This window comes from Lonchura striata, chromosome 3 (genome assembly GCF_046129695.1).
Source record: "Lonchura striata isolate bLonStr1 chromosome 3, bLonStr1.mat, whole genome shotgun sequence".
Taxonomy (NCBI): Eukaryota; Metazoa; Chordata; class Aves; order Passeriformes; family Estrildidae; genus Lonchura; species Lonchura striata.
Genome location: NC_134605.1, coordinates 57,810,572 through 57,870,751, shown reverse-complemented (window position 1 = coordinate 57,870,751; position 60,180 = coordinate 57,810,572). Strand labels below are relative to the sequence as shown.

Genomic DNA, 60,180 nt, shown 5'->3' with positions numbered 1-60,180 from the left:
AAGCAGAGGAGGCGGCTGCAGCAGCGGCCGCAACCCACAGCCGGACGGGCAGGCAGGAATGTTTCTCTGCGGGGAAATGTAGGTGGGAAGCAATAATATTAAGATATCTGGAGGAATAAGGGAGAGAATAAAGGGAGGAACCAAGAAAGTCAAAGCAACTAACAAGAGTTAAAAATTTACACGGGCTGAAATAGCTGTTCTATTGCACAGCCTTGATTTTCAGTCCTTGCTCCTTCCTTCCTCATTCACGGATACCTGGCCTAAGGGACATGCCAGCCAAAGCACTGCATTGAATTTGCATCTGAAAGCCAAGAAGATGGTTATAAAATGTGCTATTGCTCCTACCTTAGCTACAAAGTCGGGAGACATTTTTTTCCTATCCAGGTAGTAAAATTCTGTAGGTTTTCACAGAGAGAACAGATGCACAAATTAAGTCGTATAAAAGCACATAGCATGTGATGACAAACACCCACAAACATAAATGTGGTTATATATGCAGTGAATGCGCCAGTACACCTGTGGTCACATCCTGCATGTTGGCTAATCTGAATTAGGCATTATTAAATCTGCATCCACAAAATGCATCTGAACCTTCTGTGTGGGCACAATGAGCAGCAGGAGCACTATGATACCTGAATTGGATTATTCTGACTCCTATCAGCCTCTATTCTTGCTTTAAAATGTAAAAAACCTTCATTAGTAAAAATGCTGTAAAAAAACAGCATTACTAGAGAGGGAAAAAATCCTACTTCAGCTATGGAAAGCAAGAGTGGCCTAGATTTCACCAATAACTCTGTTAAATCATGCTGTGGGATTCCAACACTCAAAATACATCCCTCCTTTTATGTATTTTGGTCTTTGTGAAGGATAAGGCCAAAGCAGAAAACCATGTGCTCTTCAGTTACTTTGGGGTTTCCAGCTTTCAGCAAGAGATGAAGCCCCTCAGATATCTTCAGGAAAGGAAATTGCTGGAAAACCCCCCAGCCAGCTAAATGCTTAGGCAGACTGATGTACCAGTCTCCTAAAGTGATGCATTAAAAAATGCATTAATTGGCAACATGCGTGCACCACTGCTTTTCTTTAATGATCCTGTGCACTCAGAGCAGCGGATAACACTTACAAAAGTATAAGATTAAATCTGTAGGGGAAAACATGTTTTGTGTCTTTTCAAAAGGCTATCACTAAGCAAGTAGTAGAACTAACATATAAGTAAAACACAGGAATGTAGGATTTGAAGCAATACAGTGATTGTTTTAAAAAAATATTGTACAGTTCCTGAGCAACCCTGCATGACTGAATGTAGTCTTCTGCACATTTTCAAAATTCAGTAGAGAGTGAGTAAGAGACATATGAGGGTAGCACCAAGTAACCTTGTTTATCAACTGTACCATATACCAATATGCCATTCTTAATGCAACATTTGACTGATTACAACTTAAGGCCATTGTTGGAAATACAAAGTCAATAACATGAGATGAGCTCAGATTAAATGTCGGCAGGTGTTCAAAGTCCACAGCTGATACTACACCCGAAGTAAGCCTTATGAACAGGATTCTCTTGAATTTAAAAGTTTACAAATATTGGATTGAACATAAAGTGAGGCTTCAGCCCCTTCCCTCCCCACAGTTCACTAGCAGACAGAAAAAGTTAAAATATGAAGCAGCCTTAGGGCCTTCAGGCTCACCCCAGTGAGCTGACCTGCTGTACCTTTGCTCTCAGCCCCAACCAGCAGAACAGTTTTGCAGTTCAACATTAGTGACAAACCAGGCTGTGAGGTTGGAGCACCCAAAACCAACAGAGAATAATTTTATCTTGGTATGTCTATCAGGCTTGCAGTATTCTATTTAACTCTGCTTGGATGGTGTCCAGGGTTGAGATCCAAATGGACAAAAGGGGCATGTGACATAGCAAAATGACGCAGCAATCGCACAAAGGCAAATAATTATGAAATATGCATGATACAGATCAAAGTTAAGTCATTGAAATGCAGAAAAAAACATTCCTGAATGGTAGTAGGCAGCTGTGCTTTTTAAATTCAATGTAGTTAATGAGCAGCACAATACTCAATAACAAACTACTGCCCTATGCTGGTACATTTTGCCATTTCTCAGAAATCTAAACTCTGGGAAATGAAGTCATGAATTCAGAACAGAAATCTTACCTGCCATCTATTGCACAAAGTTTATTTACTACTTTGCTATGAACACAATCAAATGGACAAGTGCCTTCCATGAAATATTCAAGGTGCAAAGATTTTTGCATTTTCATTTTCTAATGGTGGCTCAGTTTTATTAGAAATAGATGAAAAGTTAAAGGATTTCATTGTTCACTGATTTACTCTCCTGCTAAATAACTTTTTTCTAAATCTGACTTTTTAAAAGATCAGTATTGTTACCATAAAGCAAAGCTGTTGATTTTTTTTTTCTTAAATCTGACACTTGGTCAATGAATATTTGCAAAAACAGGTTTGTTGGGTATGTGATTTTAATAAAAACGAAGCTGCACCTCTTAAAGGAAAAAGAACCAAACAAAATCCAATTACTTTAAATAAATAAATCTCAAGATGAGATAATTCTATTTTTTAATAGGTTTCACAACTTTCCTGTAACAGCAAATTCTTTAGTCTATAAAGTCTTATACACATATTGGTACTGCTGAATTCCCATCTGCTATGGGATGCCTTTCCCATCTTTCTGGATGCCTTTAGTACTTTAAGACCTTTCTTCATGTGTAGAAAGACAGTTCTTTTTCCAGATTTTCTTAGCAGTGGACTAACATTCAGCTGTTTATGAGTAGCTTCAGCACATAAGGCATGTTTTAAAAACTGACAGACACACTGTTTTCCCAGTGAGGTAAAGAGCTACATTTTCTTTCTAAAATTTCTCAATCCCCCACCTGACTGACAGGGTCCTTGGAAATCAAGACAATGAAATGTCCTTGTCTGTGTTAAGAACAATCTCTGTTTTCCTTGAATCCATTTTTCTAAGGGAATGTTTGTAATCTAATTGGTGATTAATTAAAAAATGTTGTTTTCCCCTCAGACAGGAAAACGTTTGCACTACTGAAACTCTCTTGGCCTTTCTATGGTTTAAAAAAAAATTATAGTAAACACCTGGGCTTATATCCTTAGCAACTATATGTACACCTGTACTCCAAAAGCAAGCTTGCAGTATTTATCAAGCATTCCCAAAAACGAATTTAACATGAGTCACCATTTGGTTTTAATTGTATCTGGATGGATTATCGTTCTGGGAATGTCTTCAGGACAGGCTCTGGACAGGACAGGACAGACTCACTATATATATATATATATATATATATATATATATATATATATAGTTGCTGTTAAATAAAATGTAATTATTGCAAGAGCTTTCTGAAGAAGTTAATTTACTTCTTGCTATGAAGATGTAAGAAAAATAGAGGAAAATTCCACTGAGACCCATAAAAGGATGTTAGCAGGGGATATAAAGACAGCATTAAGCCTGCAGCCTAGCATTCAGGGAGCTTCTCTAAAAGAGAGTCCTCTGATGTCAAATTTGGACTTTCTGCAGCCTAGATCTTTACCTAGTAGTTACCTGAAGGATCTCTCTGCAACACTTTCCTCTCAGTGCAATCCATAGATTTTATCTTTCTCCTACACCTGTAGGCTGCAGCAGCCTTTTCCAGTGCTCATTCTCTGCTGCAGATGTACCACAGGTTTGCCTTGCTCCATCTCCTGCCCTTGCAAGTCAAGGACAGCCTTTGCAAGAGCTGACTGGCCTTTCTTTAGTTCTTGATATTTCAAGGTCCTTTAAAATGCCAAGAGGATGTATGGTAGTCCAAACATTATTTCTTTTTTGCTTTTGAAAAAGGCTTTATGTCATTTCCCCCCTAATCCTCACTTTTCTCACCTGCAGACTGATTTTTTGAATGAATGTTTTACACTAGGAAGCGTTTTCCCTCACAGCCTGCCTTCCTCAGAGACAAATAGCATCCCTCAGAGCTGGGAAACATTGTAGTATTTGTGTTGGTCCACAGGGTTTCCTTGTGAAACCAAGGGGTGGAATAGAAACCCAGAACTGAGCCTGTAAAACCAAGGAGGAGCCATCCAGTTAATGGATAATTAAGTTAATGAGTAACACACCATCATTCAAGGAACCTAAAACCCAGTGAGCTGTGCTGCCCACTCATTCATAATCTGGTTCATGTTCCATTTTATCATTATAGGTGAATCAATATATGGATTTGGTTTTTGTGTTGATGCTTGGACAGATCATGATGTGCCTTCTCATCCAAAGAACAATGCTGCTGCTGGGGGTTATGATACCACCTATTACTTGAAAAGCTAATTTACTCCAGTTACCACACTGTAAACACAACCCAAGGCGGGTGTCGACATGTTTGATCCAGCAGCACTAAAAAGTCCCAGATTAGTTCTCACTGTGTAACGTGATGTGCAAACAGATCAAAAGAGTATTTCAGTTAAATGTCCTCTTCCCAAAGGTATCAGAGGAATGGTTGCCAAATTGTTAACATTATTTCCCTAAACAAAAATTATAGGTGTAATCTGATAATACACTTACCAGCTTGAAAGTATGGAAGGAAGGCAGCCCAGAATATTAAGCTCTGCAGGCTGCTTCCACTTATCTCTACATGTCTCTGGCTGCCTGCTTCTTGCTCAGCTAGCATGTTTCCCACAATTGTAATCTACACTTGTAAAGATAAATTTAAAATAACTAGGTGCTGACAAGGGGTAAAAAATGCAGGAATACTTTCTACATGCTCATGAACACAAACAATTGTGGAAGGTTTACCATCCCATACCTTAGAGGGTATGTGAGCTAGACCTTTATCTGTACCACTAAGAAGACACAAAGGAGGTTTGGTTTCTGAACATAATAAAAAGTGGCCAAACTCTAGACAAAGTACTGGGAGATCTTGAGTTAAATCACCACTGATACACAGAAAGTGTTAGGTATGTTATACACAGAATAGAAGCTGCCCTGCGTGTATGTCAGCATCTATTTTATGTAGAAAAAGTTTTGATTTCTTCTTCTGCTTGGTTTATATGCATTTTTAGTATTGTGATGTTTATGTTTGCACATGAGAAAATCAAGTCAATTTGCTACATTAATGTTCTTATTAAGGCCTACACTAACGTGCATCTCTCATGCTGCCATATCCCGGGATGGCTTCATCTGTTAATTGGTATCTTGAATGCTTAAAACAAGTATCTTGAAGAAAATCAGGAGCAGGTAACTGTACACTAATCACAGTGTGTCTCTTTTCACTTTCAAATGAGGTAAGATTCCAAAGGCATTTATTCAGGTTCTTTCTCCTTGTGGTCACCTTACCACCCTACCTCAGGTAGCTATGTCAAATCAGTTACAGTGTGGTTTTTAAACGTTTTAAGTTCTCAGTGAAAAATCTGTGTATTCATGTATATGCGTACATGTGTGTATGGGACCACGTGTACTGGGTTCTATTCTGTAGTGATTATATTGTTTTTGCTACCAGTAAGAATCAGGAGAGATTTCTGGATCACGTCTAGCACTGACATAGTGAGTGACAATCAATTTAATCTGTGCAAGTCAGGTGTCAGACTGATTTAGTCTGCAGCAGCTTTACGACTTTGCCAACAAAAAGGCAAAAGTATTTACCCAACAGCACAGCTTGTGAAAACAGAGAGAGTAAGAAGGATAAACTTTATTTTAAAGCACCAGCTCGGAGGTAGACCGCAACGAAGAACAAACTTCATTGGTTTTTATTCCGCAGCACTGACACTGATGTTTCACTTTGGAAGCAGCTGGAATTTAAATCTTGTATCTGTCATTAGTGGCTGAGGACACTGACTCGCACCGAGGCCGCCGAGCGGCGGGCAGGCAGCGCCGGCAGTCGCTCCGAGAAGCCTGGCACCCATCCTGCACTCTATGAACTGCTGCACGCAGTTTTCCCTCCCAGGGATCCCATCTTCTCCAGCAGCCTTCCGGGAAGGCGCCAAGCGCTCTTCCCAGGAGGCGCCGGGCCCGCTCCCTCAGCCGCTTTGGCGGGAGACGGGCGGCGCTGCCCCTCCCGCCGAGCAGCGGCTCCCCCCGCCGGCAGGAGGCCGCGCGGCGCCCCAGCGATACGAGCGCTGCGCCGCCCGTTCGCCCACGGGCTTTAAACCGGCGCTCGAGTAACCCGCGGGAGCCTCCGCTTCCCAGCTGGACGGGCGGCGGTGCCCTGCATCAGCCGCCCCACGGGCGGGCCGAGGCGCCGCGCCGCGGCCCTGCCCCGCTGCGGAGCGTCTCCTCGTCTCCGCCGCCGCCCCTCCACGCCAGGTGCGCGCGCAGCCTCCGAGCGCGGGGCGGGGCGGGCGCTCATTTCCTCCCTGGGCGCCATTTTGTAGCGCAGAGAACCCGCAAATAAAGAGCGGGCGGGAGCGGCGTGCGGGGGAGCTCGGGCGGGGGTGGGGGGGCACGGCCGTCCTGGCCGCGGTGCTGGTGGCGGCAGGCGTGGAGGTGGCGGCGTTTTTCCCCTGCTCGATGTGAGGCGGAGCGCGGCCCAGGCGAGCGGCGTGCGAGGGGCGCGGGGCCTCCGCGCCGCAGGCGGGAGGTGAGTGGCCGTGCGGGCGCTCCGCCCCAGCGGGACGGACTGACGGACCGGGCAGCCCGCAGTCCCGGGGTGCCGAACCCCAGAGGCGCCTCCGTGCCTCGCTTCGGGCACGGCGGGGGGAGGAGCGGAAGCACTTAGAGCCATTTTGTACGAGGCCCCAAAGCCCGGCCTGGCTGCGCGGCCGGGATCCTCCTGCCCTGCCTTGGGTGCGTTTGTCGCTTCCCCCGTGGGCGCGGAGCGAGGGCGGGGGGCGGCCGCAGCAGCTGGGTCTGTCGAACACCTGCGGCTGCGGCCCCGGGGGGCGGGACCCCCGCGGTGGCTGAGGCGAGTGTGAGGGCTGGCCATTTACGGGGATACTGTGAAGCTTCTCATTCTAAGCGCCAGAAGGCTCCTTAGTACAGGAAAGACAAGGGGGTACTGGAGGTGGTCCGAGGGAGGGTCACAAAGATGATTTGGGGTCTGGAATGTTTCTGTTGTAAGGAAACACTGCGTGAGCTGGGCCTGTTTACTCTAGGAGAGAGAGAAGACTGAGAGGGGCTGTCATCAGTACATACAAATATCCTAAAGGCAGGCGCTGTCTTAAAGTGAAGGGTGCCAGACTCTTCTCAATGGTACCCAGGGGCAGGACGAGGGTCAGTGGCCATAAACTAAAACATAAGAAGTTTCACCTCAACATGAGGAAGAACTTTGCATTGAGGGCGGCAGAATACTGGAACAGGCTACTGTGGTGGTGCATTCCCCCTTAACCTCCTTCCAGGCTGCAGTGTTGTGATCTGAGAAACTTTTGAGCAATCTCAGGCACACGCATTCGGGACAGCTGCCCAGGCAGGTCATGGAGTCTCCCTCTCTGACGACATTCAGAACCCACCTGGACACGTTCCTGTGTCACCTGCCTTGGTGGGGACGGGGATGTTGGACTGTAATCTCCAGAGGTGCCTTCCAGCTCTAACGATTCTGTAAATTACATGTTTGTATATATATGCACACACGTATGTACTTTGGGAGCTGGGAGCCCATACTGGGGTTTTCCCCACAGAACTCTTTCTCGGTATCATTAAAATAACTTTCAGTTTGCATATAACAAGTAAAACCTCATACCTGATTCAATTACTTTTGCTCATTGAAGTTTTCAAAAAAGTTTTTAAGTCCTGTGTTTTATAAACACTGTAGAGAAAGGTATGGAGGCCTGTATCAGAGTTACTAAAATTAAAATGTACTTTCCTCATTTTACATTTCTTTTAATTGAAACTGCCATAGAAGCCTAAAACATAGAGTTTTTCTAAAAATTCTTTTAGTGTCTGTGACAACGTTATTCTAAGTATGGAATGTGATTTTGTGTTGCTTGTTGCCAGGAGCAGATATGCAGGAGTGGTGTGTGGCTACTACTGTTTCTGCAAAATCATGAAAGTGCTTAGGATAGTACAGTTAAACTGTTCATGATATAAATCACAAAATACAATTGTGTTAATTCCAGTCAGTTGTGCAGGAATGTTTACATTGATTCTTGTAGAAAGTGATACTTCATCTTGTTCTTGCAAGATATTTCTGATATGGGTAGTAGAGAGATGATCTCTTCTAGAGGAGAGCCGAGTGATAAGAAGCATCTCTTGACGCACAGTGCTTGAGAAGTTACTGTAGTAGATTCAAAGAATGAACGTTTCCGTTGCGGTTGTTGCCTGTAGCACACGGGTTCACCTGTTGGTAACAGAAAACTGAGGCGAATCACCGTGACAGCTGCTGCTGTTTCTGAGGAACATGGAGTACAACGATAGCAGTATACTGCAGTAATAAATGTTTCAGCTTCTGCTAAGTTAGTCCAGGTTCCCAAAAAGCTGTTGCAGGTCAATAGCAAAGTGAAATTAATATTTGTGGAAAGAGCACTAAGTGTTTACCTGTAAATATTATCAACTTAACTTGTCCAGAATAATCTATAAAATAAAATACTTTTGGTGCATGTGTGGTTCTATCATAGCAAGTAATAATAGGTGGCAGTAAGGCAGTGACTTCTGTAATGCAGTGGCCCATAACTTCAGTTTTTTGTGCTCATCTGAAAGCAAGAGGTGGTTTTGTAAATGGTGATGTGCTGGGTGTAGAGGTTAGAGCAGCCTGGTCTGGTGCTGGAATTTTGTGTGAGGTCTGGAAAAGCAGCGTTTGACTACCTTTGGATGGAGCATTTACCTTTGATTTCTTGTAGTCGTGATTGTGGCAGCAATCATATGTTTATAATTGCTGCATGCTGCAGCAGGAGCTACAAGCCAGGTGTCTGGGGGGAATTCACATTTTTTGGTATTTGTATGCTTCTGGTACATGTTTGGGGAACACACATGTAATGACTCTGTGTGCACCATTTAATCAGTGTTAGCTGTAGTTGTGCGAGACATCTGAAAAGGATGTTTCTCTCTGTTAGGAACTTCACACTAGCTGGGATCTTCAATACTACCAACCTTCAGAGGAGTTAAAAACTCTAAAAATCTTTGGAAAAATTACAGTGGGGAAAGTAGGCAGCCTAAATACAGGGGTCACAAGCATTCCCTCTGTAATCTCAAGTTACTCTGATTGAATTGGCTACTGGCAATTTGTATCGGCAGCCTCTTATGCTTGTATTTTATATTTGAGGTATGTTTTTGGTAAAACAGTTTCAAATAAGGAGCTGCATGCAGAAATTCAAGCAAAATACTCCTTGTGAGGGGGAGTGAAGGGGGTGTGACTTAGTTCAGGGAAGCACTTAGCTGCCTGTGTGTTACTAAGCCTAACAGGAAGCTGCCATTCATTAGTGACATACTTCTACTGAATGTTTTCTTTCTGTGGGCTCTAATGTCAGTATTTATTATAGGAAGGGAGTGTGAGTGCTGGTTTGTCTGTTGCTAACCTGGACCTTGTTTGGTAGAGTGCTGTGTAAATTGTCAGTGGTGTCAGTTAGTGGGGGTTGAAAACACTCTTTCATTGGAATGTATTTGCTTGTCTTACTGACCAACATTTTTAGGATATGGAAAAGTTAAATTGGTTCATTGAGTGTCATTGTGAAAATACTAAGGTAATCCATAAAAATAATTGAGAAAATAGAATATTTACTCTTTAAGAGCATTCTTTCTTTAAAGCCAAGTGTTCTCAACTGAGGACTTGACACATGCTTTCTCTGGTACATGTGTAGTAGTAGCTTTACAAGCTTGTCAACTCTTAATATTATTTGAACCTTTTCCACTGGAAAGTATATTGCAAATATGCATGCCTCCTGCAAACCTTGCATTCATTGTTACTTGCATGCTTGTAAGATTTAGGAAATTCAGTATTTCTTGCATAATCATAGTTGTAGAAAATACTATGTATTACTCTTTAGAGATAAGGAAGCATGTTCTGTAACTCATGGAAGTGTGAATATTTAACAAAATGCAGTCCTCTTGTGCTATGTATGCACTGGAGGAATTCAGTTTGATGGCCTAAGCCATTTGTTTTGCATCCTACTTTCCTTGAGAATATTTGCATGAGTTTTAAAATAACAGTACTTCTGTTTATTTGAATCTTAAGAGAATAAATACTTGCAAGAACATGTTGTAATGTTCACAAATTAATCTCTTTTATTCTGAAGAGGCGGAGCAGTAGTATAAATTGCTTTTGTCAAACCCTGATTATCCTTTACCTTGTAAAATACAATGTTAGGTAGATGTAGACACATACTAAATGTCAGTTTGATACAAAGTTGTGTGGTTTTGATTAGTTAAATAGGAAGGATTGATTGGCTTTTTAGATATAGATAGAAAGTTTGAGGTAACTTTTAGAAAAAATACATCTGACTATATCTAGATTACTGGAGCAAACATGTCATAGAGTTATTTTATACTCTGGTGCTGCATTGTGTGGAACCAATATTTCAGTGGTGTAATATTGCAAACCAAAACAATTAAGGCTAGAAGTATAAGTTTCTGACTAATTCAGTGTTCTGTTTACACTAAATAAAACTCCTTTTTTTTCCTCTCCCTTCAGAGTTCACAATGACGAATGAAGAACCTCTCCCAAAGAAGGTATGTGTAAAATTATTTATGACTTCACCCTTCCAGGTAATCAGGACAGCTTGATAAATTATGCTTTTCTTTTCGCTTCATAGGTTCGCCTTAGCGAAGCAGATTTTAAGGTTTTACCTAGAGATGAGCTTATCCTAAGGTAATGTAAAAAGTCATTTTTCCATCTCAACATTTTAGTGAACTTCCAGTGGAAGATGTGTGAATTTACTCTTTATTGTCTTTTAGCATTCTTGTTCTGAAAAAGTTTTATTTGTTTCATAATGCATCTTTTCTGTAAAGTTCTCCTCTTGTCTCACATATTTGTACTTTGGGAGGGAATACTTTTTCCCAAGAGGAAAAATCCTTACTAGTATTTTTTAGAACATGAGTGCAAGAATTTTTTTCTTCACTTGTAACTGTAGAAGATATGATTGCTTACATTCCTTAATAGATAGCAAGTTATTTTAAACATCAGAAAAACATCAACTCTTTACTTCTTTATTTTTTACACTTTCTCAGTCCATGCAGTTGTCTTCTCAGCATGTTCAGATATTAAGAGAAAAATGTTAAAATATAAGTTTTCATTGCCTAGAACTTTGATAGGGAAGAACCTGGCCATCTTTTTAACTTTTTAGAAAGCTTAAGTGTCACCACAGGAACAACTATAGGGAATCCTGTTGCCCAGACCACGTGCTAAAAGAAACCACCCCAGGCCACTTGTCCCTGTATGCCTGAATTTCCTAATTCTTAAGCCAGGAGTCATCCAAACTAGCCTTCTGTGGGATATCTGTTTATCTGCTGGAGTAGTCTGTATATTTTGGTAAACATTAGTTCTTGGCTTCTTGTACACTGAGTTATTAGCATTATTAGGGTCTCAAGGTAAATTTTGCTGCTTTGTAGAACAAAGATTAAATTGTGTAGAAACATGGGGTTACATATGGAACATTCAGTGTACATGGTGATCAGCTACCCTCCCTTCTGGGTAACCTATCCTGCCAGCTACTTTTGGGGTGGCAGTTTTTTTTTTTCAGGGAGTAAATAGTCTGGCTCCATGTGTTTAAAACTGGTTTCTGTCTGCCTCTGAGTATCCAGTCTTTTGGGTTGTAAAGAAAAAAGTATTGAAACAGTAAGAAAAAGTGCTTCTTTCATAAGTGGTTTTGGCCCTGTGGTCCTTTTTATAGAAAACTCCTAAGTCTCCAAAGCTGTGCCCTTAACTTCTGCGATAAAATTCATGTGAAAGTACCAAAGCGTAGATTCCATGCCACTTGCTTTCTGACTGATAGTGTGAAAACAAAAAAAGGCTGTCAGTTGTAATCAGCTTCTGTAACTTGCAATGATTAGTTGCTACCATAGAAGAGATGAATTTCCATCACATATGATGGAATACACCCAAGGAGGTACAGCATGTCAGCAGCTCACCTGTGTTAATGAAGAGGCAGAAGGGAGCTTGCTAATGACAGCTGTGTTGTTATTGAATCATCTTCTTAGTGTGTAGAAAAACTAGCATGCTCTCAAAAAGGGCGCTTGATAGATTTAAGGAGAATAACTGTTCAATATACCCAGAAATGGAAATTTAAATTCCATTTTGGTTATGTCCATTTAATTAGTTTACATAGATCAGTCTTTCAAATGCTTTTTTTGTATGGGGGTCAAATTATGGATTTCTAGTAAGTTCACCTCTAATTGTGATTTCATGTAAAGCTAGCAATTATTGCACTGACTGCTGGCTTCACTTGTAGGCTGGATTAAAATATTATTATTTGACATATATTTAAGTCAATGGCATTTCTATTACTTTGAGATGTAGAAAAACATGTGTTGACCTCTAGATTGCCTTAAGATTTGGAATTTTTTTTTTTTTATCTGTGCTTTGGTGGGGCAAATGCTTTTTCAGACAGACATGTGTAATAACCTTTTTGTCTTTAGATAATAAAGTCACCATTGCTGTACAGTTGCAGTCATGAAATACATATGTAGAAAAAATGGGGGGCTTTGTCAATTTCTGTGCCATGAGTCCCAATTTTACTGTTCTTTTCCATGAAGTGCATAGTTTAGGTTTGTTCATTATAACTTTTTGTTGACTAAACATGAGCAGGACCAACATAGAGCCTTTAGACCTGACCTTGAATTTCTGCTTGTTTCATGACTCGTTGCTCTGGACTCATCTTAAACTTTCCCCTCTTTAATGCAGTAGTTCACTTAACTGTAGGAGCTTCTGAGAGAAGGAAGAGCCAGGAATATGGTAAAGAAATACTTTGTGGATCATAGCTAAAAATCTGATCAGTATTGCCCTGATAGTTAAGCTGAGTGGGTACCTAGTAAAACACTGAACCATTCCAATATACAGAAGCATTTTTGGGGAAATACAGTGCTTTTACTAGACTTCAGTCAACAGGGACTTAGAGCCAATTATTTCTGGAATGGCCTGGGTTCAGTGTGTGTCTTATCCCCTAACTGTTTATCATTTGATGTGAACCCCAAAGCTCAGCATAAGAAATGGGTGCTTCAAGAACAAGTATTTAGGACTTCATAGCTTCAAATTACCTCTATAAAGTCTGCTAAATATTTTTGGAGGAATAAGGGAATTATGCTGCTTAGTTACCTTCCAGTTCTTGTGAGACTGTAAACAATCCCTTGAACAGAGAACAGATTCAGGAGTGTCCTCCCAGTTTTCCTGTGTCTGTTCTTGAATGCTTTTCCAAGTAGCACTTCAGTGAAGCTCTTCAGGTTATTAATTTTGAACCATCAGATTATGGACATAAACTACTATATTGAGTGGAAAGCAAACTGATGGGAGGAAAAAATCTGCCTTTAGCCTTTGTCATTCTTCCCCCACTCAGGTTCAGAAATGAGCCGCCTTAGTCTGCTACAGGTGTGCTGGAAGATGTAATCTGGGGCAGGGCAAGGAGGTCAAGGGTCTGGCTGTGTTCCCTCCCAAGATCTTGCCCATTCCTGGCCTGCTGGTGAGGAGGGAATGTTGGAAAACGTGCCTTGATGATTCGTGAGCACTTAGAGCAGTGGCAGAAACACTGGTATGTTACCAACACCATTCTAGCTATGAGTGTAAAAGCATAGTGCTGTGAGGGCTGCTGTGGAGAAAATGATCTCTGTCTCAGCCAGACCAAATGAACAGTTTGAACAGCAAGGTTTTTGACAAAATGCTACATCTGAATAGTTACATTTACTAGAAGTGTTGGTAGGCATATGACTTGAAATCCATTACATGGCCTAGTGCCGTCTTAAGTTTTCTTTTCCAGGAGTTAGGTTCTTGCCTAAATACTAGCAGTTGAGAGATGACTTAGAGCTGTTATCTACAATATTCTTGGTGACTGTAGGTGTAAGCTACCTGTTTTGTTTGTGGGTGGTTATTTTGGGAGTTCTTTTCCTTTTTTTTCAGCTAGTGCTCTGGCATGTCTACTTAACTTGGGTAATGTCCTCATTTCACTTGCTCTGTATATTGTTGCTGTTAGGGGAGTCTCATGATTTTGATAGAATTACTGGGTTTGGGCTGTGAGGTTAACTTAAGTGAAGTAGTCCTGTATATTTGAAGACCAACTGTTTATTGCATGTCACTTTTTAAATGTAAAATTAGGTTCTTTCTTTCTAGATTTGCTGTTTAGTAGGCCATTTCAGTTTTACTTCTGGGAGATTGAAATCTCCTGAACTAACATAGAATTTTTAATGTTGAAATAGTGAAACTTGTTAGAGCAGAGAGATTAGTTTAAGGGTTAAGTAGGAATACTGCTGTTCCCTTTTACAGAGCTTTGAGAGTTCGTTCATACTGTTGCCATGTTCAGCTGAAGAGATGTAAAATTTTTTTGTTCCTTGAAGGAAGAGATCTCGTGCTTCTGTTTTCCTTTTCCCAGTGATGTGGTCTTGCTGTTACAGATCTCTGATGCTTTTTAGACCCTTTAATATGCTGTTTGATTTCATTAAATGGTCTAAATTACCTAGAGGTAGATTTTATAGTTTCAATTAAAGTAGTAGTGTAGTTTAGAGAGTTAAAATGGAGCAGTTGTGATGAGTCTGGCATAAAATATGCATCAGGTAGAGAAGGTAATTGGGAGGAGGGAACAGACACCTTCTTCTATAGTGGTAAGCTATTAGATAAATTTTCTTTAAAATGTGCTGTTGTACCATTAGGAAGAACATGCATAGTTAGGGGCAGAGTACTACTAAAAAATCCCAGACCACTGTGCTGCAAACTTTTTCATAAAGCGTTTCATGCAAACTTTGCAGCAGACTTTATTTGCTACAGATTTGATGGTTTGTATAAAATACAGTGCTGTTTTTAAGTGATGTTTTTTTGACTGAGGATGAATTTCCTAAATAACATGTTTTCAAAGAGTTATTAAACTGTCTGGCTTATGGATGATGAATGTAATCAGAGAATGGTCTTAACCTGAATGAGCTGATACAACTGCTTAACCTAGACTGCCATTTCTAGTGTTGTGATACACCTCTGGTTGTCCTGTTCACTTGGTAACATACTTAATGTTATATTTGTATTGCACTTGCTGTTACAGAATTTTGTTTGGATTGCTCTGCTATGAGAATAAGATGTATATTTTTTACATCTTATTTTTACTTATTTTTGCATCTTACGTTTATTTTACAAAGATAACAAAATAAGTAGTGTTTGATCCTAATGTTTGTCTAAAATACTGAACTTTAAGATGTCACTTTTAAGTGTTGTAACACACAACTACCATTTTGTTCCTCTGAGATACAAAGCAGATGTAACTATTTCCCTGATGAAAGGCTCCCTTTTTAAAACCGGAATTGTATTTTGTGCAGTTGCATAATTCCCCCTTGATATTTTCTGATTATGGTATCAGTGTGTGCTCTGAAAGCTTAGAGATGCCTTGATTTAATAAACAGAGCTTCAGAAATTCTTTTTTTTTCTCTTTATATCTGTGACAGGTGGAAACAATATGAAGCATACGTGCAAGCTCTGGAGGGCAAGTACACAGACCTTAATTGTAAGTTTGACAGGTTTCAAAATGGTGCAGATGATCAGAATGTGTAGAGCAGAGTGATCAAGTAATATGTGTCCTTTCTAGAGAAGTGCTAGAACATCTAGTAAGATATAATAATCTGTTACATTAGTCAGTTTTTAGGAAAAGAGCCCCTGTTAAAGGCTGCCCTGGACAGACTCCAGCAGGGCAACCTGCTGCTGGCTGGTCTACAGGTGCCTGTTAGCATAGTGTAATAAAATCTCCACCAAAAGATGGAAGGACTCTTGAGCCACTGGGATCCATGTGGGTTTATTGAAGGTAAAGCAAAGACAAGGAAGAGGGGAGCAGGAACAGGGAGACAACTGCACTCAGGGGGAGGGGGGCTACAAGAGTAACTGGGGGAGGATGGACCTGGGTATCTAACTGAGGAAGGGAAGGAGTGACTAGGGTACAGCTGTCCAATGGGGAAGGGGTATAGGGGAGGAGCAGGGACGGGGTGACATAAACTGGACTGATGAGGGAGAAGGAAAGGAGTGGTTTTATAGAGAGAACCAATGGGGGTAACAAGAACTAGGAACTTTCCAGAACCTGGGGAGATGATACACATGTGCTCATCTGCATGGGGAAGCAGAGGACTCTGGGGAAATGCCCTATCCTACACAAATGCAGTTTCCCATGGCATCCCCAAACTGCCTTCCCCAGGAGCACATCCCACACCCTGTTTTTTTACTGTAAAAAGAAAGCCTCTCCCAGCTTTCTAACCAACTTCTTCTCCACTTGCAAATTTATCCCACCATCTAAAAAGTCTTTATTTTTGCATCTATAGGGGGCAGACTGCTTGGCAGGGGAAAGCTTTAAAGTAGAACCGCATAAATTGGTGTACTTTACGACTTTACCATTAGAAAAGGAAACTCCACCTACTAAAATACTCCAGGAATGTCTGTGCTTTTAGTAGTCTTGCAGGATTGTAAGGCTGGGAGGGGGAGCAGTGTTTAGAGGTAAATGTCTAAAATGAGTCCCCAAGGATTACTTGATCTGATTAGGCAAATTTAATTGTCATTCTTACATGAACATTAAAACTTTGTCTTTTGGAAGGTAATATGGGGAAAGCATGCTCCTGTGAAATGATAAAATATGAATACATTCTGGGAGTGACTGAACAGCCAATCCTTAGTAACTTTTATAAGTTATCTTGCCAGCTAGAGATGGTATATTTCCTGTTTTCAGTCACCTTTTCAGTCTAAATACTTAAAGATGTAGAACCACTGAGTTTGAAGGGTGTTTTTCTGTCAGTCCAAATGGATGTCCTCTGTTCTGCTGTTGTTACGTCCTCCTTCTACTGCTGTCTCATAATATTTTGGATTTTGGAGAGAATGAAATATAGCAAATGGAAACAGGTGATTTCATTCACATCTTAGACTGATTAAACAAAGATAAATAAGTTGTTTCAGGATTCCAAATTTCTCAATTTTGAAACAGTACAGGCCCTAGTAGTCAGTGTTAATGAATTATCTGCAAAGATTTATTTAGAAATCATTGTCCTGAAGCAACTTGTGATGTTCAGGTTATATTTACAACTGATTATTCTCCAGAAATTAGGAAAAAATTAAATTCTAAGTTTTTCAAGTTTTTAATTGTCTTACATATGACAAGTAGCAGAGTGAATGTATGCAGTTGATATCGAGCTGCTTGCATGTGTTTCTGTTTGAGCAATTTGGAAATGTGCTGCTTTCTCTTGTATTTTATATATAATTTTTCATAAACGTCCATGGATCAGAATTCCAGTTGTGACAGAATGTTCTTGAACATCTTACTATTTGCTCATGGAGTGTTGAGGCCAGTTTGAGGATTGCCCATAAACAGCAGTGTTTTACAGGCTGCAGATTGGCTTTTGCAGCACAGTGATTTCCTATATAAACATGGAAACATGTTGAAAATTTTAGTAAGTCTTAAGGAAGGACCAGAAATATGGCTTTAAAGCCACCTGTTGTTAAGCTTTTACAGTACTTAATGACATTCTGTTTTTTGTTTATGCTAGTTATAAACATGCCTGCAAAAAGTGTAACTGACTTCTGTTTATGAATTTGGTTTTTACATTCTTTTAGCTATCTCTTAAAAACTTCCTATGAGAGGGTACTATAAAATATGCTTTCTCTATGTTGTTGCTTGTGTTAGCTAATGATGTGACGGGGCTGAGAGAATCTGAAGAGAAGCTGAAACAGCAACAGCAAGAGTCTGCCCGAAGAGAAAATATTCTGGTGATGAGGCTGGCAACGAAGGAACAGGAGATGCAAGAGTGTACTGTAAGTATTTAGAAAGGATAAGTGTGTTCAAACTGTTGCATCAACATCAGCTGTTGAACCAGTAACTGTATGCTATGCTATGTTTTTTGTGTATCTACATCATTGCATTTTCTGTGTTTAAAGACACAGCAGGGTAGTTTGAATTAGTCAAGATCACACCTTAAAAGTTCAGAGGTTTTTTTAGTATTAGTTATTGCAGCAGTTTTGATTGAAACTTGGTTTACTTCAAACCAAGCTAATTCTTGCATGTGCCATGCTTACTCTCTTCTAGCATTTATCTGTGGTGCATATCTACAAAAATGTTACTTCTGAGAATCAATAGAGTCAGGAACAAATAAAAATGCAAGGATATGATTGAGTTTCTTTTAATTTAGGAGTTTTTAGGCTGACACTTATATTGCATTTGGATAACAGTGTAAGCCTATTTATAAGCCGCTGGATAGGTGAAGTTGCTACTGACTTGTTCAAAACTCTTGAAATTTGGCAGATCTGCTTAATTTCTGCTGTTCTGAATACATATTTTGTTTTTCTTTGTTTCTCGTTCCTTCATTTCTGTGACTTTTACATCTGTGTCTAGTTTTGGTTTCTTGGAAACTATCTCATATTGGGTTACCTTAACATAAGTTTCATTCTGCTTGAATCTGGCAGTTTCTGAAAGGATTGTAAAAAGCTTATTGATAGTTTTGGTAATATACTCTTCAGAGCTCCTCTTACGAAAAATACAAGCTCTGTGCAAAACTAATAACTAGTGTTGTAGCTTTCCTTTGCTTTTTAAATCTTCCTTTCTTTTTTGCCTGAAGTTTTTCAGAGCAGTCAGGTATAGTAGTATGAATGAATTCAGTACAGTGTTATCACTGCTCTTAAGACCATAAGATCACTTTAGTTAATAGTGTTATAAACAGGAAAAAAATAAAGGGAATTAAGCTTACTTTGCAGTGGCAGAAAACAAAGCCCAGAATCATTAAGGTTGGAAGAGACTTGTAGTTTCTAGTTCAGCCTGCCTGTTCACAGCAGGGTCAGTTGGACCAGGTTACTCAGGACTGCACACTACTGGCTTTTGAGCATCTCCTGAAAATGGAAACTGCAAAACTCTTTGGTGACCTCTGCCAGTGTTGAACCACTGACACAGCAGAATGTGTGTTCTTACTTTTAAGTGGAACTTCCTGTGTTTCAGTTTGTGCCTATCACTTTCTATGCTTTCAGTGGGCACCATTGACTTTGCTTTCTTTAATCCCCATCAGATGTTTATGCACATTGGTAACATCTCCTGATCTTTCTCTTCTCCAGATTGAGCAGCCCTAATACTCTCAGCCTCTGCTTGTGTGTCACGTGTTCCAGCCCCTTAATCAGCCTCACAGCTCTTCATTGGTCTCACCCCGATATGTGTGTCTCTCTTGTACTGAGGTGTCCAGACCTGGACCCAGTACTCGAGATACCTCACCCCAGTGTCAAGTGAGAGGAGGGGTCACCTCCCTCAGCCTGTTGGCAGCACTCTGCTAATGCAGGCCAGGATGCCACTGAAGGTCTGTTCTGCTACAGTACTGCAACACTTCCCTAGTTGTAAGGCTACTGTATTGGTCTTGCTTCACTTGTGAAGTTTTACTGATGAATTCTGCTCTTTGGATTTTTTTTTTGAACTTCTTAGCAGATAGCTAAAGCAGTAAATAGTAAAAATAAATCAATACAAAGAAATACAAGTTTTTCACCAAAATCAAATTGTGTGTAGTATATCTGCCTTTCTTCCTCCCTTGATGTTACAAACTTCAAGTATTTAATGCTTTGAATTTGACTATCATGAATGATTTCAATATCATGAAGACTATAGGGGTGTTGGCTGCACTTTGATAGCTGCATAATCTTTCCAAAACATCTGTTTAGAAGAACTTCTGATGAGCTTTTCTTTTCAGTGTACTTGAAAAAAGAAAAAAGAGTGGGTAACAACCTACCAAAAAGAAAAACAGACATATGCCCACACACTCAGGTGGCTTATATTTCTTCTGCTCTTGACTCAAGAATTACACTGAGGATGTAATCTCTGCAGTATGTGGAGATTGGAAGATGCATCCTTGAAGAAGAGTTCTAAAATGGATACACTGGAGGTGTATATTGTAGACATGGGCACCTTTAGGTGTTTTGAAATTTAAAAATGTGTACAGTTTCAAGAAGGTCTGAAGGATTGCTTGGCTTTATATTACTAGAGAGTATTTTTTTCACTACAGTAACAGTAGAAAAATGTCATGTTGGATAAAATGCAAAGCTAAGCTACAGGTTGCTAAATCATTTAAGCTGTTCATCATGTGGTGTTACTTGATGTGCCTGATTTTAATCAATAAAATAATTTTTCAATTTTTTATTATAGTTAACAATTTTTTGTAATCCATACTTACATGTGAAATATACCAGTAACACTTATATGTAAGCCTTCAGTGTTTCCTGTCACATTTTAATTAGAGGGACTGAGCATTTATGGTGTCTAGTTTCTTGAAAAACTACAGATGTGTTTTGGGGACATTTTATTCTTACAAACTTAACTGCTTTCAAATTTAAATAGTTTAAAACTTAATACCATACCATATTCAACTGCTAATAGTTGGCAAAGACTGAGTTTTCTGATCACTTGCGTAGAACACCTTGTTTACTAAAGTAAACTAGCTCTGTTTTAAAATAGGATGTGATGAATTCTATTTTGGTGTTTTGATTTTCACCCTTTTTTAAAATAGAAGCTTTTAAATTTGTTTTCAGCTTAGGAAAGTCACCAGTTGTCATCTTGAAAGTGTAGGTGTGCATATCAGAGTAGCAGTAGCAGAATCATTGCCCTTCTTGTGTGTCAGTGCTGTTTTTGAAGAAACAAGATGGGAGGGGAGTACATAGCTCCATTCTCTCTAGTGCTCTGTGCTGAGTCTAGCAGGAGAATATATGGATTTCTTCAGAGCCAGCAGCTTAGTATAAATCTGTGGCAGGTGCTGCGAAGTTACTCTGTGGTTTTAGGGTCACTACGGGCTACCTTGAAGTTCAGGCATTTAACAGTCTGTGTGCCCTGTTGTCAGCAGCAGCCTCAAGCTACCTTTCCCCTGGAACAACCTCTAGAAGAGGTTGCTGCTCTTAGTGAAGTGTGGGTAAGGTATTGGCTATGGTTTATTTCTGACAGAGGTGCTGGTCACGTTAATGCCCCTTCAGGGAAAGGACTTAACTTCCTTCCAGGATACTGCACAGTTACTGATAGTCAGTAAGTGGGTAGACATTTGGAAATATTTGCTGCTCAAGTATGTATTTCATGGAACAGATAACAATGAGTGGAACTTTCTGTAGGTGCAATTGGGCTGTTGTAGCATAGGTAGTCATTACTCTTGTGGTTTAGGTTACAGCTGTGTTGTGTTTTTTCCCTTCTTAGTTGTGCATTTTATACCTTCCTTATAAGAAGGATATACAGTTGATCTGACTTAGGTTGCTCACACTTTTTCTCAGGCACCTCTGATCTCTTTTTCCTAAATTCGTTATGTTCAGGGTGTCTGTTCTTTGTAGCTATATTTGGATGATTTCAGCTGAAAGCATGCAATTGTTTCCAAGGGGGATTGAAAATGTTGTCTGTCTCTAACAAAATAATAAAAATTCACATGAACAAAACTTCACACAGCCCAGTGTCCTCTAAATAGACTGCTTCCACTGCTGCCTTGCGTTGGAACAGAGAGAGAGCTGGTAGCAAGATTTTTATTCTGTTTGTGAAAATTACCTCTACTTGTCCATCTGATGGGCTTTTGAAAAATACCAGCTGGTGTGTGCTTTCATGTTTGGGAATACTGTAGGATTTCAGGTGATAGATTGGGAATTCCCCTGGGGCTGGCATTGGACATGACTATTCCTGTATGTTCAGCTGTAGCCTGAAGTTGGTCCTGACTGTAGGCAAACTCTCCTGCTCCCTAACCCTTACCACCTGGAATATCAATGGGAGGTGAGTCACACCAGAAAGTGATTAGAGGGAGGAAGAATGTGAGGTTTGGACTGGCTGAGCAGGAAGACAAACATTATTATGAAATTGTCAGAAAGGGGAAGACATTTGGGCTTGCTCTGGAAGCAGGTCATACTGGGTGGAGGTTGTTAGGTCTTCATGGATGAAAAGCCTGATGGATGAGAACTGTGGAGTTAACTGGTGAAAGCATTTTGGAGGAATTGAGAAGATTTAAGTTGGGAAAAGTGGACAGAAAGAATGATCTTTCAAGTCTGGGGAGGGAATGAGCAAAGATTGTTAAGCTTAAGTAAGTTTTTTATTTTTCTGCATGACTGCTTTAGAAATGATGGTTGAGCTGAAGTCCTGTGCAGGCGCCATCTGCTGGGCTCAGGAGTGTGAGCTGGAGTGACCCCAGTGAGATTGTGCAATGCCAGTTATTTGACAGCATTGGCTGGGTCCTGCAGAGTGTTTAAGTGCATTTCTGTGACTGAGGAGCAGCGGCAGCAATTCCATGTGCTAGTGATCCAGGGAATCTGTTACGTTTTTATATTTACAGTGGAAGGAATCTGAGCCTTGGTAAGACCACATGGCCTTTTTTTTTTTTTTTTTTTTTTCTTCAGTTAGTGATGGCTCTTTAAAAATGGATTTGGAACAATGTTGCTGTATCATGATTATATTTCTGAAATAGGTTGCTGGTGACGTCCATTTTACTGTCTACTAGCTCTAGCCATCACAAAGAATTGACAGGTTGTTGAAATACTTCAGTAGCAGAAGAATAAAAACACTGAGTTGAAACAAAATATGCATCAATAACAATGAATAAAATTTATCATTATTCAGTGAACAATATATTTTGCATTCAGTGAGGCAAAGGACCTGAGAGGTAAAATGCCGTCCAAGAAACATTAGCATAACCTTAATCTAGGTTTCCTGTTTCTAGGTGCATTACCCACATATGGGTTTTTGAATTCTTTATTTCTTGAAAATATTTATGTGCAGTGCTTTATTCCTTTTATATTTCTTTCTGTGTACATAGAACTTTGTCTATTTAGAATTTAAAGTAGGGTGATACAGTTTTAAGTAGCTAAGTATTTTTATTTTTATAATATCAATTAATGTTGCAAAGGAAATACTTCAGTTATTCCAGTACCTTTGAAACCACTTACCTGAAATAAAATCCAGAATTTTTTACTGTTTAACAATATATAAATTAAAACATACTCAATTTAGAAGTGCCTGAGATTGCTATTGCATACTGCATATACATAGGACTTCTGTACTTCCTCTTCACCACTGTTGTATAAAGACCCCGTCAGAGTGTAATTGCATGTACAGGAATATGGTTAAGCTGTCAGTGCTGCTGGCTGTGCTGTGTGTCCCAAGGAAATGAAAGAGTGCAGGAGGTTTCTTTCTCTTTAGGGTTTGTCAGTTAAACTCTTGCTCTCAAGTCTGATTGTAGGACTGCCTGCATGGGAAGCAAACCACCTGATTTGCAGTTAATGTATTTCAACATTGTGTGTTCTTGCTGATGAAGAAATGTGTGTGATATAGGGAGCATAATAAGTTGAATTTAATAATTAACACATTCTGTACAGGCTGATGAAGTATTGGTGATTAACAGAGTTCTAAACACGTACTTTTCATACAATTTAAGATATGTCTGTTGTGATGGGATTGAAATTGAAGAAACTTTTAAAGTTAATATTTATTTACATTTGTTTTGAGCAATCAACACTATATTTAAAAGAAAACCTCTCAGTTACTACTTTTGAAATTTTGACTCTTGCAAGTGTTTTAAACATATAAAATTGTAACTCCTTTGGTTTGTGCTTTTTGCAAAGAGAATAAAATCCAACCAAGATCTGTTTAAATTCCTGTTAATATTTCTAAATTATTTTTAGAGATACACAATTTTGCATCATAAGTGACTATTGCAGTCGCAAAAAACCTTAGAAGGGTCTAAAAACCTTTTTATTTGCCTGTAAATATTTGTCAGTTTTTGCTGTAATGTTCCTTAATAACTTCCACTGAACTTAAGTGGGAATTAACTGTCTGTTTTAAGCAGATAATTCTTTCCATATGCTCTTTGTTCCTCAGGAGGAGTGCAGGCAGATACAGAAGAAAGGGAGCATTCTAATGCTCCAGATACTGCTCTGACAAATAGAAATTGACATGTAGAAAATAATCTTGGGATCTGGAGGGCAATCTGTGTGCACAAGTGATTTTTATCCTGGGTTTTTCAGGTTACAGTGTGAAAGAAAGCAATATGCCTTGATGTTAATTTTGGAGTAAATACTGGTATTGAAATTACTTAAAATTTGTTTTTACTATTGTATAAATAACAGTATTTTTGTCTTATTTTATGCAGAATCAGATTCAGTACCTCAAGCAAGTCCAGCAGCCCAGTGTTGCCCAACTGCGATCAACAATGGTAGACCCAGCCATCAACTTGTTTTTCCTAAAAATGAAAGGTGAACTGGAACAGACTAAAGACAAACTGGAACAAGCCCAAAATGAACTGAGTGCCTGGAAATTTACGCCTGATAGGTAAACAAAACAAATACTCCCCAGTCAAGACTTCCCTGACAGTCCCACTACGAGAATGCTATGGTGGGACAGCCAAGTACTCGTTTCCACACCAAGACTCAGACGTTTTGAGGCAAAAGCCACATTTTTATACTGTCCAGCTTGTAATGCTTAATGTAAAACTTACCAGATGAGCCTTGTGTTTCAGCTTTTTTCTCCCCTTTGCTTCAGAGGGCTGACAGCGTCGGACTGTTCTGAAGAAATGGCCATCTTCGAAAAAAATCTTTCTAGAACATGTAGACATTTGCAAAATTGTTCTATTTGAAGAAAATAGAGGGAGAAACAGAAGTCTTAAGTCTGTGGCACACTGTGTCTACAGACAGTTTGGAGGAGAGAGAACCTAGAGATTATAAATCATGAATTGAACATGTAAAATTCCCGTAAAATGTAGAAGTGGAATATGCTTCGCTCTTAACCTTGAGCCTAGTGACTTAGAGACACTGTAAGTCAGTTTTGCCAATAAGACTGTGGACTTCCTGCTTGTTCACTGAACTGCTGGGTCAAAACTCGATGAGGTGAATTTTGCATTAAAGAGTTTACTTGCTAACCAGTTTTGAATAGCCACAAGAGTGCTATTTGATATCACAACAGTGGTAGTGTACATATTTGACTGTTTAGCCTTTGGGCGCTCTAGCACTTGATGCAGCCTTAAGTCACTGTTGCTAAATAATGAACTGTTTTCTGGATGGTTGGTAATACTGTGGATGCCTCAAAATTAGGACTGTACAAAAATGTACGTTCCATCTAAATGCAGGTTTAAAATTGTTTGAAGCAATACATATTTGATCACAACTAGCATGTATAAGAAAAACTGGTTGTGATAAGAATTTCACTGCATGTTTTCATGCAGAAATGAGAATTTTTCAATCTTCATTCTAAGCACTGATCTCAAATGCTTAATACAGAAGGCACATGATGGCAACTGTCTTCAGTGTTGGTGGGGTGTTTTTATTCCGTTGTACACCTGGGGTTTTTGTATTGTGCTTCTCTATAAAATGTGCCTTGAAATAGCTGTAACACCTAGTTTAAGGAACACTTCTGATTATACTGTTGTATCTTGGAACTCCTGGGATGAACGAGAATTGAACAGGTTGATAATTCTGCATTGTCTCGTTCACTGAAAAATAAGTCAGTATTTTAACAAACCAAAAAACCTTAAATGCATGCTGGTGGATTCAGTTGAAGGAGTTTTTGCTATTCTCTTGATGCATCTGTTCTGTTGTCCCAAGTTACTTGTAAGAGTAGCGATATGGGACAGTTGGGAGTGCACGTCTAAGGTCTGTAAAAGCATTTGTGTGTTTGTTTTTTCCCGTAGCAAATAGAATTCTATTTAGTAATCTGAGGTGTTGATTTTTCAAAACAGTTGGGCAACGTTTTACAACTCAATTTAAAAATGAATTTTTTAAACTAAAAAGAGACATTCAGCTGTCACAGAGGTGATGTATTCTAACAGTTTTGCTGATTTTAAGATTACATTACATAATTTTGACTTGGAAGTATCTTTAACTGTTTATGCTTCAGATTATTAATACGGGAACAAAGAGTAGTATACTTATGCAGGTTTATTTTTTTTTTGCATGAGTAGTGACTTAACACCAAAAGAAAAATCCACAGAAAAACTTTACCTTTTAAAAGTGATACATCTGGAATGATTTTGCTATAGCAGTATATAAGATTTTATTGATCTAGCATCAAAACAGAGGTAAGACTTACATTAATAAATTATTAATGTATTACCAAGCCATTTGTAAAGCTCACTGCCATGTGTTGAAAGAGGCATGCCATGTGGATCGCTTGTTTCTAACTTGACGTTCAGAAAGTTGTTTAATACATTTAGATACAGGTTGGTTGTTTTCTAAAGTCCTCAGGCTCTGAATGTGTGAGTATAGCTGAGGAGAGACAAGTAACTTGCCACTTCCTTTCAAACCCAAGTGTCAAATGAAAATGTTATTTCTGTAGCTACAACATACCCTAATTTGCATCATAGAATTTTAAGTCAGTGGTGTGAATGCGCATAATTTATACATGCAGTGGCTGGAATATAGAAAGTTAGCTATTTCCTGGTAAATAACCAAGGGTTTGTTAACTGGGTTAAAATTTTACTGGTTTTTATTTCTTGAAAGGTGAAGAAATTGGCTCATGTAAAATATTTGTAGGGTTGTTTTTTTTTTTTTTCATTCTCCTTGCATCTTGGGCGCTTCCCCCCGATTGTTTTAATTATCTATCCTTGTACACAACTACTCAATTCCTGGCATCTGGCCTAGTTTTTCAAAGAGGCAATGGCTCTATTCAGATTTTAAACTGGTGTTCTTGGGGTGGTTAACACATTAACTGCAGCCCTAAGCAGAGATAGTTCTGGACCTTAATGTAGATAAGGTTGTTCAGCATAAACATTGCTGATGTCTGAAGGGGGAAATAAAAGGGCATGTAATCAAAGGAATGGCTATACTAAGCCATTTTAACCATCATTAAGCAGGGTATAAACCTGGAATAAAAATTAGTTGAAATGTCATTTTGCAGTAAGCCTAGTACAACAAACTTTAGTCTTCTGAAATTTAACCACTTACATTCTTACAGGTTTTGTTGCATGTATGTTCAAGAGGATTTGTGAAAACAATGCTGAACTGAGTTTTACAGTTCATAGGAATTATTTTAGTAGTTAATGTATTTAATGTTCTTGAATGTGTTGTCTTTTTTGTAAATTGCAAGGATTATTTTCTGCTAGTTCAGAACATCTGGAAAAGTTTTGATGGAAAGAAATAGCATTATAGGTAACTATGCAAATTTCTATACAGGTAATAAATATTTTACATTTTGGCAGAAGTTAACCTGAAGATATTAATGGGATTCTAAAATTGTCCCAATTTCAAGGTAACCGGAACTTGCTGATTCTTCAGTTGATGTTGGTTTGTGAAGAGAAAAGCGTTTAATGACTCAAGCATTGTAAGCTTTTTCCATTTGTAGTGATGATGAATACAGTAACAGGAATTTGCAAATGGCTAAAAATCATGTCTGCCTAATAACTTTTGGGATCTGTCACATTGGTTATCTCCAAAGTGGTCCTGCTTTGCACAGAATGAACATCTCTAAGGAAACTTGCATCTTAAATGTGCGACTTGGACTGTATTAGGTCGGCACAATTTAAACTTCAAGGACCTGGCATTGGACATCACATCAAGAACGAAAACAGGCTGCTGCCTTTAGCAGATTTTCAGGCCTCCAGGACTTTACACAGCCAGATTCCTTCTGGAGCAGCCCATCTGAAAGATTTGGGAAAGTCAGTTGAAAAATGTTAAATGGGGCAGAGTTGACAGAGAACTTAAAAGTTGTTTAAGGCTTGAGTGCTCAGAAGGTAGTTGATAAGGAAATTGCTGTTTTAAATTCTTGTATTTTGGTTGCAGGAGAGAACTGTGGCTGTGATTGTAGTGGATATTTCCTCCTCTACTTTTTTAATCCTCAGGTTTTTTTCAGTATTTGTCATTTGTTTAAAAGCATACAAAAAATTAAATGACCACCTTGGTCTTGAGAAGTAATGCAAGTCTTGCTATTGAATTCACAATAAAACTTTTCAATTTTGGGGGTTTTGGCAGAGCTTGCACTTCTGTAGAAAAGAAGACAGCTTCATTATGGTGCTGAGCCTATTAAAAGAACTGTTTGAGGATGCTATTCTGACTTGGCAGACTGAGTCCTAAAGGACTTTAATTTTTCTCTTTCATTGAGTCAGCTGTATTGCCTATATATTAATTTGCATACTACTTCCTATAATGCTTTACAATGAGATTTTTATCATGAAGATTAAAGATGTGTAATCTTACCAATTTAGTAAAGAAACTCTTGTCAGTTCCTACCTGTTTCACATTTCTTTCAGAAATGGAATGTCCTAATGATCATTACTTATGATCTGAAATTTGTAATTTTAAAGGAAGTACGTAACAGTATGCCCCTTCCTTAATGTCCTTCCAGTGTTCAGCTGCATTTTCATTCCTCTTCACCATACAAGATGTACTTAAGAAATGCTGACCATAGAAATTATGAAGCAGACTGTGCATGTGACTGTCAAACATACAAGTTGAGATGAAAAATAGACATCTCATTTTTAAATGAGTACCTGGACAGCATTTAAATGAATGTTTAAACCTCTTAAAGAAAAAGTCATCAGTATGAAAAATGTACATGAGATTTATTATTTCCCCCAAGCAACTTTTCTTCACCCAAATTCAGTTATTAAATTTCATTACTTCAACAAATGGGAAATTCTTTTGCTTATAATTTGCTTGTGTAGTTTCTATGCAGTCCTTGATATTTTGAATTGCAAAACACATCTTTAATCAAATATTTAACTCCATTAAGAATTGGCACATGCAAAATTGTGCATACTGATAATCCAGATGTTGGTATTAAAAAAGTACAATATGCTTATTCATATTTTCAGTAATAAAACTTGCCTTCCACTTTGTGGGACAGCGACAGAAGATCAACTGGCGTTGGAACAGCATGTGGTAACTATTGGGAGACTTTCTGCTATGACGATTATGTTGAGGAATAATGTTCCTTGAATTGTGACATGCAGAAATCGTATCTCCTTTTTGTCTGTAATTGTGGTTGAGGAAGATAACTGAAGGTTTTATATTCATTTTGTGATAGATGGCTCTTTCCTTTGCAGCCAAACAGGGAAAAAGTTAATGGCGAAGTGTCGAATGCTTATCCAGGAGAATCAAGAGCTTGGAAGGCAGCTGTCCCAAGGACGTATTGCACAGCTTGAGGCAGAATTGGCTTTACAGAAGAAATATAGTGAGGAACTTAAAAGCAGTCAGGATGGTAAGGGATTTTTTAACAAAAATAGAAGTTGCCTTGCACTTCTGCAAGTTTAATTTTGTGATGATACTCATAATACAAAATCACCTTTGCCAGAATGAAAGGGCAGTATTGAGTAAAATATGACAATAGTAAGTATTAATTGGTAGTCTTAGTTAAAAACAAACAAAATCCTTAACTTTGGGGGAACTGGTGGGATTCGCAGCTCCAGTAATGCAGTGTTTGAAATTGAGATTTTTGTACTGTAAGTCTTGCAATTTAATAGCAAATGTTTAGACTGCACACATTACTGGTAAATTGGCAAGATGAAATCTTAACATAAAGCCTAGGCATGCACTGAGAACAGAAAGCTTCTTGTTAACTGACTCATTTGGAATTAATTTTAAAAAATCGTCTAAGAATATGAAAAACTGATTTCTTTTTTCCCTTTGGTAACTCAGATGAATGAACATGTCTCATCGTATTTATAGTCTAAATTTTGTGATCCTGCAAACCTAAATTGAAATTATCTAAAAACTCTGACCTCTTGTGTAATTTAAATGGAGGGGAAAATGCAGGTTTAAGTCTTCAATCTTGAATTCTGTGTAGTGTCAGTGGCTCTTCATAGAATGTTAGATTAGATTATCTGAATATAACCTATAGGTTATCCTTGGGGGAGATAATCTATATAGGCATCACATAGACCTGAATATATTTTTGTTTTAAATCTGAAGATTGTAAGATACCAGAAACTTGATATGGCATCCCATCCAAGTCTGAGATGTCCTTCATTTTTAAGACTAGATCTTCCCCCAGTTATATTTCCATCTCTTTGAGAAAGTAGCAGTATAAAATAACTGGAACTCTTAAAGTAAATAATTGTATAGTGTCATTTTGTGGGAATAGTAACTATTGTTTTGATAATTCACTTCAACAAAATTTGCCAAGTACATAATTGAAGTAAGTGTAGACTTTCATTAAAGACTACTGGTTTTGAATGTGGTAATCTCTAGCATTAAGTTGCTTCTTCCCCATATGAATCAAGATTATGATATTCCTGCCGTAAGAGTTTTCCTAATGATTGTTTTCTGTAGTAACAAGAACACTTTAAAAAATTTTTTGCAATATTAATCAGTTTACATTTTATTTCCTCTGGCATACTGATGGTGCAGTTGAACTGAAGACTGAATCAGTGTTTCTTATACTATTTTGGTGTCAAATTTGTTTTGTTCCAGAATGCAATACTAATTGTAAAAACTTACTTCTGATACATAAATATTAAAACACACTGTGAAATTAGTTAATACTCTGTTGGTAAGAAGGTCTTTTTGTGTCCTCTCTTGAAGGATTTAAAGGATTAAACACAGTAAGAATTGAAACTTCTTTGAAATATGATGAAAAACTACTACTTTTGGCTACTGAATAGAGTTTTGCAGTAACTCGGATTTGTTACATATGGATATGGTTCATCTTCAATTTTACAGTATTTCTGCCAGCAATTAATACTTGAGTAAAAATAGACACAATAGGATCTACTTGCAAAATACTAATTACTGCAGTTGAGCTTTTTCCAATATCTTCCTTTCTTGCATAGAAGTTAGTTTTCTCACATATTTTCAATAGCAGTACAGAAAATAGGGAGATGCCACAGTTGTTAAGCATTTTCTCCTTCAGAGGCAGAGTATTAAAACCAGTGCATACCTGATGGCTGAGAAATAGTTAATTGAAAAATTCCGGTATAAAACGCTGAGTTAAAGGATTTTGATTTCTTGTCTGAGATTTAAACTATGGGCTATTAAGTGTTTGCAACAAATGTGTTTTCTTTACATAGAATTGAATGACTTCATCATCCAGCTTGATGAGGAGGTAGAGGGTATGCAGAGTACCATTCTAGTTCTTCAGCAGCAGTTGAAGGAGACTCGCCAGCAGTTGGCACAATACCAGCAGCAGCAGCCCCAGGCCTCCAACCCAGGCACCAGCAGGACTCCATCCTCTGAGCCCACAGAGCAGGGAGAGGCTGCAGGCAAAGACTGCAGCCGCCTGGCAAACGGACCAAGCAATGGCAGCTCCTCCCACCAGCGGACATCTGGGCCTGGATTTTATAGGGAGGGTAGCAGCACGGAAGATGACTTCCCGGCTTCTCCAGGGAATGGTAATAAGCTATCCAACCACTCTGAAGATAGAACTGGTAGAGGAAGTGGTAGCTACATAAACCAGCTCAGTACTGGGTATGAAAGTGTAGACTCTCCCACTGGCAGTGAAAACTCTCTCACTCACCACTCAAATGACACAGACTCCAATCATGATCCTCAAGAGGAGAAAACAGTGAGCATGAAAGGTAACAGAACTGTGGGTTCTCGTCATGTCCAGAATGGTTTGGACTCCAGTGTAAATGTGCAGGGTTCAGTTTTGTAACATTTTTTCTGCAAAATTTTTATACAGTGTCATTGAATTTGGGAGAGGATACTGTCCAGAAGCTGTTTAAATTAGTGCATACTTGTCACAATTTTGCCTTTTTGTGGGTTTCTTTTTGCTTCAATACCTCTGCCACTTTGGAAATTTTAACAGTTAATTACGTTGAATGTTGCTAAAAGGATGTTTGTGTAGCTCAAGTTATTTTTATATGAGTTAATGTGAAGTTGAAATGGAAATTATTTCCATAAAGTATAACATAAATGATGTCTGTACAAATCTCTGTATATCTAGAAACCTGTGCTGTGTAAGGGCATTCTTACTCATACTGTTATACTTAACACCACCTTCAAGACTTGTCATAATAGATGTGGGTTTGACTGCCAAGTTTGCCCAGTACAGTAGTTTTATCACTAAAAAGATGGACTTACTGAAGGAGTCCTGTAGTAGTTTCAGTGTTACAGTTTTTCCCACCATACATCTGTGCATTTTCTCCTTAGGTGACCGAATGTTTCTGAATTGTGTGCATAGTTACTCAGTTTTTAAGAACTGTTGTATCCTGTTGATGCATATTGCTCTGTGACTCCAATATTATCTTACCTGTACTGACCAAACCTAAATAAAAACTTTTAATAATGTAATTTCCTCATTGTTCTGCATTGGCTTACGTGGCTTATTTGTATGCGGTGTATTTATAGTCCTTGCTTTTGAGTTGAGCTTGTATCTGTGTCAATCCTCTCTGATACAGCATATGCCCAATATATGAAGTTGTAGGTGTGTACTAGTACTAATTTCAAGACAGCCTGATAGTGCTTGTTCCAGAGGTTTTGTCCTTATTGGCAGAAAAAGGGTGGGGATGGAGGGTGGGGGAGATGGAAAGGAGAAGTTAATAAAAGTAAACTGTGGAGTTTGAACCTGGTTTTATTAATGATCACAAAAAACTCAAAAGACAAAATAAACCCAAAAGCTTGAAGTACCTAACAGATAAATGCACAAATTAAACAAAAAACATACGGAATTAGCAGTTCATCCTTTCGAACAGGATAACTTTGTTTTTAAATGCCCGCCTGAGAAAACTGATTTCTTTACAGGTACAGATAATGAAAGAATTCCCTTTAATTCAACATACTTTTATTGCTCAGTAGCAATGAGCTGTGAATTTCAGAACCTGGATTTCTGGTGTTTATTTTCCCTCTACTAGTTTAGTGTTGGTAGCACATGAGCAAGAAGATGAAAAAGCACTGTTCAAGGTAAGAAAAAAGTACTTAGTGGTATATTTTAGGGTGGACTTAAGTCCAGTGTAAATATTTTTCTACTTAAGAGTCTTGTAACTACCAGGTGACTAATAAAATTAATGCATAGGTAGCTACTGAAATAATAAGAAATAGCTTAACTGCTTTGCAGTTTGCTGTGGAAGCAGACTTGTTTGAAAGGAGTATTTCTCAAAAGTTCTAGAACACACTTTTAAAATTTACAGTTACAGTAAATTCTTATAGAAGGGCTTCTGTGGTAGCATTTTTAAGTGGCATAAATTAGTATCTGCAGTAATACTGTCAAAGACAAATGGATGTAATTAAAATGCTACCAGGTATGCTTGTTTGTATTAGAAACATGCTAGCCCATAGGTAGTACCACTGCTATTTTAATTTCATAGGATTCACATCGATGTTCTAAAATCACTTGGTAGTGGTCACTGGAAGTATAAATTCTGTTGTGATACCTCGTTGCTATTTGATTGTTGCTCCTGGCCTTATTGCTTGAAAAAATGGTAGTTGAGTGGTTGAATGCATGAAAGGGAAGTGGCAAGCACCTATACAAAATGGTACTGGCAGCTGGCACCCAAAGGAATTTTTAGATCACAGAAGTCCCTGATCATGATGAATTTTGTTTGATCTTAACATCATATTGCTTATGTAACATGTAGATCTATGTACCTTCTGGATCCTGTACATGGTAAAAAAAATACAGTATTTTGTAAGATGCTTCAAATGTTGATAATATAGTGATCAGATGGTAAAAAGCCTTGTGAGGAAATCTGTGGTTATTAAAAGGCATAGCTCTCAGGTGGTGATGTTTTACTTAAATCAGTCAAATATTACAGGACATTTATGACTTTATCTTCACATGAGGTTTTTATTTTCTAAAGTGGTATGTTGCTTTTAAAGAGTAAATCAGAAATACAAATGATGCCATTAGATTTTTAATTTTTTGGAAAAAAACGGGTAAGACAAGCCATACCCTTTGTCATTCTCTGCTTAGAAGGTGTCTTCTAAATAAGCAGGCTGGGGTGCTTTGTGTTATTTTTTTTTTTTTTTCCCTGAAATGAAAGCAACCCAGCAACTGCCAGTCAATGATAAAAGTAATAATATAATTACATAATTGACTTGCTTTCATGTAACACTTGCTACAAGCATGGGTGCACTGCAGTGTAATACTGTATATGCTAATGCTAATTCCAAAAAGCCTGTTATATTCCTGTTTTTGCCTGGCAATGTGTGTATTATGACACTTAATAATCCTGAATGTAGTTTGTTTTAACAAAAAAAATGACATTTCATTGATCCAATAAATACAATATATTCATCTTTAAAATTAGTTATAATCTATATACCTTGCTGAATGTATTTTCAGTAGTCAGGGATGAAGACACAACTTGCTGATTTTGGACAATTTGCCTTATATCTTAGCTGCTGCTAAAGCACCTATTCTCACTGCTCAGATTCCTGCAGGAGCACTGCTGGCTCATCAGAGAAACTAAACTGCTGTCCTTTTCTAGGATGCCTGGAGAAGTGAGGGATGGAAGCACTGTGTCTTCTAGGGCCCGAGATGCCCTTTGTGGGTCTTTCCAGGTCGAGTTCTTCACAATTGGCAAGATGAGGTTATTTATTCTCAACAAAATTGTTCAGGTTTAGCCCCCACTGAGTTTTTGTCATTTGAATTTTTATAGGCTGGTAAATGTGGGTGCTGTAATATCTTGAGGCTATATGTATTTATTTAGAAAGACAAAGTATGAAGAACTAAAGGTTTTGTGGTAGGAGAGATTAATTCCGCACAATTTAAATTCTACCTGATGGTTTGTCTTGTCTGCAGGGTGCCTCCTAACTGTGAGGGATGAGCTTCTCCTCCCTGACCTCGCTGGAGAGCCAGTTTTTAATGGGTCTTTGGACTCATTTGATTTAAATTGGGTAAAGGACTTTCATGAGCAACAGAGGACGCTGAATTGCTACATGCAGGAAAGCACGTGTTTGGGGAAAACAAGATGTCCAAAAAATGGGTAAAAGAACAGAAACGAACCCCCAAAAGCAAAGCCGTAGACAAAGCCGGGAGCGGCAGCGCTGGCGGTGCCGGAGCCGTGTGAGCGCTCGGCAGGCTTTGGGAGCGAGCTCTGCTGCGCTGCTGTGTCCCGTCGGGCACGGGCACCGCGCGGCATTCTGGCTGTTCCGCCGGGGCGCTGAGGCAGCCCCGCCTCGGCTCGAACTACGGCGGGCCTGAGTTTTGCGATTAGGGTTCCAGAGCCGTTCCGTTCGCAAGGACGAGCTACACCCACTTCTTGAAATGGCATTTCCCCGAATTCGAAGGGCGCGGGGGGCGCGGGGCGCGCCGCCGGCGCCTCGGCCGGGCTCAGCCCCCGCGGCCGGGGCGGGGGCGGGCGGGCCGCGCCTGCGCCGTGCGGGTCGCGCCCGGCTGCAGACGCCGCCATGTTGCGCCGCTTTGCCGCCGCGAGCAGGTGAGCGCCGCGCCGCGCCGCGCGGGGAAGGCGCGGGGCTGGGCACGGCCCACGGCGGGAGGCGGTGGCCGCGCCGCCCTCGCCCTCCGCCGCCGAGCCGGGGCAGGACGGCGGGAGCGGGGGAGGCGGCGGGAGGGTCGTCTTCTCGCCCTTCGGTGTGTGCCCCCGCCATTTCACGCGCAGGGAGGTCGCGCTGCTGCCCGCTGCCCCGCCGGGTCGGCGCCGCCCTTGCGGGGGCTCCTGGCGCTCATCCTTGGGCGCTTTTGCCGCCCGCCGGGGAGCTCAGGCGGCCTGACACGGTGCTGCCAAACCCTCCTGGGTTTGGTGGCCGGGGTCGGGCACCCGGCCGCTCTTCAGGGTCCCGAGGGCTTTGCCGGCCGTGTGTCCCTGGCTGATGGCAAGGTCACCCGCGGTACGACGGCGGGCCTCAGGCTGAGCGTCCTGCCGGTCCGGCGATTCTCCTCTCGGCGTGGCCCTTGTGTCGCATGACAAGTGCCAGGTGTTAAAATAGGGAAGGGTAACACAACCTACGCGGTGTCCGTGCCGGGCATCGCCGTGTGACGCCCCGTGTGGTTTCCCGGTGCCCCTGTGGGGATCGGGAACACATGTCCATGCGAATGCTGGAGAGAGTCAGTCCTGGGAACCCGGTGACTGTGCAGCTTTTATACCTCCTACAGTCTTTACTTCCCAGTGCACGGACCTTGTCGATAGCGAGGGAAGGACGCTTAGGCGACATCTTTGCTTCTATTTTTAATCAATAAAGATTAGGTGAAGCTTTGAATGTCATCAGGTTACCATCATTGCTATCCCTGCTTTTTCCTCACGTGCGTGCTTGGGAGGATACATGAGTCTTTGCGGTGGCCTGCAGGCTGGGTTTGAGAAGCAACAGCCTCACAGTGTAAAGCCCTGTATATGTGACCTTTGTGTGAATTCATCTTTGCAGTTAAGCTGCAGAGCATGCTTGCTTTAAACTCTTGAGAAATGGAAATTTGATTTCTTTGGTTATCACCCCACGTACTTAAAGCAGCTGATCAGAATAGAAGTGTATGTAGTCTATTTCACTGGTAAAGCCCAAGTTTTACTGAGTAAGACTAATTCTGGTTTTTTTTGTTTGTTTGTTTTTTTGTTTTGTTTTCTAGAAGTGGTGCCAAGTTGGTAGCACCCTTGGGGTGCTTGGTTTCTAGGCAAAAGCACACTCTTCCCGACTTGCCATATGACTATGGTGCTCTGGAACCTCATATTAATGCAGAGATCATGCAGCTGCACCACAGCAAGCATCATGCCACCTACGTGAACAACCTGAACGTTGCTGAGGAGAAGTACAAAGAGGCACTGGCAAAAGGTTTGTATCTCCACAATCTGCAGGTGAAATGGAATCTAGTTGGCGTAGATGATACAGAAGAACAAAATAAAAAAAGAAGTGAGATACATTCTTTTAAAAGTTTTGGGTTATGTCATTGCAGTATTGTTAGGGGATGATCATTTATTGAAGCTTCAGTGGTGCCGATAATTGGAAATAAAATGTAAGTAAAAAGCATGAATTTTGTTCTCTGTAGTGCTGTAAAACTAGACGATTTATTGATTGTTGTGGATTTAGTCCATACTCCATACTTGAACCGAATAAAGACTGAGTCAGTAGGAAATCGCAGTCATTTTGTTGAACAAGTACTTTGCAATAAAAAGTTATTAGCAAAATTAGATGAAGTGAAATTTGCGTGCCTTGATAGTTTTCACATCACATGCTCTGCTCAGTCTTGGTAAATAATCTCAGTTGCCTACAAGTTGAGGTAAGACAAACATGCAGTTAATACATAGAACACACAGTGCAGAGGCCTGAATTTGGGTGTCAGTTATATCACTGGGTCAAATTAAGGGGTTTTGTAAGTAACAAGCCCATGTGAGACACAAAAATATGCAGGAAATCATTGTGGAATTTTTTTTTATGATCCCAGAATTTGAGGTACACTGCCTTTTGCAAAAACTTTGCAGATGTAGCAGAGCTACGTTGAAACATGAGATGTGTTTTTTCCAAACTTTGAGTCTTTCAGTTGGACTAATAAAAGTGTGTGAAACAACTTGTATGCCTTTTTAAGAAGGTGGAATATTTTCTGTTTTTTTCTGCTGTTGTGATGATCCATGATCTTCTTAAAAGGTATCAATTTATCTCAAAGAAATGATTACTGTATAGACTCATTTCTTTCTGCTTGCAAGGTGGCTTCACAGTGGAATTTAACTGCTTGGACTTCGGTGAAAGTGCGAATTGCTGATATCTGAGAAAACCTGAACCATGTGTTCTTTGATAATTAATTGCCAGTGTATTTGATTAGAGAATGGGGCTTTTCAAGTACTTCAGTGAACCTAAAAATAACTTGTATAGTCTGAACTAATGAACTAATGAGATTCGATTAAGAATCAGGTGATCAAGAGTGACTTCCCTGCCAGTTGCAGATCAGGAAAGGTGTATTCTGGAGATGTAATTAATGCAAACACAACGGGGAGGGAGCCTGAAGTGTAAGAAGATAGTGTGTCTGCTGCTTCTGTTCCTGATGCTATTAAATGACGTAAGGTTCAGCCACTAGTGGAGGCAGAATTTCTGGTTATCAGAAGCATCTGCAGTGTTGTGGATCCTTTGAGTTATTTTTTAGGAATTACAGCCTTTGATAGCATCTCATCACTTGCTGTTGAATGTTTTGTACTTAGAGGTAGAGATTAATTTTTCCTCAAGGATTCTGCAAAGATTATTTTCCAAATTGATTACTTATTGGTTGTGGTCATTCACACCAAAGCAGACAAGTAAGTACTTGGAATATTCATGATTGTGCAGTTTGTTAATTTGTTTTTTTCTTAATTGGTATCTCAGTACACTATGTGCAGTATTTTCACCCTCATTAGAAAAGATTCTAAGTCTGCAGTGCTACCTCATTCTGTCAATATTGTCATTATTTTTTCATACTGAAACTGAGCACAGTTAAAAATCCTGGGCTGTGTATCAGTGTTGGGTTACATAGCACATCTGATCACTATCTAATAACTTTTCTGGACAGCAGAAAATGTCTCTTGTTCAGCAACAGAAAGTAATGTATTCTCTTCAGATTATCTTTGACATGTTCTTCAGTAATCTATATTTGCATAGAGAACTCAAAGCCATCCTGTTGTCTTACATTGTCAGTTCATTTGAAAATTAATTTACATTTCTGTGACAGTGCAGGACTTTGTTTCAACATAATCTGGTCCTGACACTGGCCCATCAAAATGTGTAAGATTTTCTAACTGAAGGATATGAACTTGAATCTTATTTTTGTTGAAAGCTTGTTCCTACCATAGTTTTCCCTGCTCTTTTTTGACCATCATGCAACCTGTGATTGCACTTTTACAAGGAAACAAATGACTTTAGCTGAGAAACTGAGCTGACTGCTCTCTTGAGCACCTTTGAGCTTCTTGTCTTGGTTTACTGACTTGTCCATGGATTCTATACCAATAAATTCCAGTATACTTTTGCTGTAGCTTAAGGGTAATTTACCCCTTTTCTATTGCTTTTTTTTTTTTTTTTCCAGTGCAAAGTTCAGCAGCCCAAATACTGTTTAAGGCCAATGGTGAAATGCCAACTCTGGTTTCTAATGGTCCTGAGGAGTGGATTCTTCTAAGGAGTGGTGGAATAAAGAGCTATGAACACATTAAAGTCTTTCTAAGTTACCTTTTGATTTCTGGCTTGCTATATGTTGTATGCTCTGGATGAACTTTAAAGTGTCATTAAGGCATGCAAAATTCAGAGCAGATGTCTCAAAGATACCATCTGAAGGACCATGAGAGACTTCTTATGCTTAACCTGATACCTTAATCCAGCAAATAATATCTTTACAAACAAAGCATTGGATGCTTTGTTTCAGTGCTGTTCCCCTCTATGAAGGTTGTGAGGAAATGCTGACAACATGGAATCCTGAATTAAAGCCTTAGTAACAGCTGTGCTACTGCTTTGAGGTGTACTACTTCTTTGAGGATTGTCTTCACGTCTTTGTTGTTGAGGTGACTCAGAAAATTTCTACAACTTAGTCCTGAGAGTGGAGAAAACAGGTCCCCCACTGATTCCTTACTAAAGAATGTACTGGAGTGGTGGAAAAAGCTTTAAAAACGTTTGAAATGCTTCAGTGTTTTTAAAAGCCAAAATAGTAATGAAAAGACTTGTTTTGAAGTGGTGCAACACTGTTCAGAGACACAAAGCACCAGTGAATTCGTTAAGGAATACAGCATTTTGTGGAGGGAAAGGAAGTACAGAGCTGTTTGATCTTGGTTTCAGATGCAGAATTCTGTCATGTATAGTAAAATGACGTGGATCACTTTTCTGTGAGTACCTCCTTCCAAAAAAACCCCAAATGAAACAAAAGGTAGGAAGGAGAAGAACATTTTGTGTATGTGCTCACTGTACTTAATGACTTTTCTCAAGCAGAAGCTGTTTGCCCTATAAATTGTTTGAAGAAGTTTAAAAATGCTTAGTTTTCAAATTTACATTCGCTGGGTCCTCAAAAAGTTCTGGCTGTCCTTGTTGCTTTATTCTGCTGTAGAATGGCAGTAGGTCTTAATTGTGTAGTATGGGCTGCCTGATAGCTGCAATATTGCAGATCACATTACAGCGTAAAAAAGGTCAAAGATAATAGGTAGTAAATTTTTAATAGGGTTTGTCTGTGACTGTCTAAAATGTGGATAACAGTACAAACCTTATGTTTTCCATTTGTACATTATATGTTGTAGAAAGATTTTGGATATCAGTGGAGGCCTAGTAGGAACTTCCTGCCTGTTATGGTGATGATAATGTTTTTACTTGTGTAGTTTTATTTTCTGTATCCTTAGGTGATGTTACCACTCAGGTATCACTTCAACCTGCACTGAAGTTCAATGGTGGGGGTCATATCAATCACACCATCTTCTGGACAAACCTTTCTCCTAATGGAGGAGGGGAACCCAAAGGTTAGTGCATGTTACAGTGGTTTATTGCATTAGTTTTAATTAACAGGTGGAATTGATGATCTTTTCTCTCTTTAAAGGAGTCTAAAGGATCTTTATTTTTCAGAGTTAATTCACATTTCTATGTGACAATTATCAAAATTCTGAGGTATTGGCGGGGGAGGGGGGGATGGAGGTAAGCCAAAAGAATAAAAAATGAGTAATGTACAAAGTATTTTTAATTTCTAGAACTGATTATGTATACATTGCAAAATACCTGGCTACTGCTGTATATACCCTTGCCACCTTCATAAGAGAAAATAGTTGCACAAAGCCATACTGATTAAATTGCCATATGTACTTGGTTCACAGAAAGGGAAGAAATGTGCTGCAGACCCACTCAGCCTAGTGGCTGGAGTTAGTCTCCAGTTTGGATAGGGATAGTTTAGCAGTTAAAGCCTGAAAGAAGGAATCCCCTTGGGGAGGATGGAGTACTGATTACCTAAAGTGACCTGCAATTGAAGGTAAAGGCCCTTTAGTACAGATATTACAAAAGCTGTTGTGATAAACTTGGGAGGTGTTGATTGAGGTTTATATACCTGTGATCTTTCTGTGCTTTTTTTCTGTTAAAGGAGAACTGATGGAAGCCATCAAGCGTGACTTTGGTTCCTTTGCAAACTTCAAGGAGAAGCTAACAGCTGTATCAGTTGGTGTTCAAGGATCAGGCTGGGGGTGGCTTGGCTATAACAAGGAACAGGGGCGCCTACAGATAGCAGCTTGTGCAAATCAAGACCCTTTGCAAGGAACAACAGGTCAGGTTTCTTTCCTTCCCCTCTGCCTTCTGTATGTAGATTTGATCGGCAAGTGGATGACATCTGAAAAGTGGTTTGTGAACAATGTTGAGAAGAAATTGATGGATAAATTGATTGGAAAAACGAAATGTCTCTTCTAGCAGAAGTGAAAATTCAGTTTTTAGAGCAGCATTTGTAAAGCAGGACTTAAAAACTGTGAAGAGCAGAAGCATTGTGTCCTTCTAATCCAAGGAAAGAAAGATGTGCCATATTGTGAAAGTGCTTTTTGCTTGCAGAATATTTTAGCTTCAGCTTCCTTGGAATTCTGAGTAACTGGAATAGCTTGAACATATCAAGCAACATTAAGCCTCTTGTCTTCAGATTTTTTTTTCTCTGGCAGATGAGCTCTTCACAGTGTTGTCAGTGGGGACCAAACAACACGAGATGGGAAGATGAACATCATAACTCTTGTTCCTATCTAGACTGAGTTTAAAATGGAGCCTTATAATTTTCTTCCTTTATAAGAGTAATGAGTGTTAACCAAATTAGTCTATGATGTGGTTAAGTGTTACAGCTGGACAAGCAGCATAGTACTGGCAGTGATCTCTTTCCAAGATATTCTTAACTTTCTTAGAGAGACATGGAAGTGGTAGTGGCATGTTGGACACCCTTCACAGAGAGAAGAGCTCATGACCAGTAAGAATCTGCCTGTAGTGTCACTTTGTCCAAATTTTGCAGATACCTTTAAAACACGTTTAGCAGAATTCATAGAGAAGGGCAAGGAATTTAATGTATTGCCAGCAGACTTGTGTATTGCCTATCAGCAGGGTGAAAAGAAATTATAGATTTAGTATAGGGACATAGATTATAATGTGGGTGAATTTCACCCTCTCTCCTGTGAAAATTTACCATTAAAAATTCAGTGACAAAGGTATTACAGCAAAAAAACAAGGAGGTAATTAGGCACTTAACAAATAGCCTGTAATTAAAGTATTGGAAGCAAGCTGGCATAGCAAGAAACCTTTATAACATAATTTTTCGTGAATGTGCTTCCAATATGTATGCAAAAGATAGAAACCTTTCAAAAATTACTTAATCTGGTTTCGACTATGTCTTCAAGACTGTTCCAGAATATTTATAGATGTGTTTACCCAAGGCTGCTCTTTAGAGTTTGTGGTGTGTGGGTGTGTGTGTGTGCGCACAGTTTTGTAAAATATTGCAATAAGGACCAGTTTGCTGCAGAGCTTTGTCTTCCTGCAGAGTAATATTCAAAAACTGGGTACTAATTGAAGATGTAATGTAAAACTTTACATGTAAAGTGTGTTTTCATACATTTACAAAATTTATCCCCTTTTTTTCACAGGTCTCATTCCTTTGCTAGGCATTGATGTATGGGAACATGCTTATTATCTTCAATATAAAAATGTTCGACCTGATTATTTGAAAGCCATCTGGAATGTGATCAACTGGGAGAATGTATCTTCAAGATATGCAACTTGCAAAAAGTAGAGTGGAATTCTTGCACAGACTACTAAAATGTCACCAGTTCTACTCTGATACCACTCTTGTAGTGCCTGTGGCTTACAAATGAATTGTTCTACCGCAGAAAGCACTTCACTCATCCAACAAAAGCATTTCATAATCAAGCAAAGTGTCTGCTTGTTTAATTCTGTGAAAGGTATTTACTTACAGTTCTGAAGCTTTAAACTGTTGGGCAACAAAGGGAGGCACTTTAATCTGCTCCATTGCATATAGAAACATAGGTCACCTTGCTGAAGCTTAATGGATTTCCTTGTTGCACTAAAATACCTAAGTGGAAATATGTGCTATTGTTACTATAAACAAATAAAACTCAAAAGAAGAATCTTCTATAACTGTCTACAAGAGACTCATTTTCAGTAATATCTGGTCTAATTACTTGATTTTAAAAAAGTTGGAAGAGAAAAATTACTTTCGTAATTTGTTGTATTACAGACTGCAGAGCTTCCACAGAGGTTAAAAAGATAAATTATAAAGGGGAAATAGGTGCTGCTATGCCTGCCTGATTGACTGTCTTCAGTCATCCCTACCCCTTCCTGCATTTCTTATGTGAGGTCTTCTATCACACTGATGCACCAGTGTTGGAAGCATTACTCTGGGCAGAGATTACTGTACTGGCTCAGGCAAATTGTTCACATAGGGCCTGAATGACAGCATGTGATACTCATTTCATACTAACTGTTCAGGTATGTCTTAAACCATCCTTTAACTAAAGGGACTGATTGCATGTATATATCAAGTATGAGTTGTCTCTGCACAGCCATGTTGCTGAAGCAGTAGTAACAAATTAAACCTGATGCTTGAAGCAGGAAGGAAGTAACCTATATGGTGTAACAGAGCATGCCCATGGTCTTGAAATAGTTGGTCTGTTGTACTTACTGTGCTGAAGGAAACTGGAGTTTTTTCCTTTTTCCATACGGTGAAGTACCACATAGGAGAGATGAAAAACAAACCGGTGGAGTGCTGCTCAATGTGAGTGACTGCTGAGGCAGGGCTTTGTTGGCAAGTGCTGTAGTGTGTGTGCTGGACATCCTGGTGCTGCACATTCCAAAGGAGCAGCAGGAAGATATGCCTGTAGACTGGTACTCTGGAAAGGAGTGCTTGAGCTATGGAAGAAGCTTGAGTGAGCTCCAGGTGGTGAGGCTTTAAACCACGGAGGGCTCCTCAAGCACAGCCAACATTTGCTGAGGTTCTAAAAGCAGTAGTGTGAGACCCAGCACATGCTGGTAGGGCTCAGTTTCTGCTGTGCACCAACTTAAGAAAAAGTTAATTCATCTCCTGCTTCCAGTCATCTGGTGAGTCAGTCCTGCTACCTTGTGTCCTCTCTAGGTCTGAATGTGCAAAGTCCTCAGCTCTATACAAAAAGGAAGGGGAAGATGAGAATCTAGTAACTGTTGGAGGCAAATAGTAGGGACAGTGAAGCAGTGAAAGGTATTTAATGCATGTTCTGGTGGACAACTGATCCACCAGAAAGGACAAAGATTTCTTACGTGGAAGTAAGAAGTAACAGCTTGCTTAAACGGTCTTAATTCCATACTGCTGTGAAATCTGGAAAAAGTTCTTGTGGCACTATGAGGTGGAGTATGTGCCTGTAATTTAGCAACTGTGCTAGCAAAGCTGTTGATTGGGCAATGAGAGTGCATAAGCCTCTTACTGATTTGTGTTAGGCAGTAAACTCAGAATTTTTGCTGAGAAGTAGCACTTAAGTGTTAGAGTGGTTGCTGTGGAGGTTCGTAGGTCTGTCTCTCCCTACATGAATTGAGAAACAGGAAGGGAAAGCCTTACAGCTGATCTCAAATGGCCTCTGTGGACAAGTCTGAGACCCATTAGTCAAACATGAAATTATCAGTTTGTTCTATCTATTCCTAACGCCAGTGGTAAAAATAGCTGTGTTTAGTCATCTCCAACCAGAACTGTGCAGAGTATCATCAATGAGCATGGGATTATGTGCAGACTTGATCTGCGTGACAGGAGCAATGAGTTTGCAAATTTCAGTGCTGGATTAGTCTTTGACCTGGACCAAACAGAAGAGTTGCAAAATTGTATCCTGACAGACCCCAGGGCTTAGCCACCTCACTGATGAAGATGCTGTGTTTGTAGACACAGTTAATTTGTGCATAGGCCACATTATGTTAAAATAAAAACTTGAAATAATTTTCAAGGGGAAAAAAAGTGCAGAACCTAACCCAAAACCTAGGAAATGATAATGTGTCATGAGCTGAAAGAACAGGGTGCATCAGGGAATCTCATGATAAATACTTCCAGGTACACACAGAGACTGGCTTGCACAGTGCAGATTTTGGTGGCCGAATGTTTTTCAGAAACATGCAGTTGGGTCCAAAAGGGCAATACGCTGCTGAGAAATGGCAGTGCACGTTTGTGACTTTTGCTCACCCATAAAAAGATATTTGAAGGCTAATACGAATCACAAAGTGTGTGTATCTCATTCTGTACCAGAAGAGATTAAAGTAATTCAAGGCCAGCCAAACCAGCTTTCCTGCCAGCCCCTGTAGCAGGCCATGGGGGTGATACCAGGACCAGCCCCAGTGAGCCCTCAGGATGGCACCTTCATCCTGCTGGGAAACAGCAGGGGTCTGTGGGTGCCTTTACTGAGCATGCAGAAGTGGAAATACATCCAAGAGACTTTTCCCATCCAGCTTCTGATTGCCATTGCCACCTTACAATTTTTTTTATTTTACCCTTATCTACAGCATGGATTAAAAACCCCCCAAAGTAGTAAACCCCTAAACTGTCTCCAGAAAATACTGACAGTGACACAACTTGTGAGTTGGTATGTTCTAGATATTAAAGCCTCTTTTTTTACTGAAGACTTACTTGTCTTTATTTCGCATTCAAGAATTTAGTTGTCTCTAGGTAGCAAAGTAGGTTTAAAATGCCACAGTGCCATTCTGCTAATATTTTACATGCCTGTTGGATTGACCTTGCAGAAGTTAATCATTACACTACTATAAAGTGAAAGAGTTGTGTTTGCAGTCATGTCTAATACTGAAGAGATAAAAGTACTGGTAACTTAGTAGGCTTAACCTGCCTTTTTCTTTTGCTTAATAATTAAAAATAATGTTCTCATGTTTCGTCATAGCTGTTACTCTTGTTGATTCAGAAAGCAAAGAGTTCTGTGGTGGGAGCATGTGAGTGCAGAGCTGAAGCAGCTCCAGTTCCAGAGACCCAGAGCTGTGCCTTCCCCACTAGGTGGGAGTGTCTGTCTGTCTTACTCCACTGACTTCCGAGTTGAATTTCCGAGAGTCAAGTTAGGAACTTGGCTGGGTGTTCTCACTGTTCAGGAGGGGATCTCTTTGGATTTCCACTTTCTAAATAAAGTGACCCTCTTCAGTGAACAGTGCAGAAGGAAGTTTATGGTAATACATACAGTCAAATACAGAATTTACTGTAACTAGAGCCAGGCAGGCAGAGGCTAGAGGGAGGTGCTCTTAATTAAAATGAAGATGCTTCTAAGTGTGTTTGTGTAGGGACACACTGTACATGACATCCTGAATGGTCTTTCAAGTCCAGAGACCACAGATTTTACTGCAGAGAATGAAGCCTGTCCATTGCTGTAACAATTAAGCCAAGTCTGCAGGGATCACACAACCTGAGGCACGGAGCTTTGCAGTTACAGCTGTGCTGCTTTATAGGGCTGCTGCTGCTGCTTGATCTTCTCACCTGAAGAGATGGATAGACCAATTAGCACAAATTGGTAAACCCACTGCCTGCACCTGCCAGAGCTGGTGGTGGAGCCACACAGCCTTGTGACCCCACAGAAGCAGCTTTGATGTGTCCTACAGCAGTGTTTTAAAGCATGTCTGCATTGATGGAAAATCCCTGGAGCTCAGAGAACTCCCTATAACAGAGTACTTGGGAAGTCTTGACTTTAGGGCTGTGTGAAGTGACCAGCAGTGCCCATAGTTATGGCTCCTGTTGCATATAAATTTGAAGAAGAAATGACAGTTTTCCGAAAGTATTTATTTCTGTTGAACTGTGCAGAAACATAGAAAAGTTGCTGGTTATTGCACGTGATATTTGCAGACAAATTGGAGGCTTTCAGAATCTGTCTTCTTGTAAGGGAGTTTTGTCCCAGTTGGAAAGGTAAAATTTTAAGAAGTCCTGGTCTGTCCAGTTAGACTGTGATTCCTTAGTCCTTTCTTGTTTTCATCGCCCTTTTTTCTGTTCTCCCTACCTCTCCTGAGTTCCCTTATTGAGCTCCACTTTCTTTGGAATGTGCTCTGCAGTTCTGTTCCTTGCAGCTGTGTTCCTTCTCACCCGCTGCTCCATAGTGCTGCATCTTAAGGGCTTGTCCTTTATGCTACTGGCACTAGGACTGTAGCTCTAAAAGGTCACATCTAGAAGCAAGTAGCATGGTGATGCAGCTTTGAAACACTAAGAATATCGCTGCACAGGAATTACAGTTTTGCCTTGTTTTTGTACGAGAAAGAAGTTTTTACGGAGTTAATACAAAAAATACCACTGACACATTAAAGGTCTGCAAATCAGAAGGCAAGAGAAAAGAATATCTGTTCATTTAAACATCATGATTTGAAGGTAATCTCACAATTCGGAGAAGGACTAATTTTTACTATTTCAATATTTGAACTTGACAGGAAATGGTGATGTTGCAACCCTTGTTTTGCCTCTAGAAGTTCAGACCTGAGGTAGTTAAAAGCAAAGTTTTCAGGAATTTTGAAATTTGGCTGTGGTCAAAACTGGATAGAATTGACAACTTGTCAGTGTTTCCAGGAATCCAGAAGCTCCCCAGGCCCTACAGCTGTCAGGGAAGTCTGGTGTCTTGTCTGCCAGGGCAGCTGTTGTGGGCTTAAGGCCTCAGACTTCTCTGAAGGTCATTCACATAGAGCTGTTTCAACCAAAACATTTTAGGCTCAGAAAGGAATTGTTAAAGAAAGCTCTCTGTCTATGTACCTGTCTTCTGACTAAATGCTTCACTGGGTATTTCCAGCCACTCTAGCAGAAATAGGGAGGAGAGGGAATGCAGTCTTTCAAAGGAAACATCATCAAGCTGTCTTTGATTTCTCCCTCCTGTAAAAGATGCACACAAGCCTGGCCAGCCTTCCTGGAGAAGAGCTTGACTCTTGGGCTCCTTGAGTGTTTGAGTTTGTTTCGCAAGTCATTGAGAGGAATGAACTTGTGTCAGAAAGACTCTAACTTTTTCTTCCATCTGGGCTCCCCCAGCTCTTCCTGGGTTTAATTGCAATAGGTTCTACTGGTATTTGCCATTAAATGCATTCATTAATTTCTGTTTATTTATTTTTCTTATGAAAGAATAAGGGTCACAAAACTAAAGCTCTCACATGGGCTTTTTGGGGATGAAGGGATATTATCTATAAAAGTTTAAGTGTAGGACTTGGTGCTTTTTTGCATAACTAAATAAAATGGGAACAATCAACTGGAATTAGCCTGTCTGAGGGTCAAATGCTCCAATGGGAGTTTTCACTTGCCTTCATGAGATCCAGGTCAGTTAAAAGCAGCTCAGGGCCAGAATTGCTGCTTTTTTGTATTACCTAGCTGGGAATTAGAGTTGTTCCTGGATTTTGTTTCACTAGAATGTAAGCCATAGCAGTTAAATTTTGGTTGTTGGCCATCTACTGATATTCCTTTCTGTCCCAAATGCTGTCTTTCCAGCTTGTGTGAGACTATGCAGTGCACAGAGTATGTGAGTGGCAAACCCATGTCTTGTATAGGGAAAAGCACAGGATATTAAGTGGAACTAAATGTTTTTTGTTTCACATATGGCTGTCTGGCATAGATACTGTGGAAAGGATAGAGGTGTGGGCTAATGATGAGGGGTCAGCCTTGAAGCTGATCCTTGAAACCAACATCTGCATCTACTGATTCTGAGCTGACCTGCCCAAATTTCTCTCCAGCAGGCTCTGATGTCAGCTTCATTAGAAAGCAGCATGTTTCCATTGCCTCAGAGAAGTATCCAACAGCTAGATCATGTTGGAATGCAGAACTATCCCAACAAAGCCTTCTTTCCTTTGCCTGAGCATTTTGCATCAGCAGCAGTATGTCACAACAATGCAGTGATCTTCCTGCTGTATTTTTTTATTCCAAATCTCAAGCAGTTCACTGTAAGGAAGTTATGCATGGGTAGAAAAAAAGCAAAGCTTCCTATGTCCAGCTGATGAGCTGTCCCCAGGTACTGCATCCAGGAGCACATTTTTTAAGCAGTTGCAAAGGGATTCTGTGGATTGCACTCTTGGGCTGATCCTGACATCAGGACAGCAATACGGAGTAGTCCTAGTCTGGCTGTTACTCACTTGGAGCTTCTTGCAGAGTCTAGGCTGGACCTGGCATCTGAAAATCCTAGTCCTGCCTGTAATCTTTAAGCATTACAGTTTTGAGGGAGCTAATATGTGTATGTGTCTAAATATACAAATATGATTACAAACTTATCTCTGTGTGTGTCATTCTGTTAACCTCTTCTGAATGCTTGGATAAAAAAATGGCAGAAAAACCATCTGGTTGCACTCACTCTTGCAAGCCAACATCTGGCTGCCAGACCTGAGAGGCTGTGTAATCCCTGCTCATGTGGTTTCCATGCTTTGATTCCCCACTACAACTGAGTGCTGCAGAGGAACTTGCCCCTTGTGGCAGAGTGTGATCTGACAATGTGTTGGAAGCCCAGAAGGAAGTCTACCATTAGATTTGTTTACATGGAAGTGTTTCCAGGTTAGTCCAAGTGGTAGTTTTTGTGTATGGCTTTCCTAGTGCTTCATCACTAAAGCCTTGGCCTTAAAAAGCTCTTTCTTGGGCTGGAACTGTGCTTGCAGTTACCCAGATATATTGTAGAGGTGAAAAGTCAGTCCTGCACGATGAATGTGATAAAAGTGAATAGTTCCAGTTAGCCTCTGAACTGAAAGTCAGGAAAAATATGCTTTGCTTTCCTTACATACCACACACACGTGCAAGGAAATGAGACCTTGTGTATTGCCTCTTAGATTTATTTGTGGATGGATGAATGAAAAGGATGGGATGATAGTGCAGTTCATGCAAAGAAGAAGGATGTAGGTGCTGGAGTGTTGCCTCTGCTCTATGGGTAGGCACTTCGGACTCTCCAAAATTCAGGAGAAGAGCATGGAATTCTTCCTCTGCTGGCATGGGCCTGAACATGTATCTCCCACTGGTGTGTCCTGTCTGCCATGGCAGGAGCATTTCAGAGGTGATGTATTTTGAGTTCCTGCAGCCAAAATGACTGAACTGCTTGATCGCTGAGGTAGTCAGGCAAAGGTGACCCCCTCCAGACCAGTGCCCAAGGTACTCCCCTAACAAGGAGAACCTGTATATCAAAAAAATACTATGGGCAGAATCCTGACTGCTTAAGGGGAAACATCTGGCCTCAGCATGATCTTGTTCCACTAACTGAGCCCCACATCCTCTTTTCAGCTCCAAGCATTTGGTGACTTTGGATGAATTGGCAAGACATTTTGAATCAAACAACACCCCATATTCAGTAAATAAGTTATTTGTTTCTCCCAGTCTTGCCCAAAGCATTTTTCAGTTGCATGAAACTATTTTCTATTAGCTTGAAAGGGGAAGGGGAATGAAATAAATTTGTTGACTGAATCAGAGAATATGTAACAGCAGCTAAACAAGAACTCTGATTTTCTGATTTTTGTCACGATCAAATTTAGACTCCATCTTCCACAGATATTCAGTCTGTGGAATGTTTTTTTCCCAAAAGAATTCACAGCAAATTTGTTCATCTCAAGTCAGAAAGTCAGAATGACTGTCCTGGTGGCAGTTGGCAGTAACATTTGGGTAATGTTAATGAGAGCAAAATTAAATATAGTGCAAAACTAAATTTAGCACAAAGTAGGAACTAGTAACATGTAAAATAAGTGAAAAAGAAGAAAGAACTACCTCTCAGACTGCAGATCACAGGGAGAAAATTATTGGAAAGTCCCAACACTAGTTTAGATTTTTTTTCAAGGGAAAAAAATACAATAGCCTGAAAACTGCAATAATGCTTTTCTTTTTTGAAGCCACATTACTTCACCTTCTGTTGGAGGAACAATCAAGTTTTATCCTTTACCTTGACACTAAAAGAAAATGCAGTGGAAGAGACAGAGAGGGGAAAAAGGCTCTGTTTTTGTCTTTCGTACTAATTTGCAACATTCTTGAAAACTTTTCTTAGAAAAAATTTGTAAAACTTTTCTTAGAAAAAAGCCCAAACAAAGGAATCAGAAAAATAATATAACTGGAAAAAACCAAAACAAAACAAAAAAGGTGCTTGTAGAAAGCCAGTATGACGGTTATCTGTTGCAGGATATTTTTGGTGGTGATTTAAAGCTGCCCAGAGAAGTTAGTAGTAATACCACCATCCACTCAAAACAATCCATCATCTCTGTTGCCATCATCTGTCAAATTCTCAGGTTGCAGTTAAGGCTTATCAAGCATGCCCCAACCTTGTTAGCAGTAATCTTTAAGTAAAATATGTCAAATAACAGAGAGGCCCCACTTAGACCAGACGATACCCTATTGCCACATTATTTCCACTCTCAAATTGAACTACCATGAAACTTGCCAGCATTAATGTATGTAGGGATCCTCTGCTCTCTTTAGAGGTAGCTGCTCATTATCACCAGAGGAAAACCTCCTGGAAGAGCCTATAGCTGCTTTTGGGGTTTACTATCTAATGTGTCAACATTCCAGCTTCCAACATCAACCTTTCCTGAGTGACAGCAGTTGCACAGCCCAGATCCTTATGACTCAAGCAGAACAGGCAGCTGGATGAATCCATCAGACAGCTGCATGTTAAGCCACAGAGTACACAAGCAGAGAAGAGCACTTCCAGCAGGAGATGGTATTTATTTCCATAGAAATAAAATAATCCATTTTATGTCACTGTCGTTGCCACGTGGCAAAAGAGAGAAGAGACAATGGTAACCCCATCTGCTTCTTGTGCTCTCTCGTATGTCAGTGTGTAGAGGTCTAAATTGTGAACAAATACATTTCTCTCAGATTTATGTTAAATTGTTCACATGTGGTGTTCATAGCCAAGATTAATGGAGTAAAAAGCCTGCTGCGTTTCAGAGACCTCTCTATCAGGCAAGTCTCAACACATCTCTAGAGCTGCTGAAGTCCTTGAGGTCATGCCTGTCCTGCATCGTCAGCATGTAAAACTTTCATTCTTAACAAGTCCTGCAGGAAACTTAATTGCAATTTCCTTAAGACATAGGACATCAGTACATTTCAGAAGGAACATAAGCAGCAGAGACCAAAAAAAAGCTGCTGCTTTCTGAAAACACATCAGATTTGTATGCATTTGGAGAGGGCTGGAGTGTCTTGAGAAGTGTTTTGTATTTTTTCGTTGGGAACTGCTCAAGTCCTTAGGAGCCCCAGCAGCATGACAGTGGTCCCTGAATGTCTGATTGCTAAGGCTGGATTAGAGCAGCTCTGACCTTGTGGCTTCTCCCTCTTCTTTCAGTACCACTTAGCAGATTAAGGATATGAAATTTAATCTGGCATAACAGTCCAAGCAATTATTGCTGGGGCTGTGGTGGTGTATAGAAGATCATTGCCTGAACCCTTGGCCTGTGATAAAATTAGTATTAAAAGAGCCCTCTGTGTAAGCAGGGTCCAGGAACTGCTGGCTGTGTGTGGGAGGGATGATGCTGTCTGCTTGATCCCCTGAGGCACAGCCATAAATACTGCTGTGATAATAAGAGCTTGCAGAAAAATCTGAGACAGTTCTTCCTCAGAGGGATGCTGACTTAGAAGTAGTTTGAATAGCAATATATGTTCTCTAACAAAGGTTAGAGGTTTGGGAAATCCCATATTCTTCTGAGATTCCCTAGTGAATATATTAACCATATCTGAGGTATTTTTGCACAAGTTCATATCCAGCATCTGGAACAGGATATAGGAATATATTCCCAAAATGTGAATGGGTGATACAGGTAAAATACTGCTATATTAGCATAAAAGTAAGGGTTTTTTTCTGAAAACACCTGTAATTACAGCTGTAGAAAAACTAACCACCTATTTATTTGGAGGTAATCAATCATGTTGTGGCCTGGTTTATGCAGAAATTTATGCAAAATGGATGATCACAGTGTCTCTTTGTGTTTTAAAGTCTGTAAATTTAATCTTTTTCTTCCCTTTCTCATTTTCTACATCATTTGTTTACCTTGTCTTTCTCCTTGATGAGAAGGTGAGTTCTCTCTCCTTGCTTTGATCAAATTCTTGCCTTCCTCTTTCTAATATGTATAATCCAGTAGAGAAGGATGTCTGTGGCTAGTCTGAGCCTCTGCACTGAAGTGTATGGAATAACCAGGTTTTCCAAGGCCAAACAATTCTGTGTGATACAAGAGAGCCTCAAAAAAAAAAAGATTAAGATATCTTATTTTACAGGCAACAATAACTAATCTCCCTCTCAATCACACTGATGTAATATAATTTTTTTTTTCTGCAGAAGAAAGAGTTTGGATAGGAAAGTTTCAGGGAGAGCTAAGGAGCTGTACTACTAATGTAGGCAGGAGACCTGGATTGCCAAGAGGGTAGGTTATACATGGTGAGAAATAGGTTTTTATGTGGACTAAAAGCTTAAGATGTTCACAAATCAGTTTTGTGTTCCCATGCTTTGCTTTGTTTAACTGAGCTCTCTTTCATGCTCTGTCACCAATTGTATGAACATGGTCTCCAGCCAAAGATGAGATTTTTCTTGCAGCAGATCTATGAACCCGCTTTATTTGCACCATCCCTTTGAATGAATGGTCATTAGCCTGGTACTTAACATCTCTCCTTGTCCTGCTTTCACCAGGGCTGTGTGCAGAGGGTAAAATCACCTCTGGGTGATGCATAATATCCTGTTAATTTATCACTGCATCCCATTAACTCTGTGGAGAATCTCAGGCTGTGAAAAGCCACAAAGTGTACCCTTTAAAGTAAGAAACCTTGCCTAGGAAAAACTCCACTGCCATAGAGGGATGGCTGAAATGACAGATGGGTTTTCCTCTCTAGTACAGTGAATTTCTCCTCTAGTATGCTGGGAAGGGAATTGTATCACCAAAACACTGCCCTCCTTCCACCCCAGGGCATGAGGCCTGGCTGTTTCCTTGCATCAGCCTGCCATACAGGAAGCCAGGCTGTAGCCTTCCCCTGTGCTTGATAGGTTTTTAATCCAGGCAATGTCTTTGGGCCATTGGGGAAGTTGCAGCTGCTGCTGATTCAGCTGATGGCTCTGTCAGAATCCATAGCAGGGAGAAGCGCTGGCCTGAGTGCATCCTTCTGCAGATCTGAGAGCATCATTGCAGCAGGTGGTCTCCTCTTGTGATTCCTGGGATCAAACCTTCTTAAGTGAGGCCATGCAACTTATTTTGCAGCCTTTCAGGCTACTTTCTCCTTGAGCTTGTGGTGTGCTATTTCTAATACCATGGCCTGTGTTCAGATCCCTTACAACAGCTGCCATGCTTCAGAATCACATCTGTCCCTCTCCAGTGGTATGAGAAGAGCCAAAGGCTGGCAGTGCCAGAGGATTTGTTGCCCTGGTTGTGTGTCCTGCCTGGATACAGGGCAGCCACAGGGTACCAGTTAGGCCTTCCCTAGGTGCCCACTCATCCATAGCCCCAGGCTGCTGTTGCTGACTCTTCCTGAAGGCAGAGTAACACAGGGGGACCCTTCCTAGAGAAGGGGCAGCAGCTGCATTTAAATCCCTTATCCATGGGGCCATCTTTTCCAGTACTGTAGTGATTTTGGTACAGCTAGGAGGATCAAATTCCAGCTGTGTGTGTTGCTTGTGACTCTCAGGGACACAGAATATAGGTGTATCTTAGACTATTACTTAGACACTCAGGAATCGCTGTCCCTGAATTCAGCAATGCTGTGCTGTCAACATAGTGCTGGAGAGGAGTGTGCTTAGAAGAAAATTATTTATCAAACTGTGTTTTTCTGACTTGAAGCCCTAGAACGGCCAAACACTTCAGCAAGTATTTGATTATAAACAGAGGAACACTTGCTAGATTAAGAGCAACTGAGCATGGTTTTCTAGATGGGCAGTGCTATTAAAAGGGCAGCAGCTGGCCAGTTGTGCCCTTCAAAAACAACACAGGACTCTTGGTGTAAAATTACCATTTTGGCCAACATTTGGTCATGTATGGCACTGCTTCTCTCTGATAGACAGAGCTGACTGGAAGAAAAACTCTGAAAACCTAGAGAGATGAAATGAGGGGGGAATCTAACAAGTGTAGACCTAAATCTCTAATACTCCTACTTCTGCAATGGAGTGACTATCAGTAAAAAACTTTGCATGAAAGCTGAAATTTCATTTTGGATTCATTAGAAGATTCTCAGGCTTCTGAGGGGAAAAAAAAAGAGAAAATTGCACTCCCTTATGAATTGCCAAGGGATCGCACAATTGCTGCATTTATTTTATTAGCCTTCTGACCTTTCCCTTCTCTGGTGAGGTTTCTTTTTCCTATTAGCTCTATTAGAGCGTCTACTGAGATGGCAACAAAACAGACACTGTTATTGTTGGCTAACTTGTTCTTTTAGCAGGGAACAGGGACGCACAGGCCATGAGCAGACACTGGCCTTGCACATGCAGTCTGTGGTAGGCGTGGGAGCCACACCATGCCTGGGACACCAGCTCTGGTAGGAAGTTCTCACTGTGGACACCACCGTGCTGAGAATGCTGCATCTATTTTCATGAAGTGCTTCAAGTCATTCTTGACTTGTAGCCTGGGAGTGATTTATTTGTCTCCAATGGAGGAGCATTATTTTGTTTTGTACCATTCATGTATTTTTGCACAGATATTGGGGGTTTCCCCCCACTCTTTTTTATGAGTGCCCCCCAAAAACCTCTTCTCTGGTGCTCATCAGTGTTAGACTATGTGGTGATGGCTGGATGCTTTCTGCCCCCATGGGTTCTAGGGCAGGTTGGTTTGCAACAAAGAATTGCAGCTTCTGGAGAGATGGATGTGATTATTGTAGCAGCACTTTCCCAAAGCACTATGTGGATTTTGTGTCCTTAATTTAACTGGCTGCTCCGCATCAACGGAACTGAGGGTTTCAAGAATTTATATCAAGCAGTAAGGGTCGACTGTCATGCTGGCATGGAGCAGGACTATGGAATTTTTGGACTTATATGGAAGTTTGAGAAAACTTCAGAAATAATTCTGGAATATGCCCAGCAGACTGCATGGTAACAGAGGAGTTGGCTGAGGAACTTATAGCTGCGGGGAGAGAATAATCATCCTTTTTCTAAAGAAAGTTTGATCCCGAGAGGGGAAAAAACAACTCAGAAGACTAGTGGAGAATTTGTCAATTATCTTTTCCTTCGTGGGTAACTTATCTGGGACCTATATATAAAAATCATAGTAATAACACAAACACTACTGAATTTAGCAGAAGCATTTAGGGAGAATTTGGGGATAGGATCTCACCAGCTTTCCCGAATGCCAAAACTGTAGTCCTGTGTTATTCTAATATTAGTCACTTCCAGCAGATAAGATTGCGTAAAACCCTCAGCCCATCTCCAGTTTCAGGAGGGCTGAACCAAGCCAGTTGGGAACAGTTAAATTGCTAGTTCTTGAACATAAGTGGCAGCATGATAAATGTGACCTGTTAACTACAGGAAAGTGCAGCCAATCTTTCTTTAGTTTAGCCTTAGGGAAAAAGCATATTAAAACTTTGTGTGTTGGCATTTGAAGTCTTCTATCTTTAGACAAATGGCACCACAACTCTAGAGTTTAAGGAGAAAGGCTGAATCAATTGCTGTTGTATGTTTACTCCATATAATTACTTTGTTCTCCAAATTAATTTCCTTATATTTTATCACTTAGTAGACTTAGGTATTTTCTATAATCCATGGTACTAGACACTCTTTAAATACACATCAATGCCAAAAAACTCCCACCTTTCTGACTTTCTGTGGCTGTCTAGGTACTGGGAAAATGTTTACAGTAGCTGTATTTCTTGTTGCACACCAGGGGTGTTTGAAGTATTGCATCAGCCTGGCAAAGAGGCAGCTGGAAGCAACCTTGACACCCCAAAATGAGTTGTGCTTGTCTTTAGAAAAAAAGGGATAATTGCTGACTCTCTCAGGGAAGTCATACATCTAAAAGTGAGCAAATGATTAACTGTGCTATTAGAGGAGATGTAATAAAAAGGAGACACCTCAGACAGTGGGGAGAATAGAGAGTAATAAGGTCAGGGCCCATTCATAAAATAGGCCCTTGTGGTACTTTGAGATCATGCACCACCTCAGGATACAGTTATACTAGCCCTTTGCTGACAGTCATCAGATGATCTGGTACCCTAGATTCTCAACACAAACAATCAGGAGTTGGGACTGTGGTATTGCAATTAAAATAGTAACAGCTGCACTGTCACAAGGGCTTGCTCACAGCATGAACAAGTGTTCACCTCTGCGATTTCACACTGATCCCACCTCACCAGCCATTTGAGTATCCTGTGATTTTCCACAAAGCGATTCATGACAGGGAGAACAGTAGAGACTGTGAGGCTCTTCTGGGTCCCATGGCACAAGGAGTTAAGTCAGGACCAGGGGGAACACAGTATAGAAACATAGGTATGAATTAGAAACTACCTTCTAGCTTAGATTCTTACTATATTTTTCAAATTTTTTTGGGGCACAGATGTTCCCATTAAAAGACAGAAGGAATTAACAATACCTGGGCCTCACTTAGACTCAGGCAGTATCTCTAGTTATCCAGTCTGAGCCACAGAGTATGTCAAGAATGTATGTACAATTATGAACTGGGAAGATGTGTGCTCCATAAACTCCAGAGCCTTGATTGCCTCAGCTAGAAATATCTCTAAATTAATATTGCCAGAGTATGGTTTTCAACTGGCAGTTAGTATTTTAATATGTTTTTGATCAGAACTAGTCAGGAGAATAATGGAGTCAAAGAAATTCCAACCCAATGCATTCATGGCATCATGTTTAATTGCAGTGAACTAAATAGTGCAAATTACCCTAATGATCACTTTCAATTTAATTGCTGGGCTACCTCTGTATTTTTCAAATAACTGAGATTGTAAAGTTTTCTACTTCTTAACTAAGTTGTTTTTTGGTGTCAGTTAATGTTATGCCTTATTAAGTTAATACGGTTGTTTCCTGCCAGTTTTATTTCATGTTTAACAGACAAGCCATCTCTATAGGGTACTGTTAGAAATTATGTTATAACATTTCATGTCTATTTGCTAACCACAAACAGTCTCTCTGGTGAAAAAAAAAGCATTCAACTATCTTTATTTTTGCTAATTTCACTTTTCTATTCAAAGTCCCTTCTGATGTGGAGAGCACAGCTGTGCAGGGTGAAGCCAAGAGGAGCCCAGAGAGAAAACAGTGGTGCTGGCAGGAGCCACTGGATGGGGACGGCACTGCTCCTGGAAACCCAGGCTGTGGGAAAGGCTCTGCTCCCCTCTCCCTGTGTCTGGGGTGGGGACACTGCTCCGCCTCCACCGGCTTCTGCCCCGCTGCTCCAGAGCTGCAGCCGGGGGAGGCCACGGCGCCTGTCCCTCCTGCAGGTGCCGGGGGCATGGATGGAGCATGAAGCACCATCCCTCGGCACCAGCAGGCTCCTGGCAGCCTGCCCGCAGAGGCTGCGCTCGTGCTCTGGAGCAGCAGGCACTGAGCAGGGAGTTACACAAAGCGGTGCCAACAAAAAATCTGCTCTTGCTCTTCGTGGGTAGATGGGCACAGTCCTGCTCTTTGTGATGAGCCCAGGAGGCTTTCAATGCTTTATTTTCTTGAGCACAAGGACGGCTTGAATGTGTTGACCTGGTAAAGCTGGTTGCTTTGACCTCAGGGTATATATTGCTTGTAGTGTTAGGAGGCTGGTTAACATCAAACTGGGATTATGAAGGGAATTGTTTTCTGTTTGGAGATTTGTTTGGGATACAAGTCTTTACCAACTCCTTCTGCACGAAATAAATAAAAATCAGCTGCTTTTAATACTGTATTTTTGAAGCTTTAATATTTTAATATGATTCTTTGCAATATATTTTCCATATGATTTTGTTTCACACATCAAGTATGGCCTTATGGCCAGAAGAGTTTCTCATCTCTGCAGACACGTGCACGTAAAATAACCCTCACAAGGTTCAAGCTCTGAATGGTGTGCAAGGTTGAATCATTTTACTGGAAGCAGGGACAGACAAATGGAAAGAACAATTTTAAGCACATTCTGTCACTTCAAGGAGTGAAGTATGTGTTGGGTATAATTCCTATTTATACTTGTATTCTGAAACAGTCCAAAATCCAAGTTAGGTTTGATCTCCTTACTGCAGTGGAACAAAGTGCTCATCCCATATTGGGGCTGGATGCCTCGAAGGCATTCTGTTATTCCAAGCAGCCTTTCCAGGGAAAAGGTGTCTCTCCAGCTCCTCAGATCTGAGGCGTGAGTGCAGAGCATCGATGCTGCAGTATTTCAACCCCCAACAACCAGAGAAGGGTTTGCTGGAACCCTGTGGCATGAAGACCCTAACATTTTATCACCTCTATATAGTCTCTCATAAATTTCTGTCCACAACTGCAGCTGTGGTTTCATGGTGCTGAACAAAGCATGCCCAAGGAACTGCAAGAAAGGCCTGTTCTCCATGCAAAATATCAGGGATTAATTAACATTTTAGCTGGTGTGGCTATATAAGAGAGCACAGATGTAGGCTACTGGGGGTAAAGAGTGATTTATTCTGATTTATTTTCAATTGATGGAAATTTAAAAAAAGTTCAAAGTTAAAATAGAGTATTGCAGCATTTTGTGCCTGTGTATAAGCTTTCATTGGCTCAATCAGACTAATTAAAACACTTAAGAGCTACTACACTGATGCAAACTACAGTATAGGTAACATCTGATATGCTCTTTCATGGCAGGAAGATCTCAGAGGAGGTGTGGAAATGATCTACCAGAAATTTACCAGACTTGTCATAAAATGCATCTTACAGGAACATAAGACCAACCAAGTGGTCACAACAGAGGCTTACCCAGCCCAGCAAGATGAGCCCTGCCACTACTCACACACTCACACTCAAAGCCAGGGAATGGTGTAAGAATGGGGCAAATACACAAGAATGCTTCCCTATCCTCCAGAAATTTGTGTATAAGCTAGAAGTGAGTATGTAATAGCTCTTGATGTATTTCTGGCTCATGAATATGTGAAGTCGTCACTTGAACCCAAGTAGACTTTCATACCTGCAGCATCCTGTGCCAAGTTTGTTTGAGATGGAAAGATATTGATGGAGGAGTCATCATGTCATGAGCAGAATTAAAGGTTTTATCTGCCTTGCCACAGTTGTCGGCAGTGAGATCCAGAGAGCTGCTCAGTCATCTTGCAAACATTTTCTATAACCAGATGTTGCAAGTGACCTGTGATGAAATATTTAGTAACAGTATTAGTATATGCCAAGCTTCTGACACATGGTGTCTGTAACTACGTCTGCCTTCCGTGGTCCAGGTATACCAGAAGAGCCATATTTCTTGCTGTAGTAATCCACGCTGCATTTCTGTGCTGTGATTTTCCCATCTGGCATCTTTGATTCATAGCAGCAGCTCTTCTCTTCCAAGATTCTGTTTGTTTTTACTTGGTTCTTTTTCCTTTGAGATTTCTCACCAGTT

The 60,180-nt window shown here is 40.2% G+C and overlaps 2 protein-coding genes across 3 annotated transcripts; both read left to right on the top strand.

The window, feature by feature from the left end:
• The first annotated feature begins 6,434 nt into the window (after positions 1-6,434).
• Positions 6,435-32,214, top strand: WTAP (WT1 associated protein). Of its 2 annotated transcripts, XM_021540635.2 has the most exons (8): positions 6,435-6,576; positions 10,558-10,595; positions 10,679-10,734; positions 15,498-15,556; positions 17,708-17,835; positions 24,150-24,328; positions 29,031-29,185; positions 30,993-32,214. In XM_021540635.2, the coding sequence occupies exons 2-8, from the start codon at positions 10,566-10,568 to the stop codon at positions 31,574-31,576; spliced, it is 1,191 nt and encodes a 396-aa protein (XP_021396310.1). In that variant the 5' UTR covers positions 6,435-6,576; positions 10,558-10,565; the 3' UTR covers positions 31,577-32,214. The 2 variants fall into 2 exon arrangements, 1 of the variants encoding a protein (XP_021396310.1); XR_002466357.2 differs by lacking the exon at positions 30,993-32,214 and having other exon boundaries at positions 6,436-6,576; positions 24,150-24,882; positions 29,031-29,144.
• Positions 32,215-35,225: 3,011 nt separating this feature from the next.
• SOD2 (superoxide dismutase 2) lies at positions 35,226-42,903 on the top strand. Its single transcript, XM_021540634.3, has 5 exons — positions 35,226-35,300; positions 36,440-36,642; positions 40,146-40,262; positions 40,871-41,050; positions 42,393-42,903. Exons 1-5 carry the CDS (start codon positions 35,272-35,274, stop codon positions 42,536-42,538), a joined length of 675 nt encoding a protein of 224 aa, XP_021396309.1. The 5' UTR covers positions 35,226-35,271; the 3' UTR covers positions 42,539-42,903.
• Positions 42,904-60,180: the final 17,277 nt, after the last annotated feature.

Bases quoted from the DNA above. Each gene is read 5' to 3' on its own strand.
- WTAP (XM_021540635.2), top strand. From the start codon at position 10,566: ATGACGAATGAAGAACCTCTCCCAAAGAAG. The intron at 17,836-24,149 runs GTAAGTATTTAG...TATTTTATGCAG, and splicing joins AGGAGATGCAAGAGTGTACT to AATCAGATTCAGTACCTCAA. The intron at 29,186-30,992 runs GTAAGGGATTTT...TTCTTTACATAG, and splicing joins ACTTAAAAGCAGTCAGGATG to AATTGAATGACTTCATCATC.
- SOD2 (XM_021540634.3), top strand. From the start codon at position 35,272: ATGTTGCGCCGCTTTGCCGCCGCGAGCAG. The intron at 36,643-40,145 runs GTTTGTATCTCC...CTGTATCCTTAG, and splicing joins CAAAGAGGCACTGGCAAAAG to GTGATGTTACCACTCAGGTA. The intron at 41,051-42,392 runs GTCAGGTTTCTT...TTTTTTTCACAG, and splicing joins CCCTTTGCAAGGAACAACAG to GTCTCATTCCTTTGCTAGGC.